The sequence below is a fragment of the Rutidosis leptorrhynchoides genome, chromosome 7 (assembly GCF_046630445.1).
Source record: "Rutidosis leptorrhynchoides isolate AG116_Rl617_1_P2 chromosome 7, CSIRO_AGI_Rlap_v1, whole genome shotgun sequence".
Taxonomy (NCBI): domain Eukaryota; kingdom Viridiplantae; phylum Streptophyta; class Magnoliopsida; order Asterales; family Asteraceae; genus Rutidosis; species Rutidosis leptorrhynchoides.
The window spans coordinates 63,448,598-63,520,686 of NC_092339.1; the positions used below are offsets into that span (position 1 = coordinate 63,448,598).

The following is a 72,089-nucleotide window of genomic DNA, read 5'->3' on the forward strand; positions in this document are numbered from 1 at the left end:
CAAACTCGATAAGACACACTAATGCAAATTTTCTGGTTCTCTAAGACCAACGCTCTGATACCAACCGAAATGTCCCGTTCTTATTGATTAAAAATGTTCCATATTAATTGATTTCGTTGCGAGGTTTTGACCTCTATATGAGACGTTTTTCAAAGACTGCATTCATTTTAAAACAAACCATAACCTTTATTTCATCAATAAAGGTTTTAAAAAAAACTTTACGTAGATTATCAAAGAATGATAATCTAAAATATCCTGTTTACACACGACCATTACATAATGGTTTACAATACAAATATGTTACAACAAAATAAGTTTCTTGAATGCAGTTTTTACACAATATCATACAAGCATGGACTCCAAATCTCGTCCTTATTTAAGTATGCGACAGCGGAAGCTCTTAATAATCACCTGAGAATAAACATGCTTAAAACGTCAACAAAAATGTTGGTGAGTTATAGGTTTAACCTATATATATCAAATCATAATAATAGACCACAAGATTTCATATTTCAATATACATCCCATACATAGAGATAAAAATCATTCATATGGTGAACACCTGGTAACCGACATTAACAAGATGCATATATAAGAATATCCCCATCATTCCGGGACACCCTTCGGATATGATATAAATTTCGAAGTACTAAAGCATCCGGTACTTTGGATGGGGTTTGTTAGGCCCAATAGATCTATCTTTAGGATTCGCGTCAATTAGGGTGTCTGTTCCCTAATTCTTAGATTACCAGACTTAATAAAAAGGGGCATATTCGATTTCGATAATTCAACCATAGAATGTAGTTTCACGTACTTGTGTCTATTTTGTAAATCATTTATAAAACCTGCATGTATTCTCATCCCAAAAATATTAGATTTTAAAAGTGGGACTATAACTCACTTTCACAGATTTTTACGTCGTCGGGAAGTAAGACTTGGCCACTGGTTGATTCACGAACCTATAACAATATATACATATATATCAAAGTATGTTCAAAATATATTTACAACACTTTTAATATATTTTGATGTTTTAAGTTTATTAAGTCAGCTGTCCTCGTTAGTAACCTACAACTAGTTGTCCACAGTTACATGTACAGAAATAAATCGATAAATATTATCTTGAATCAATCCACGACCCAGTGTATACGTATCTCAGTATTGATCACAACTAAAACTATATATATTTTGGAATCAACCTCAACCCTGTATAGCTAACTCCAACATTCACATATAGAGTGTCTATGGTTGTTCCGAAATATATATAGATGTGTCGACATGATAGGTCGAAACATTGTATACGTGTCTATGGTATCTCAAGATTACATAATATACAATACAAGTTGATTAAGTTATGGTTGGAATAGATTTGTTACCAATTTTTACGTAGCTAAAATGAGAAAAATTATCCAATCTTGTTTTACCCATAACTTCTTCATTTTAAATCCGTTTTGAGTGAATCAAATTGCTATGGTTTCATATTGAACTCTATTTTATGAATCTAAACAGAAAAAGTATAGGTTTATAGTCGGAAAAATAAGTTACAAGTCGTTTTTGTAAAGGTAGTCATTTCAGTCGAAAGAACGACGTCTAGATGACCATTTTAGAAAACATACTTCCACTTTGAGTTTAACCATAATTTTTGGATATAGTTTCATGTTCATAATAAAAATCATTTTCTCAGAATAACAACTTTTAAATCAAAGTTTATCATAGTTTTTAATTAACTAACCCAAAACAGCCCGCGGTGTTACTACGACGGCGTAAATCCGGTTTTACGGTGTTTTTCGTGTTTCCAGGTTTTAAATCATTAAGTTAGCATATCATATAGATATAGAACATGTGTTTAGTTGATTTTAAAAGTCAAGTTAGAAGGATTAACTTTTGTTTGCGAACAAGTTTAGAATTAACTAAACTATGTTCTAGTGATTACAAGTTTAAACCTTCGAATAAGATAGCTTTATATGTATCAATCGAATGATGTTATGAACATCATTACTACCTTAAGTTCCTTGGATGAACCTACTGGAAAATAGAAAAATGGATCTACCTTCAATGGATCCTTGGATGGCTCAAAGTTCTTGAAGCAAAATCATGACACGAAAACAAGTTCAAGTAAGATCATCACTTGAAATAAGATTGTTATAGTTATAGAAATTGAACCAAAGTTTGAATATGATTATTACCTTGTATTAGAATGATAACCTACTGTAAGAAACAAAGATTTCTTGAGGTTGGATGATCACCTTACAAGATTGGAAGTGAGCAAGCAATCTTGAAAGTATTCTTGATTTTATGAAACTAGAACTTTTGGAATTTATGAAGAACACTTAGAACTTGAAGATAGAACTTGAGAGAGATCAATTAGATGAAGAAAATTGAAGAATGAAAGTGTTTGTAGGTGTTTTTGGTCGTTGGTGTATGGATTAGATATAAAGGATATGTAATTTTGTTTTCATGTAAATAAGTCATGAATGATTACTCATATTTTTGTAATTTTATGAGATATTTCATGCTAGTTGCCAAATGATGGTTCCCACATGTGTTAGGTGACTCACATGGGCTGCTAAGAGCTGATCATTGGAGTGTATATACCAACAGTACATACATCTAAAAGCTGTGTATTGTACGAGTACGAATACGGGTGCATACGAGTAGAATTGTTGATGAAACTGAACGAGGATGTAATTGTAAGCATTTTTGTTAAGTAGAAGTATTTTGATAAGTGTCTTGAAGTCTTTCAAAAGTGTATGAATACATATTAAAACACTACATGTATATACATTTTAACTGAGTCGTTAAGTCATCGTTAGTCGTTACATGTAAATGTTGTTTTGAAACCTTTAGGTTAACGATCTTGTTAAATGTTGTTAACCCAATGTTTATAATATCAAAAGAGATTTTAAATTATTATATTATCATTATATTATGATGTACGAATTTCTCTTAATATGATATATATACATTAAATGTCATTACAACGATAATCGTTACATATATGTCTCGTTTCAAAATCATTAAGTTAGCAGTCTTGTTTTTACATATGTAGTTCATTGTTAATATACTTAATGATATGTTTACATATCATAATATCATGTTAACTATATATATAACCATATATATGTCATCATATAGTTTTTACAAGTTTTAACGTTCGTGAATCACCGGTCAACTTGGGTGGTCAATTGTCTATATGAAACCTATTTCAATTAATCAAGTCTTAACAAGTTTGATTGCTTAACATGTTGGAAACATTTAATCATGTAAATATCAATCTCAATTAATATATATAAACATGGAAAAGTTCGGGTCACTACACACATGGGCTGCTAAGAGCTGATCATTGGAGTGTATATACTAATAGTACATACATCTAAAAGCTGTGTATTGTACGAGTACGAATACGGGTGCATACGAGTAGAATTGTTGATGAAACTGAACGAGGATGTAATTGTAAGCATTTTTGTTAAGTAGAAGTATTTTGATAAGTGTCTTGAAGTATTTCAAAAGTGTATGAATACATATTAAAACACTACATGTATATACATTTTAACTGAGTCGTTAAGTCATCGTTAGTCGTTACATGTAAGTGTTGTTTTGAAACCTTTAGGTTAACGATCTTGTTAAGTGTTGTTAACCCAATGTTTATAATATCAAATGAGATTTTAAATTATTATATTATCATGATATTATGATGTATAAATATCTCTTAATATGATATATATATATACATTAAATGTCGTTACAACGATAATCGTTACATATATGTCTCGTTTCAAAATCATTAAGTTAGTAGTCTTGTTTTTACATATGTAGTTCATTGTTAATATACTTAATGATATGTTTACTTATCATAATATCATTTTAACTATATATATATCCATATATATGTCATCATATAGTTTTTACAAGTTTTAACGTTCGTGAATCACCGGTCAACTTGGGTGGTCAATTGTCTATATGAAACCTATTTCAATTAATCAAGTCTTAACAAGTTTGATTGCTTAACATGTTGGAAATACTTAATCATGTAAATAACAATTTCATTTAATATATATATAAACATGGAAAAGTTTGGGTCACTACATGAGGGCCCTCATCCACAGGTAGAAAGGGGCTCAGACGAGGAAATGGAGGAGGCGGAAGACATTAGGGATGTCTTACGAGATGCTATTCTTGACGTCCACGTTCGTATAGATGAGGAAGCAATGACGAGCGCGGCCAGACATAGTATGTACGAGCAGTGGAACTCCGAGCGAGTATACGAGGATTATAGGCGACGCCAACACGATAGCTGGTTAGTTCATCAGCACCAAATCATGAGCCAGCTATCATATCAGGTACCAAATAATTACGTGCCTACTCGACCTGCTCATTTTCCACCACACAGCCCCGATATCCGACCACCCTTTAACCGGTATGACTATAACCAAGCCTATCAGGATACCTATAACCAACAATGGAACCCACCTGACGAGATGAACTGGAACCCCTATCCAGACTGATTTGGTTCCATTTGGTTATTTTTATGATTGTTATGTTTTTATCTTTTGACTTTTTCATGTTTAAACTTATGTTATTGGATATATTTGTGTAATTTTTATCATTTTTATTATTATTGTGTACTAATATTTTACATTTAGGATTTGAAAGTGGGATATTAAGTCCCATTTCAAATTGCCATGCATGTTTATATTTGTATGTATGTATATTGTCGATTGTACAAAACAGGGTAAAACAGCGCATTTTCAAAGACTGGCATTTAGTTCAGCAAAAGCTAGTTTTGACGACAAAACGAAAAACAAATGGGATGTAACAACAAGACGGAATGAACAAATGATATGCACCATTTATCATTCAGCAAACAAACGCCAATATGTTTGGAAACTTTGGTAAAATTTAATCATTTTCCTACGCTAATCACCCTCAATAATTTAAATTGTTACTGATTTCTTGCAAATGAGGGCATTGCAAGATCTTAAGTGTGGGAAGGGGTTAAATTCTTTCGGATTTTAAAAATTTTTGATTTATACACTTGGTTACCATTAGAAATACTAGTAAAGCAGTAGTTGTATTAGAATCTAGTGCTCTCTGATAACAAAGAACAGCCCTAGTCTTATATACTGACTACCCAATTCTAGTAAATTTTTCAAAATTTTCAATTAAATGATCTCAAAATCATGTTTATACATATTTATGAACGATAAAACTAGGTGTTAACACCGAAATTATTGTTACCTCGGAAAGGACATAAATTGAGAAACAAACCAAAATCTTAGAATTCATTTAAAATGAAATAGAGGACAATAAAAAGGAAAATAAAAGCCAAATGTGGAAAAATTACCAAGTTATTTTAAACATATGTCACATATTTCTGTAACAAATAATTAAAGATACTTTTGCTTTGGACTAAACTAAACAGTTTTACCCGATTTACTGTAAGAAAGATGGATCTACACGATGAATCAATTCCATCATTAAAAGGAAGTAAAGTTTTCAAAAAAAGAAACGCGCTTCTTGATTTAGGTCATGAAGTTGTCGTCTAGACCAGCTGTAGGTTGACGAAAAATCTAGAAAAGTCATCACTAAAATCAGCAGGAAATCCACGGACCTCAGCATCAAACAGGGTCGCCAAGTGGTCAGACTTATCCTAACCATGAGAGGATCTGTCTTGTAAAATGGGGAGGACGCCTTGCAAATTAGCTTGATAAGACTAATGAATCAGATCCCCAGAAAGGATAATCTCCTTAAAGATCAAAAATCAGCTTTTAAGACTGATATTACTCAATCCTAGAGATTGACCTTAAAGATTGAGAATTACAAACTCATGGAATTCGATGATATCTAAACTCGAGCTTGAACGAAAAAATATTTTGATCAAAATTACAAACCGATTTGTTTTCTGAAAACCCATTTTTCAATGCGTTCATTACCATTGAACGTAAAATCCTAGGAATTCACCTGGAATTCATTAGGTCACCTGAACCAAATCGGGTGTCAACCGTAAGAACGGTGGTTGCATAGCATGGTCAAAGACAGGACCTTGTGCCAGACCGAAAAACTATAGGGTGAGCTTTACTATTGCTCCTAGAAAGGATAGTAATTGCGTCCGACACGTTATAAGACCATAATTAAAAGCATGTCAGGGGACATTGCCTTAACAGTTGCTTGTTCAACGCTTTCCTTTACAACCGGAAGGTAGTTTACCGAAAGGTAATATTCGGAACAAGTAAACTGGACGTGTTGCTTTCCCAATACAAGGTTAGCAAGTGGGTGACACAAAACCACAAGTTTTGAGCTAAAGTTTTCAAATCTGAAACCCACCAAACCCACAAAAAGAATTTGCAAACACTGGTGAAGGGTTATTTCGGAAAACTTATCTAGGGTAAAAACTAGAATGAAATTTTCAAAAGATCAAATGTTTTCATAAAGATCCTATTTCTTTAAGGATCTAAATTTTTATAAGTCATGTGGGACTTTAAATAACATCATTACTACCATTGTTTATACCGCCGTATAGAAATCACTGATGTACAAAGTGTGAAGAATAAAGAAGTGATTCTAGTATTTCAAGACTATATTGCTTGAGGACAAGCAACGCTCAAGTGTGAGAATATTTGATAATGTTAAATACGAACATATATTTCATAGCATTATTCCTCAAGAAAGACAAGCTTTTAGTTGCAATTGTTCTATTTACAAGTGATATTCGTTTAAAAAATAAAAAGTGAAGACAAAAGACAGATTCGACGAATTGAAGACGCAAACGACCAAAAAGCTCAAAAGTACAAAGTACAATCAAAGAGGTTTCAATTATTGATAAGAAACGTCTCAAAATTACAAGAGTACAAGATTCAAAACGTAAAGTACAAGATATTAAATTGTACGCAAGGACGTTCGAAAATCCAGAACCGGGACCAGAGTCAACTCTCAACGCTCGACGCAACGGACTAAAAATTACAAGTCAACTATGCACATGAATATAATATAATATATAATTAATTCTTAAAATTAATATATATATTATATTATATTTAAAAACCGTCGGCATAAAAAAACAAAGACTTTTGAGCCTCCCCAGCTGGCCATGCGATTGCATGGCCTTGAAGGGCAAAGCCCATGCGATCGCATGAGCATCTTTTCCCAGCTCATAGGCCTATAAAATCAAGTGTTTGGTGCATCATTTATCATTCGTAAATCTCTCTATCTATATGTAAACGTATATATATATTTATATTTTAATTTTAATTTTAATTTTAAATCCTAATAATAAGGGTATGTTAGCAAATGTTGTAAGGGTATAAGTCGAAATTCTGTCCGTGTAACGCTATGCTATTTTTAATTATTGTAAGTTATGTTCAACCTTTTTAATTTAATGTCTCGTAGCTAAGTTATTATTATGCTTATTTAAAACGAAGTAATCATGATGTTGGGCTAATTACTAAAATTGGGTAATTGTGCTTTGTACCATAATTGGGGTTTGGACAAAAGAACGACACTTATGGAAATTAGACTATGGGCTATTAATGGGCTTTATATTTGTTTAACTAAATGATAGTTTGTTAATTTTAATATAAAGATTTACAATTGGACGTCCCTATAAATAACCATATACACTCGATCGAATACGATGGGCGGGATATTTATATGTACGAATAATCGTTCATTTAACCGGACACGGGAATGGATTAATAGCCACTAGAATTATTAAAACAGGGGTGAAATTATGTACAAGGACACTTGGCATAATTGATAACAAAGTATTAAAACCTTGGGTTACACGCAGTCGATATCCTGGTGTAATTATTAAACAAAGTAATAAAACCTTGTTACAGTTTAAGTCCCCAATTAGTTGGAATATTTAACTTCGGGTATAAGGATAATTTAACGAGGATACTCGCACTTTATATTTATGACTGATGGACTGTTATGGACAAAAACCAGACGGACATATTAAATAATCCAGGACAAAGGACAATTAACCCATGGGCATAAAACTAAAATCAACACGTCAAACATCATGATTACGGAAGTTTAAATAAGCATAATTCTTTTATTTCATATTTAATTTCCTTTATTTTACATTTAATTGCACTTCTAATTATCGCACTTTTATTTATTGTCATTGTATTTAATTGCACTTTTAATTATCGTACTTTTTAATTATCGCAATTTTATTTTATCGCACTTTTATTTATCGCAATTTCATTATCGTTATTTACTTTACACTTTAAATTTAGTCTTTTATTTATTTTTAATATTTTACATTAGGTTTTAACTGCGACTAAAGTTTTAAAAATCGACAAACCGGTCATTAAACGGTAAAAACCCCCCTTTATAATAATAATATTACTTATATATATTTGTATTTTTATAAAATAAAACTAATATAGCGTTAAGCTTTGTTTAAAGATTTTTCCCTGTGGAACGAACCGGACTTACTAAAACTACACTATTGTATGATTAGGTACACTGCCTATAAGTGTTGTAGCAAGGTTTAAGTATATCCATTCTATAAATAAATAAATATCTTGTGTAAAATTGTATCGTATTTAATAGTATTTCCTTGTAAAATTTAATAGTATTTTATACCCCTTAGCTTTAACATCAGAAGATCCAAATGAACATCTTCGTACCTTTAATAGGATATGTACTCTATTTAAAATAAGAGAAGTGGAGGATGAACAGATATATCTCATGTTATTTCCCTGGACTTTAAAGGGAGAAGCCAAAGATTGGTTAGAATCATTACCTGAAGGGGCGATTGATACATGGGATGTTTTAGTTAAAAAATTTCTTAAACAATTCTTTCCGGCATCTAAAGCCGTAAGACTTCAAGGAGAAATTGTTACGTTCACACAAAAGCCAAACGAAACTCTATATGAAGCGTGGACAAGATTTGGAAAGTTATTGAGAGGATGTCCGCAACATGGTTTAGACATTTATCAAATAGTACAAATATTCTACCAGGGATGCGGCATCACTACACGAAAAGACATCGATATAGCAGCCGGTGGTTCCATTATGAAGAAAACCGCAACTGAAGCTTACAAAATTATTGATAACACTGCCTCCCACTCGCATGAGTGGCACCAGGAAAAAGATATCTTTCGTTCATCTAAAGCGGCTAGAGCCGATTCTAGCCTTGACTTTGATTCCGTTTCGGCAAAAATAGATACTTTCGAGAGACGAATGGAAAAGATGACTAAAGATATTCACACAATACGAATCAGTTGTGAGCAATGCGGTGGACCACACTTAATGAAAGATTGTCACATTGAACAAACGATGGAACAACGAGAGAATGTTTCCTACATGAACCAAAGGCCGGGAAATAATTATCAAAATAATTATCAACTGCCAAGGCCAAACTTCAATCGAAATCAAAACATTCTTTACAATCCAAATGGACCAAACAATAACTCGTATAACCAACAAGGTCCGAATAACCAACCAACTCAAAACAACACTTTCAATCAACAAAGACCTGGTTTGTATAAACCATCACAACAAACCGAAGAAAAAAAGTCAAATCTAGAAGAAATGATGGCAAAGCTAATGGAATCTCAAACACAATTTATTACATCTCAAACCCAAATAAATGAGAGGTTTGATCAGTCATTAAGAACTCAACAAGCTTCCATTTTGAATCTAGAAAAACACGTAGGTACTCTTACTAGCATGATGAGTGAGAGGGAACAAGGAAAGCTACCGAGTAATACTGAAGTAAATCCTCGGAATGAGAATGTTAATATGGTTTCAACGAATTCTGAAAAACCAGCTCCAGAAGATGGGAAGGTTTTAGATGTGAGTAACAATGAAGAAGTTACAACACCACCACCACCACCCGAGTATGTAAAGCCAGTTATGGCACCATACAGACCACCCGTCCTGTTTCCAAGAAAAGGAGTTGAGTATGAGCAAGTAATAGGTAATAAAGTTTATGATACCTCTGGAAAGAAGAAGAAGAATAAGAAAGTGCAAGAAACAAAAACCGTAAAGATAAACCCGGTGAAGACAGTTCCATCAAAAGTTCCACCCAGGTTGGGTGATCCGGGTGAATTTATTGTTCCTTGTCTACTTAGTGATTGTGTCATGTAGGATGCACTAGCAGATTTATGTGCGAGTGTGAGTGTTATGCCTCTTTCATTATATAAGAGATTAGGAGTAGGTGAGTTAAGTCCAACAGAGATGAGTGTTCGAATTTTTGATCAAACCATTAAGCACCCAGTTGGAATTGCTGACGACCTACCCGTTCAAGTGGGTAATTTAACCTTTTTAGTCGAATTTATTATCATTGACATAGAAGAGGACCCAAACATTCCTCTAATTTTAGGTCGACCATTCTTAGCATCTACCGGGGCTTTATTTGATGTAAGAGAGGGTAGAATGACACTTAGTAATAATGAAAAATCGATCACCTTTGTGAGTCGAAAGTCTAAATCTCCACCAACCAAAACCGTTGAACTGACAAAAACGATATGTAAGAACCATGTTATTTTACCAACTCCAACGGTAGTGCTTAGCAATAATAAAATACCTAAGTGTGGGGAAGATGAAGTAACACCTAATGATGACCTGATAACAAAGAACCCCGTTGTTGATACAAAATTAAATGACTCCGTTATTAACAGTTCAATGAAGAAACTTATTAAATGGATTCGCGATGCTAGAACCAAGGGAAACTTTAAGTTATGTAACTGGTTAGTATCCAATCTATCTCCTAGAGAAAAGGCGAAACTAGTTGAATTTGTGGATATTACACAGGAATCCGACCAATGGCTTAAAGCAAAAGTCACAGATATGCAAGTTGATTATGGTCCAAGAGAAATTGACAATGAAGTTAACCACAATTTCGACACCACAGCTACCTAAGTGTGGGGAGATTCAAATGTTCTAAGAAATAATGCTGTCTAGGGTTAGTTGTTCTGTTCTCGTGTAGTTCCGAGAATGGAATTCGATTGGTCTTTTCCGCTAGCAGACACTAAAGAACTAGTTTTCTCCCCCCATTCTGATTTTTTTCAAATATTTTGTAGGTTTTATATGAAATTAATATGCTTTTTAAATTTAAGTTTTGTGTGAATTTAAAAACAAAATTTACTTTATTTCATTAAGTTTAAAAAATGATTTCTAAAATTCATCGTAAGTTGAAGACTAGGTCATGGAACCTAAATTGCTTTACCCGAGGGCGGGGCGAAAAATTTTGTTATCATTATTTTTAACTTTATTGATCTAAAGTATACCAAAAAAATTAAAAAACCACAAAAATCTTTGCTTTTAAAACAATCGCTTTAAAAACGACAAATTTTAAATTTTGTCGAGAGACGGACTAGGTAAACATACCGAAACTACCTAAAGTAAAAGGAAACAAAATTTTAAAAATTATTCATTTAAATTATTTTAATAAATAAAGGTTTATATATATATATATATATATATATATATATATATATATATATATATATATATATATATATATATATATATATATATATATGTTTGTAGTTTATCTTATGTACAAAACGGGATAAAACAGCGCACTTGTAAAGATTAAGTTCAGCAAAAGCTACTAATTTTAACGATAAGACGCAAAACATATGTGAAATTACAACAAAAGAAATGAACTATGAGGCGCGCCATCTATCATTCGACGACCTTAGTAATTACAAACTCGGTATTTTTAATCACTTTTCTACACTAATCACCCTCATGAATTTATAATTATCGTCTGATTTCATGCAAATGAGGGTATTGCATGATCTCAAGTGTGGGGAAGGGTTATAAATTCTATCGGGTTTACACTTAGTTTAAGTGCCAAATTTTGTGAAAATTTAAAAAATTTTCAACTAAATGAATTCAAAATCATGTTTATACATATTTATGAACGATAAAACTAGGTGTTAATGCCGAAATTATTGTTACCTCGGAGAGAACATAAATGGAGAAACAACCCAAAACGTTAGAATTCATTTAAAATGGAATAAAGGAGAATAAAAAGGCAAAGAAATAAAATAAAAAGCTAAGTGTGGGAAGAATTTACCAAGTTATTCAAAACATATATCACACATTTGTACAAGATTATTGCAGGTACTTTTGCTTTGGACGATTTTAATCAGTTTTACCTAATTTACTGTAATATATTTGAAAGAATAGATGGATCTACACGATGAATCAATTCCATCATTAAAAGGAAGTAAAGTCTTCCGAAAAAGACACGCGCTTCTTGATTTAGGTCAGGAAGTTGTCGTCCAGACCAGTTGTAGAGTCTACGAAAAACCTTGAAAATTTTTCTCAAAAATCAGCTGGAAATCCACGGACCTCAACATCAAACAGGGTCGCCAAGTGGTCAGACTTATCCTAACCATGAGAGGATCTATCTCGTAAAATGGGGAGGGCGCCGTGCAAATTAGCTTGATAAGACTAATGAATCAGACCCCCAGAAAGGATAATCTCCTTAAAAGATTAAAAATCAGCCTTTAAGCCTGATATTACTCAATCCTTGAGATTGACCTTAAAGATTGAGAATTACAAACTCATGGAATTCGATGATATCTAAACTCGAGTTTGAACGAGAAAATATTTTGATCAAAATAAAACCGATTTGTTTTCTGAAAACCCATTTTCAATGCATTCATTACCATTGAACGTAAAATCCTAGGAATTCACCTAGAATTCATTAGGTCACCTGAACCAAATCGGGTGTCAACCGTAAGAACGGTGGTTTCATAGCATGGTCAAATACAGTACCTTGTGCCAGACCAAAAAACTATAGGGTGATCTTTACTATTGCTCCTACAAAGGATAGTAATTGCATCCGACACGTTTTAGACCATAATCAAAAGCATGTCACGGGACATTGCCTTAACAGTTGCTTGTTCAACGCTTTCCTTTACAACCGGACGGTAGTTTACCGAAAGGTAATATACGGAGCAAGTATACTGGACGTGTTGCTTTCCTAATACAAGGTTAGCAAGTGGGTGATACAAAACCATAAGTTTTGAGCTAAAATTTTCAAATCTGAAACCCACAAAACCCACAAAAACAATTTTGCAAACACCGGTAAAGGGTTATTCCGGAAAACTTATCTAGGGTAAAAGCTAGATTGAATTTTCAAAAGATCAATTGTTTTCATAAAGATCCAATTTCCTAAAGGATCTAAATTTTTATAGTCATGTGGGACTGTAAACCACAACGTTACTATCATTGTTCATACCGCCAAATCAAAATCACTGATGTACAAAGTGTGAAGAATAAAGAAGTGATTCTAGTATTTTTATTTCAAGACTATATTGCTTGAGGACAAGCAACGCTCAAGTGTGAAAATATTTGATAATGCTAAAAACGAACATATATTTCATAGCATTATCCCTCAAGAAAGACAAGCTTTTAGTTGCAATTATTCTATTTACAAGTGATATTCGTTTAAATAATAAAAGGTGAAGACAAAAGACAGATTCGACGAATTGAAGACGCAAACGACCAAAAAGCTCAAAAGTACAAAGTACAATCCAAGTTGTTCAAATTATTGATGAGAAACGTCTAGAAATTACAAGAGTACAAGCCGCGAAACGCAAAGTACAAGATATTAAATTGTACGCAAGGACGTTCGAAAATCCAGAACCGGGACCAGAGTCAACTCTCAACGCTCGACGCAACGGACTAAAAATTACAAGTCAACTATGCACATGAATATAATATAATATATAATTAATTCTTAAAATTATATATATATTATATTATATATTAATACCGTCGGCAAACAAGAAAATAAAATTATGTGAGCTGGATCAGAGGGCCATGCGATCGCATGGCCTGGAAGTACAATTTCCATGCGATCGCATGGGGCCAAAAGTCAGGCCAAGTGCTATAAATTGCAAAGTTTTCAGCCGAGTTTGGTACATCTTTTTCTCTTCTTCATCTATCAACGTAATATATATATATATATATATATATATATATATATATATATATATATATATATATATATATATATATATATATATTATAATTTTAATAATAATAAGGGTATGTTAGCGAATGTTGTAAGGGTGTAAGTCGAAATTCTGTCCGTGTAACGCTACGCTATTATTAATCATTGTAAGTTATGTTCAACCTTTTTAAATTAATGTCTCGTAGCTAAGTTATTATTATGTTTATTTAAGCCGAAGTAATCGTGATGTTGGGCTAAAATATTAAAATTGGGTTATTGGACTTTGTACCATAATTGAGGTTTGGACAAAAGAACGACACTTGTGGAAATTAGACTATGGGCTATTAATGGGCTTTATATTTGTTTAATTAAATGATAGTTTGTTAATTTAATATAAATATTTACAATTGGACGTACCTATAAATAACCATATACACTCGATCGGACACGATGGACGGGATATTTATAAGTACTAATAATCGTTCATTTAACCGGACACGGGAATGGATTAATAGTCAATGGACTTATTAAAACAAGGGTGAATTATATACAAGGACACTTGGTGTAATTATAGTTTAAGTCCCCAATTAGTTGAAATATTTGACTTCGGATATAAGGATAATTTGACGAGGACACTCGCACTTTATATTTATGACTGATGGACTGTTATGGACAAAAACCAGACGGACATATTGAATAATCCAGGACAAAGGACGATTAACCCATGGGAATAAACTAAAATCAACACGTCAAACATCATGATTACGGAAGTTTAAATAAGCATAATTCCTTTATTTCATATTTAATTGCACTTTTAATTATCACACTTTAATTTATTGTCATTTTATTTATCGTACTTTTAAATTATCGCAATTTTATTTATCGTCATTTTATTTATCGCACTTTTATTTATCGCAATTTCATTATCGTTATTTACTTTACGCTTTAATTTAAGTTATATTTATTTTTAATATTTTACATTAGGTTTTAACTGCGACTAAAGTTTTAAAATCGACAAACCGGTCATTAAACGGTAAAAACCCCCTTTTATAATAATAATAATACTACTTATATTTATATTTATATTTATACAAATATAGTTTTAAAAATATAGCGTTAAACTTGGCTAGCTCCCTGTGGAACGAACCGGACTTACTAAAAACTACACTATTGTACGATTAGGTACACTGCCTATAAGTATTGTAGCAAGGTTTAGGTACATCCACTCTATAAATAAATAAATAACTTGTGTAAAATTGTATCGTATTTAATAGTATTTCGTAGCAAAAATACTACTATTTTGTACCCCTTCGCTTTAACATCAGTTTCCACCCCCACTAGCCATGAATCTCAAACAAGAGTTCATGTTGGTTTGCAAATCCACGAGGCATTGGTGAATAGTGGAGACCTCCCCCTCCATTTCGCCTCGCAACTTCGTAATCTCACCCATGAGCATACCCCTTAAGTCATGGATCTCACGTCTCATGTCAACGTCTAGCACGTTGATTGCACTCTTGCAATCATCTTTCAATTCGTCAAAGTCCCCGTCCAAACCATCCAAACGTTGGTGGACGTCTTCGACCTTTGCTTTCACGTCGTCCATGGATGTCTCTACATCCATGATCCTTTTGTCCAAGTTTGCGACAAAGTCTTTGGATGTACCTCTGTTCTTCTTGGCTCCTTGGCGAGTCTCTACCCTGCCACGAGTCTCATCACCCATCACACCACTTGTTGCGCTCATATTCTTCTCGGTCTCGATTGCCATCTCCTTGAATTGACCTGGCTCTCATACCAAATGTCACGGACTTATCTCGATAAGCTCACCGTGCGGCACTTAGTCTCTACTAAGTCAGCCTAGCTCGGACCTTCCAATGATTCAAGTGACTAAAAGAGAACAAAATAGAGAACAAGTGGGAACTTAAAGAAAATGCTTATATTGATTATGAAAGCTTTACATGAGAGAATAATTGAGTTTTTGAGGTGTGGTGTGCCAAATGAGACCACTCCTATTTATACTACTCCTAACACAAAATGGATGGCTAAGATTAATCTAAATCAATGGTTAGGATCTAAGTACTAGAAATTTCAAGTATATACATGGAGATAGATATTTTCATGAACATTTCATACCATTCCATGGAAGAACTCATGGGAAAGTTCTAGGGAGCTTCCATGATGTTCTTGGGCCTTCCATGAGGTTCTTGGGTTAAAACTCTTAATTGGGCCACAAACTTATTGGGTTGTGACATAAAATACCCTTGCATGATATTTAACACAACAAGAAAACCGGGCGATGTGAGTCTTTCGGATTGCTTATTCATTTTTAACGTGGCGTTTTGTATTTACATAATAAAAAATAACTTGGTGCGAGTGTTTTATGTATAAAAGATGGCTCGAAATACTTGTCGTTCTTTAAAAAGCGCCCGTTTCGCGTATACCAAGTTGCATTGTGTTCGTAAAATTATTTCTAGTTGTAAGGTGATGGTGAAAGAATTTAACCCGCGTCGAGATGGAAGATACGAATGGACAATGATTTGGGTGGGGTTAGTTTATGTTTTTTAAAAAGTTTGATAAATTTACGGGTTTAATCCCTGAATAAATTGAGAAGTGAGGTAAGTTGAGGGGTGAGAATTGTTTTTTTGAGAATGGAGTGTCGTTTTTAGGTTATCAAACGACCAAATCTTGGTCTTCTATTAGTATGTAGGGTAAATAAATAAATAAATTATCTTACTAGTATCAAGTAATTTTTTTTAAAAAAAAAGAGCATTACATAATGGTAAATTTAGAAAAATAATACTCCCTCAGTCCCAAATTTATTGTTCCTAGACAAAAAACACACAGTTTAAGAAAATGTACTCGATACATGTACTTTTTCTGTTAACTTTTCAGTTTTACCCAGTACTTTTTACTTATCATTTTGTCTTACATGTATAAAGTAGGGGTACAAAAGAACTTTATCATATTATTCTTTTCCATTTATGAAAGTGGACAATTAATTTGGGACATTCAAAAAAGAAATAATGGACAATAGATATGGGACGGAGGGAGTAGGTCTTAAGTAATGAGAAATAATAATTTGCTTGGAGGTTTGCATGTATTATTTCGGGTAGCTTTCAGGTGATCTTCCGGTCGATTATCGGTAGTTGTTTCTGTTTTATCTTGTTTAGTTGCGGTGACGGTTAGCGTTATCCCGTCTGTCGACGTTGATTACACATGTATTACTCTTTTTAGCAAAGTGTATCTCCACCATGTTAGTGGAACTGTTTGTATTAGGTTATGTCTTTTGGTCGTTTTTTGCCGTGGTGTTTATTTTATATATCGATTATACTTGTTGATATTCAGATTCATTGAATGTTATCGTTTGTTCGACTAATAGAAAAATATGTCTCAAGTACGAAATGAACCATATTCGAATAAATCCTAAATGAAATGCAACGAGTGCTTGATATATATTATTTACTATCAAGATATATCATGTGTCGCTAATATTATTTATAAATGAATTTAATATTATTTTTCACAAAAAAGTTAGGTTACGTAGAATTTATTTTGTTAATTTTTGTAAAGAAAAAGAAGCTTTCATTTATTACTAAGAAGTCGTGAAAGATGAAAGTCTTATGCACAATTTTGAATAAAAGAAACGACCGAGGGATACTCTTTTCGACTCTTAGGGTGTGTTTGATAACGTTGAATGATTCAAAGGTTCCGATTGAATTTGATTCTGAACGAAAATGTGTTTGATAGTTATTTTGAGTAACACTCTTAAATGATGTAAAATTATCATAATAATCTTTTAAATACAAATCATCATATGATAATATATTCAATATAAACTAAACATAAGGTATTGATTTAATCAAAATCATAACGTATAAAACAACGATTAACAACAAATCTTAAAAATGAACAAATTAAATGAAAAGGAAAAACAAATCTGGGTAGACATCTTTACAGAAGTGAATCTCCAATGGGTACAACTTTTTTTTTTTTTTGCTAAAATAACGAATACTATAAAACAAAGGTTAACTCATCAAAAGATGAACGAACGGAACAAAAATACAACATGATAACGGAAGACTCGAACTTATAAAACGAAATCCTAACCGCTATTTACGACCGAGCCTATCATAAAAACAAATAAAACATCACAACCAAACAACCAACTAATCAAACACTAAACTAAACTGACAACTAATTAAATGATCGCCACAAACGTAAGGGACGAGAAACAATTCAAGACATAACTGCGGATTAAATGCACCTATTTGCAAACCTTAAAGTTTTTTATTCTAACACAGATCAGAATACTTTGTTAAGAGTTCGAAAAATTATTCGTCACTCCGGCTTTCATTCCTCGACTGTTTCAAACCTATTAGCTTGCCCGTAACCATTTTAGACATCGAAAAATTGTTAGACTCTGTTGGAGCAACCGCCACACACTTTGATGACGACGTTTCAAGCATGGATGCTTCACCCAACGCCTGACACCTATAAGCAATAGTTGAACACTTCTCTAAATTTGTTACCTTTGATCAATTAGCCGTAACAAAACGGGGACCACTAATAAGAGATTTGACCGATCCGGCAACTTGAACTCCTTTCTTCCGAGAGCCAAATTGAATATTACTGATTGTTTCCATCCAAAACCACTTCATTTGGCAAAACCATATTCGCAACATGAGTCTTCTCTTAGACATCCCTGGACAAGAACCCACCAATGACTTCCTTTTCTTTACCGTTGATTTCCGAATCCCGAGACAAGAACCCACCAATGACTTCCTTTCTTTACCGTTGATTTCCGAATCAATAGCCGCGTCTTCATCCCAAGGCACGAAGACATTAACGTCCAGCTCTTTCTTATTGGTATCCAAAAGGGATACCTTTGCAACCGAAGGCTCTAAACAAGAGCTAGGCTCAACATAAGACACCTTATCAATACCACCCACAATTCCACCTTTATAAGAACCAAAACATAAACTTTGATCGTTACAACTGGCATCGAAAAGCATAATGTACATGTCATTAAGGCAAATATTATTGACTTGACCTTCATTACAGCCGTAACATTTTTTTACTTCCAAACACCGTTAGCTTACCACATACAATCTTTTACTTTGTTCCGAAGTAAATAATTCAAATGATCAATACACACTGTAAAATTGGAGTTTAACAAATCAACGAATTTACAATTATAATTGGTTGAAGATCGGTTGAATAAAGAAAGTAAAACCGTTTTGTTAAAAAGGGGGGAAAATTAATATTGTGTTATAATTCAGTAGGCTTATAACTACCTTTAGTGGTTTGATTCTTGATGTTATAATTCAGTAGGCTTATAACTACCTTTAGTGATTTGATTCTTGATTAAGAATACTAATAATGAAGTGTAAGAACAAAGATGATAATGGAGAGAAAGAAAGAAACACTTTGTAAGTGTGAGAAATGGTGCAAGTTTAATGCTTGCATTCATGAGTATTTATAGCCTAAAATCTCAATATAAAAATACATACTTTGTGTACCAAAATTGACTATATGTATACACCAAAATTGACTATCCATATCTATATTATTATTATTATTATAACACTCCCCCTTGGATAGCAATTTTATTTTGTTGAAGATCAACTATAAATTACTGCCTCGTTAAAAACCTTGCTAAAGAAAACCCAGTGGGAAAAAAACTTTAGCTAAGGGAAAAAGAGTGCAGCATGGAGTTGACTCCCCCTCAAGTAGACATCGCTTCAGCTGTTACATCTTTTGAACATGTCTCATGCCAATGTTATGAACGTGTGTTCTGAAAATAGCAGTTGGAAGTGCTTTCGTGAAAAGATCAGCAGAGTTTTTGCTAGATTGCACATATCTCATTTCAATCTGGTTGTCCTTAATGAGATTTTGAGTGTATGAGAAGAATCTAGGTGGTATGTGTTTTGTTCGGTCACTTTTGATATACCCTTCTTTCATCTGTGCTATGCAAGCTGCATTATCTTCAAAGATAGTTGTTGGACTTTTATCGCGTTCTAGTCCACAAGAATCAGTAATGAGTTGTGTCATTGATCTCAACCAAAAACATTCTCGAGTAGCTTCATGTAATGCAATCACTTCGGCATGATTTGACGATGTAGCAACAAGTGTTTGTTTTTGAGAACGCCATGATATTGCAGTACCTCCATTTAGGAATACATATCCAGTTTGAGATTTAGCTTTATGTGGATCAGATAAATAACCTGCATCTGCATAACCAACCAAATCTTGTTTTGATTCGTTAGAATAAAATAATCCTAAATCAGTAGTTCCTCGAAGGTATCGAAATATGTGTTTGATCCCATTCCAGTGTCTTTTGGTAGGAGCAGAGCTGAACCTTGCCAACAAATTAACTGCAAAAGAAATGTCAGGTCTTGTACAATTTGTAAGATACATAAGAGCTCCAATTGCACTAAGATATGGTACTTCTGGTCCAAGAATGTCTTCTTGATCTTCACATGGACGAAATGGATCAGCTTCAACATTGAGTGATCTAACAACCATAGGAGTACTTAATGGTTTTGCCTTGTCCATATTGAAACGTTTCAAAATCTTTTCAGTATATGTTGTTTGATGTACAAGTAAACCATTAGGCATATGCTCAATTTGTAAACCAAGGCAATACTTGGTTTTTCCGAGATCTTTCATTTCAAATTCTTTCTTTAGAAGTTGAATGGCTTCATGGATCTCTTTATTTGTACCTATGATGTTAAGATCATCAACATAAACAGCTATGATCACATATCCGGATGTTGTTTTCTTAATGAAAACACAAGGGCAAGTAAGATTATTTGTATACCCTTTGCTTATCAAGTAATCACTTAATCGGTTATACCACATACGTCCCGATTGTTTTAACCCATATAAAGATCTTTGTAATTTAATCGAATACATTTCTTTGGGTTTTGCATTTGATGCTTCTGGTACCTTAAATCCTTCAGGTATCTTCATATATATATCACTATCAAGTGATCCATATAGATAAGCAGTCACAACATCCATGAGATGCATTTCTAAATTTTTAGAAACTGTCAGGCTGATTAAGTATCTAAAAGTAATTGCATCCATAACAGGGGAATAAGTTTCTTCATAATCAATTCCTGGTCTTTGAGAAAAACCTTGAGCTACAAGTCTAGCTTTATACCTTGTAACTTCATTTTTCTCATTTCTTTTTCGGACAAAAATCCATCTGTATCCTACAGGTTTCACATCTTTAGGAGTGAGAATGATGGATCCGAAAACCTTTCTTTTATTGAGTGATTCTAATTCAGCTCGTATTGCTTCTTTCCATTGAGCCCAATCATGTCTATTTTGACATTCAACCATAGATGTTGGTTCTGGATCATCATCATTATTCATGATGTCATACGCAACATTAAATGAAAATTTCTCATCAAGATTTTTCATTTCATTTCGGTTCCATAATATTTTTGAATATGCATAATTGATTGCAATTTCTGTATTGACATCATCAATCTCCTCTGCAGTAGGAGTAGTGATTTGTGGTTCTTCTTGAACACTTTCTTTTACTTCATTATCAGCTGATTTTCTTTTTCGAGGATTTTTATCCTTTGAACCAATTGGTCTTCCACGTTTCTGACGTGGCAAAGATTCATGAGTGACGTTATTGCCAGCTTTTGGAATTTCAATTCGAGCTGGAGTATTTACTGCTGGTATATATGATTTTGTCACCGTTTTTGTATCTGTAAATGCATCAGGCAATTGATTTGCAAGTTCTTGTATATGCATTATCTTTTGAACTTCTGTCTCGCATTCTTTTGTGCGAGGATCAAGATACTTTAATTGAGGTTCACACCATGAAACATCATTTTCTTTATTTTTCATTTCTCCCCCTAATCTAGGGAACAATGTTTCATTAAAATGACAATCAGCAAAACGTGCTGTAAAAACGTCACCTGTCATAGGTTCAATATACCTTAATATTGAAGATGTTTCATATCCAACATATATTCCCAACCTCCTTTGAGGACCCATTTTTGTACGTTGTGGTGTCGCAATTGGAACATACACTGCACAACCAAATGTTCTAAGATGGGAAATATTTGGCTCTTGACCAAAAGCAAGTTGTAGGGGGGAATATTTATGACTTGCACTTGGTCTGATGCGAATCAATGCAGCAGCATGTAAAATTGCATGACCCCATATAGATACAGGGAGTTTTGTTCTCATTATCAATGGTCTAGCGATTAACTGTAAACGTTTAATCAATGACTCGGCTAAACCATTTTGTGTATGCACATGAGCAACAGAATGTTCAACAACAATTCCTATAGACATGCAATAGTCATTAAATGCTTGAGATGTAAATTCACCAGCATTATCAAGTCTCACCCTTTTAATGGTGTAATCAGGAAAATGAGCTCTCAATTTAATAATTTGGGCAAGAAATTTTGCAAATGCCACATTACGGCTTGATAACAGACAAACATGAGACCATCTGCTAGATGCGTCTATTAGAACCATGAAATATCTAAATGGTCCACATGGTGGATGAATTGGTCCACATATATCACCTTGAATTCTTTCAAGAAACATTGGTGATTCTTTCTCAACCTTAAGTGGTGAGGGTCTAGTTATCAATTTTCCAAGAGAGCAAGATGTACATGGAACCATTGTATCATGATGGATTTTTCTATCCTTTAGTGGATGTCCATGAGTACATTCAATAATCCTTTTCATCATTGTTGATCCTGGATGGCCTAATCTGTTATGCCATAAACTGAATACACCAGGATCAATATATTTTTCGTTAACTACCATATGTATTTCTGGTACATTTATATGTGTATAATGTAATCCAGAACTAAGTCTTGGCAGTTTTTCAACCACATGACTCTTGTCAGTGATACTTAAATATTTCTCATTTTCTGTTGTCACTGACTGATAATCATACCCGTTAAGGTATATGTCGGAGAAACTCAATAAATTTCTGCTTGATTTGGGAGAAAATAAGGCATCATTTATTAAAAATTTTGTACCATTTGGTAGTATGAAATTTGCCTTTCCTATCCCTTTTATCAAGTTAGCAGGTCCTGATATTGTATGTATAGTTCCTTCCGTTGGTTTTAGATCAATAAAATATTTCTCGGATTTAAGTATAGTGTGTGTAGTTCCACTGTCTGCTATACAGAGATCTCCACCACTTGATTGATGTTGTATTCCAGCAAAATTCATATTGAACTTCATATATAAGAAATAAATAGTGAGTACATTAATATTACACAATATTTTAAACGCAAATAGATAGTACTGAAACATTTAGCAAACATAATGACAAAGACAGACGATATTAAATCGTTTATTTTTCAAAAGACACACAACTTAAACATTCAAGAAATCTTCATATAAATCAGATGGTTTCTCAGTGACTGTTGGATCAATATTATCCACAAAATTTACTTCCTTTTCTTTACCTTTCAGCGAATCCTGATACATCTTAACAAGATGTTTAGATGTTCGGCAAGTATTAGCCCAGTGGCCCATTCTACCACATCTGTAGCAAGATTCTTCAGAATTTTTAGAAGAATTTTCTTCAACATCTTGTTTAATGGGCTTGTTTTGTGGTTGATATTTATATTTTCGTGGATTACTATTTCTTTGACCACCACGGCCACGACCACGACCACGTCCACGCCCATTACCATTACCATAAGGATGGTTTCTACCATAGTTATGGCTTTTGGCATGATGATGGTGATGGTTATTATAACCACGACCTTGCCCGCGTCCTTGTCCCTGTTTATAATTATTTGCAGTATTTGCTTCAGGGATTGCAAGTGTACCAGTAGGACGGGATTGCTGATTTTTCATTAATAGCTCATCATTTTGCTCTGCAACTAAGAGATATGAATTAAGTTCAGGATATGTTTTGAACTTTAGCATTCTCAAATTTCTTTGCACTGTGATGTTTGCAGCATTCATTGTGGAGAAAGTTTTCTCCATCATGTCTGCATCACTAATTTCATGTCCACAGAATTTAAGTTGTGAACATGTATTATACAGAGCTGAGCTGTATTCATTTACTTTCTTAAAGTCTTGGAACCTTAATGTTCTCCATTGTTCCATTGCAGCTGGAAGTAAAATTTCTCTTTGATTATTGAATCTGCTTTTGAGACCTTCCCATAAAACATGGGGATCTTCTACAGTCACATAATTATTTTGTAAGCATTCATCAATATGTTGATGAATAAAGCAACATGCCGTAGCTTGTTCTTTTTCAGAACAAGTGTTGTTTTCATTTATGGTTTCAAGAATGCCCATTGATTTAAGATGCATTTTTACTTTTATGACCCATGGCATGTAGTTGTTTCCAGTTGATTCTAAAGGAGTAAATTTAAGCTTTTCCAGATTCGACATTTTCTATTATCAAAAATTAAAACAAACATCATGATAAATTAGAGTCAATTTATATTCATAAGTATATAAACATTAAACATAAATTTAATATAACATAAATGATAAGTAGGTGACAGTGTCGACCATGTGTAAGCAATCATAAATAAATGTTATATAACAAAAATATAAATATTAGTAAACATAAATGAAAAATTTGGCGACAGTGTCGACCATATATTTTTTCAGGTGGTATAACCGACCTATATCATTCTGGTGGTATAACCGACCATATATCATTTTGGTGGTATAACCGACCATATATCATTTTGGTGGTATAACCGACCATATATCATTTTGGTGGCAGAGCCAACCATATTTAGTATTAAGATTATCGTGCTGATAACGTGTTATAATTCAGTAGGCTTATAACTACCTTTAGTGGTTTGATTCTTGATGTTATAATTCAGTAGGCTTATAACTACCTTTAGTGATTTGATTCTTGATTAAGAATACTAATAATGAAGTGTAAGAACAAAGATGATAATGGAGAGAAAGAAAGAAACACTTTGTAAGTGTGAGAAATGGTGCAAGTTTAATGCTTGCATTCATGAGTATTTATAGCCTAAAATCTCAATATAAAAATACATACTTTGTGTACCAAAATTGACTATATGTATACACCAAAATTGACTATCCATATCTATATTATTATTATTATTATAACATATTGAACGATTTGTGAAATAGAAGATGAGAAAGATGAAATATATCAGGAAGAGGGAAAGACTAATGAAGGGATTAATCGATAAGAGGAAGAAGATAAGCTGAGAGAATAAAAGGTTAATGGGGTAAAAATACAACTTTGAATGGTTTAGTCTATTTGAAGGTGAATGGTTCAGAAGCTCGTTCAGCGCATACTCTCATTCAGAGTACCTTTTAAACATTATCAAACACGTTGAATGCTAACCGATCCAGCATTCAGCCCTGAATGGTCCCATCCAACACCAAACAAACACAACCTTAGTCACTTACGGAATGAAATAAACTAATATTAAAAATATCAATATTACTCAAGGTTAATCAACTAGTAAATATATGTTCCTTGCTTTCTTTTTGAAGAATATCAACATATTATTATATTGTTAAAATAATAAATAATAATAATAATAGTTATTATATTTTATATATATATATATATATATATATATATATATATATATATATATATATATATATATATATATATATATATATATATATTCATTTGAAAAACACAACAAGACAAAAAAATGAAACTATTCATTTGAAACTTTTTCACAATTTTGTCACCTTACCCCTCGGTCTTTACATTATGTTAAATTTCACCGCCTTTTGATTACCTTTTTAATTTTGCCCAACCCTCTAATTTTAAGGGATATATATTAAAAACTGTAAAATAATAAAACAAAGACATAAGTGGATGGGTGGCTTCGTGGCCTTTATTGTTTCCAGATGGGTGCATGTTCGATTCTTACAGGGGGGGCTCTTTTTTTTTTTCTTCGAGGCTAGCGATTTTGGGCCCAGCGAAGCGGGCCGACCCGAATACTTGTATTATATTATACATGAAATTGATTACAACCTATACATCCTTATATGATACACCACCACAAATCAATGAAATAAGAATATTTCATTAATTAAAATAGCATTACATAAAATTTAAACATTACTTTAATAATTATCAAGTAATAAACAACATAACTAAAAAAGTACAATTAAGATACGATAGAACTATTCTTCATCATCGGTATCTTCAAACGCCTTTGCATATTTCTTTTTAAGTTTCGCCCTAGCTTTCATGACCATCTGGTATTCGTCGGGAGGCAAGTCGGTTGATACAGGTTGGGAGAGAAGTTTTAAGCATTTTAACATCGTACGCGTCTCGCTTTCCTTTGCTAGCTTTATCATAGTATGTCTTGCTTCATTTGCGGAATTGACAATTGATTGCCGGGCTTCCTCAGACGACAAACGAGATGCCGCATCCGACAAACCTGAACTCCGTTGACTCTTGCCACGACCCGGTGGACGGCGGATGAGATCATCTCGAAATAGACTCTCAAAATGATTCGGGTTCGAGTTCGGGTTCGGGTTCAGGTTGTCATCCTCCTGATTGATTGGTTCATCGGGGAATACATGTTGATCGATTGGTGTCTTTCTTTTGTTGCTCATGACACTTTCAGAACTTAAGAATTTGGGACAATCTTTAAGAACGAGCCACGCCTCTTCAAGGTTGAATGGCCTCCCGGTTTGTTCCTTGAAGGCCTTTCGCGAGTGTGACATAATATCCGCGTCCGAAGCTCCATTTGTGCAATGCTCTGCAAGTTTGGAGTGAATTCCTATGAATCGCTTTATATCTTTTGACATCTTACTCCATTTCCCAGTTATTTGATCCGCTCGTCGAGCCTCGCTCACAAGTGAATTGTATTGTTTTCGGACGGCACCCCAAAAAGAATCATTTGTATCAGAATTTCCGACACCCACATTTTCAGAAACGCGGGCCCAACACTCGGCCAATATCCGACTTTCCTCGTCGGTCCAAGGCACTGTAACCCTTTTTGGCTTTTTACCTTTCGGGTCGGATTGTTTGGGTTCTTGGGTTTCTTCGGGTTCGGGTTCGGCTTGGGTTTCTTCAACCTCCTCGAATGGTGTTTGATGTTGTGGCTCGGTAAATTGTGAAGTTACTGAACTAGACGTTAATGTGAAGGGGGAGTTATTTGGTAAATTATGGGTTGAAACATGGTGTCCAGTCTCCTTCAAAAGCTGGGAATCCATTTTAATAGAGACCTGAATGGGTGATGACAGGTTCATTGACAAGGCCCAATTAATTTGTCCGGAAAATTGTAACAGTTCGTATTAGCATAAATATTTAGACAAAAAGCAAAGGTAAGGACAACTTGGATTTTACAAAAAAAGGTAAAAAAAAAAGAAAAGAAAAAAGAAAAAGGAAACAAGTACTCACTTGGCCTTTTAGAGTATTAGCAGTTTGCATTCCCAAAACAACTGGTTGATAAACCACCTGTACACAGATCATAGATCATATAACTATGAAGTAATAATGACATCAACCACCAAACTAATTAAAATTATATAATGTCACCTTTTTAGGGCGTTTAATCGCCTGATCCATGTCATCCATTGTCTTATTGCCAGAAAAATTAAGCTCCCGATTTAACATTTCTAACCAAAACAGTGCATGTGAGCTACTAACGATTTTTGTTAAATGAAAGCTACTATTAAAATATTCCATAATGCACATCTGTACATTGATAAAAAGCTCAAGCCATCTCTAGTTCTCATTATGTCGTTTAGAGTAAAGTAGCATCAACATCATGTAACATAAGTATAAACATAAAAAATAGAAAACCACATATATAAGAAATGCACCCAAGATGATATCAATGAACCATCATGTATCATGACTTCAGGAATTAAAAAAAAAAAAAAAAAAAAAAGTGATAGTATCATCTCACCTGATGAAACACGAGCACTGTCTTCAACCGTACTCCGTTGACTCTTTCCACGACCCGGTGGACTCGGGTTCGGGTTGTCATCCTTTTGATTGATCGGTTCATCGGGGAATACATCTTGATAGGTTGGTGTCTTTCTTTTGTTGCTCATGACACCATCAAAACTTAAGAATTTGGGACAATCTTTGAGAACGCGCCACGCATCTTCAAACGTGAATTGCCTCCCGGTTTGTTCCTTGAAGGCCTTTCGTGAATGCGACATGATATCCGCGTCCGAAACTCCACTTTCTTCAAGTTTGGAGTAAATTCTTACGAATCGTCTTATGTCTTTTGACATCTTACTCCATTTCCCGGTCAATTGATCCCCTCGTCGGGCCTCGCTCACGAGTGAATTATATTGTTTTCGGACGGCGCCCCAAAAAGAATCCTTTGTTTGAGAGTTGCCGTCATCCATATTTTCAGAAACGCGAACCCAACACTCGGCCAAAATCCGACTTTCTTCGTCGGTCCAAGGTACTTTAACCCTTTTTGGCTTTTTACCTTTCGGGTCGGATAGTTCGGGTTCTTGGGTTTCTTCGGGATCGGTTCGGGTTTCTTCAACGTCCTCGGGTGACGGTGCGTGATGTGGCGGATGAGTATATTGTGGAGTTATGGAAGTGGACGATGAGGGGGAGTTATTTGGTTGGTTATGGGTTGTTACATGGTGTCTAGTATCCTTTATAAGCCCATTTGATCAGTCCAAAAAAATTATAAAAATTCGTATCAGAATAAATATTTAGACAAAGAGTAAAGGTATGGTCAGCTGGATTTTATAAAGAAAAAGTAAAAAAAAAATATGAGGCAAGTACTCACTTGGCCTTTCAGTGTATCAGGAGTTTGAATTCCTAATATAACTGGTTGATACACAACCTGTACATAGATAATAGATCGTATAACTATGAAGTAATAATGACATCAACGACCTTAAAAAAAATAAAGATAGATAATGTCACCTTTCTAGAGCGTTCAATCGCATGATTCATCTCATTCATTGTCTTATTGCCAGATATATTAAGCTCCTGAATTAACATTTCTAACCAAAATACTTAATGTGAGCTACTAACAAATTTTGTTAAATGAAAACTACTATTAAAAACTCCAGAATGCATTTCTGTACATTGATAGTAAGCATAAGCCATCTTTAGTTCTCATTATGCCGTTTACAGTAGAGTAGCATCAACAATATGGTGGTGTTTGTTATTCGGTCGGCAGATCTTATTATGTCTTATATCTGCACTCACACAGACGTTTTTACTGCAGACTGTTTGTTTTTCTGAAGATATAACATAAAATAATGTCTTATTCTGTCTGCAACCTCGCAGACTTAGAAATATGCTTTTAAGTGACGCGGACAGGATTAAGTTATTTTGCTGACATAAAAACAAACAGTCTTCACTATTCAACATACAAACCTTTAGGCCACATCTTTACAAAGATTGCCTGCAAGTATTCGGACAAAAACATCTTCAAAGCAAACAACACCTATGTAACATAAGTTACAAAAACAAAAAAAAAAACAAAAAAAAAAAACAAAAAAAAAAAAAAAAAAACTACGTACAAAAGAAGGAAATCAAGTCGCATCACGTCTTATTATCACCAGATGTATACAAAAGGTCAAAATAACCAAAGATGATATCAATGAACCATCATGTATCATGACTTTAGTTACCCTTATCCAAAAACAATTGAATAAAGTGATAGTATCGTCTCACCTGATGAAACACGAGCATTGTCTTCAGCCGTAGTTTCACTATTACCGGCCTCCATGATAAAATGTTCAACCCTCTTATTTCCAAGTATGTTTTGGTATCTGGATTTTATATAAGACAAAAAGATTATCAGTTATGAGCAAACATGGACATCAAAAAAATACATGATTTAAAATACGTAAATGCACTTACATCTTTATGAACGACATATATGAATTCAACGCTTTGATCTGCAAACACAGAAGCACTCTGTAAAATGAGTTGGTTACAAAAACAGAAACATAATAAATGATAGTCACACGTGTGTAAAACCCCGTTAACCCTAGCTATCAGCATCTAAAGCAGATAAAATAACACTTTAATGAACTGCAGACGGATATATACGCTGCAGGTATCAATATTTAATAATCTTACCATTGACTGCTTCTCATCCTTGAGTTTCTTGCTGACCTCAAGAGGACTTTTACTTTCTTCCAATTCGATTTCATGGTCAAACTTCTCGATCAACCTAAAGAAAGACAAATCCAATATCAGCTATCTTTAAAGCATAACTTACTTCATCGGGCAGACGCAAATTATTTTAACATATCTGATAAAAAAAAAACGAAAACAAAAAACAAAGACTGCATGCATACCTTTTGCACTCTCTCATCTTTCCGGTAAGATCCTCCAACATCCTATTTTGTCTAGTGGAGTCTTCAATCTTGTCCAGCTTCTGAAAACCATCTCTGAAGCCCCAAAAAAAAGTCGATAATTATCATCAAAATGGTATATGAATATTAAACTGACCATAAATGCTGCCTCTATATATGATTCACACGTGACCTTAAATGCTGCCTCTATATATGAAGATAACAATATCAGCTATTCTAAGATAGTATTCTAGTAGGTATTAACTGCCGCCTTTTCTAACTTAAAAAAAAAAAATTAATAAATAAATAAAAATACAACTTTGACATGACTCAAGGTCAAGTGACTATAGCTCAATTCAGATGTGGGTAAACACTAAACATACCTAATAGAATAAACATAGTTGTATGACCAGTGGCGATTCCAGGATTATGTCTCAATGGGGTCCCGAATTTTTTTTTTTTTTTTTTTTTTGTGCCAATTATATTTGAATGTTATTTGAGTGTTGGTTACCTTAAAAATACAATGAATTCGACAAATATATCGGGTCCGAGTAGTTAAATTTAGTAGTGTCCTATACACTTTAAAAGAAAAACTATAAATTCGAAAATTTTATGGGGTCCTTCATTTAAATTTAGTGGTGTCTTATACCGTTTAAAGAGTATTTTCGGCTAAAAATTTTCAAACCAGTGGTGTCCCGTGACCCTACGGGTATCTACATAAACTCGCCATTGGTTGTATCATCTTTTTTACCCAATCTTGTACATTTATACCTCCAGGAGCTAGTTTTTAATAACTATACATACAAATTTGTATATATATAACAATTTTAGCCAGTTACTGACATCTAATATTCCAAGTAAAAAAAAAAAAAAAAAACATGAAAAATCACACTAGTCAAACTTCACGGAAATAAAGCTCTACAAATTGCATAATTTATAAAACAGTAAAGTAGTACAACTAACTAAATTAAACAACGAAGTAGAACACATGGTAAAGGAATTAACATGAAAACTTACGCTAGGGCACGAAAATTGTCACGAATTTCACCATTGATCTGCTCCATATGAGGATTCATTTGTAAATCATAATTCGTCATTTTTAAGCCCTAATTTACTTACAAGTAAAAAAAAAAAAAAAAAAAAATGAGCTTTTGTAAGTAAAAGCATGAATTTGAGCTTCCGAAATCCTTAAAGTGACAACATTTTTGTATTTCGATGTAGACCTACTTCACTGTACCAACTATTTTGAATAGAAGAACATGAAATTCGTAAAGTATTGGAAAATCCCACATCCTAGAATAATGAAAAAAACTGAGAGATAGAGAGAGAATTATGAATAAAAACAGACAACGAACGAGATAAATTGCGGGTGAAAAATGATTCGACTGCCTAGGGTTTCAAAATCATCAATTTGGGGGAAAAATGATATCGGTAACAGGAGCAGTTGCTGAAATTTACAAATTGCATGTTTTTGGGATTAATTTTTTCTTTTCTTTTTTAATAGCACCACGGCGATTTAATCACACACACGTTGTTCATGCGCCTCAACTTATAAGCATATAAATGGGCAGTAAAATCCCCTTCTCACTGTCCCCGCAACGCGATGTGCGTAAGACACATTTGGGTGAAATTCAAAGTTCAAAGGGGCAACCTTATGTGCAATGCTATACCCCACGAGAGTCGAACTCCTGACCTTTAGCTATGAGAGACGGACACTACCACATGAGTTACAACACAAGGTTGACAGTAATTTTATAATTACTTTTTTTTTTTAAGGCGAAAACATACTTCATGAAATTATTTTCACTACTAAATAAAGATTTTGAAATTGATGAAGTGAATTAGTGATTCGGCGTCAAATTTTACGATCTTAGTGAGATAAATTGATAAAGTGAATGTGGAATTCGGGATTTATTTCTTACGGTCTTATTGAGATTAAATATTATGTTAACCTATATGAAAATAGAATATGCAAAAAAAAAAAAAAAAAAAAAAAAAAAAAAAAAAGTTGAAACACAACGAATTTTAGACTTTGAAAAATGTACATCAAAATCAACTTTGAAGGGGTGTCTATTAACGCGTCAATTTTGATATCCATTTTCAAAAACTCCAAAATAAACGTACAATCAACTCTTAGAGCTGTGTATCCATTAGAAATTTCAGATTTTCACTACTACTACTTGGTTTTTTAATTTAATACATAAATAAGTGACAAAAATTTTAAAAATTCACAATTAATTCTTAAATTCAATACGATTTTATTTATGTAAAATATACAAACGTAAGTACATAAAAAATACAGTAACTAAAATTAAATTTGATAGTTTATTGGATTTTCTAAACGTATAATTTAGTGATTAGGGTCATAATATTAACATATCATGAAAGTAAATAATATATATAAAAAAAAAAAAGTCATAGTATCAAAAAGGTTGAACATCTTAAACGCATGTCCTGCTCAATAACTATTGAAGCTTGGTTTGAGTGGTATGAGGGTGGGATTTAACTTGGGTTACTGTCAATCCAGGTTCGATCCTCACTCAAACAGGGAAATTCCAACATATGATGGTAGTGCCATCATCAATACGATTTGGGAAGGTCTCTGGAGAGTTTTCTCAACCTTCGATGGTACTGCCAACATCGTCGCGAATTGGGTTTCCACCTAACGCGTGTGTGAGTAACAAATGAGAGCATTCGATGTCGATATCGGCGTTCAAAAAAAATGTACTGCTCAATATCTTTTAACATGCACGTGGGATTCTATTATCAAATGTGGTCATTATCTCAATTCTCTTGGGTTCAGTTTTACTAGGTCATTCTCAAGCGTATCGGGGATGTGGGAATACTTATTTCTGGGATGACTTTTGGCTTGGTAGATACCAACTAAAGTGCAGGTATATAAGACTTTATTGCCTATAAACAAACAAGCGTGCACTCGTCAAAGACATGAAGAATCTGACTGTTTTTTAGATGGATATGAGTTGGAATTGGGCAAGACCTCCTCGAGGTAGAACCGAATACGGACTTTGTGATCTTGGTGCCGCTCTAAATTCCTTCTCGGCTAGCATGGTGACATGGATAATTGGATTTGGTCAGAGGGTTCTAAGGGTTTTTTTTTCTCGACTAAGGAATTAGCGAAACTGATAGATGATTACGAGTTGCAACATGCTGGTATTGGACGTGAAACATTGAGAAATGGGTTACCTTTCACAAAAATTTGGGATTTTTAGCTATAGAGCAAAAATGAGAAGACTTCAGGTTAGAATGGTAAAAGATAGGTGTGATGACCCGAGAAATTCTGACCAAATTTAAACTTGAATCTTATTTGATTTCGACACGATAAGCAAAATCTGTAATGGGGAGTCTCAAAAACTTTGAACTATTTATATGGAATCATTTGACCTTTGACTATTCCCGACGATTCACGAACTTTACTTTGTAAATAAATAGGTACATGTAAATATAAATATATGGACATATATAATCCATAATGTATACTTTAAACCTTACTTTACTTTGTAAATAAATAGGTACATGTAAATATAAATATATGGACATATATAATCCATAATGTATACTTTAAACCTTAGGAATTAAAAATGTGAAATAATAAATAGAATAAATAAATTACCATTTTACATATATAATATTATGAGTCTATATGAATTCTAATAATAATTATTTAATATATTGTGATATATAATATTTAATAAATATTATTATATAATATAGTGTAAAGTTAATATATTATTTTTAATTACAAGTTTGAAGCTAAGTGATATATTAATATCATTATCATTAATTTCAGCATTTTTATTATTGTTAATATTCATGTTAATATTTATATTAGTAATAATATTACTTCTAAAATAAAATATATATATAATTTGTGTTATTATTATTAATGTTAGTATTATCATTAATAATATAAATATAACTAATATTATTATTAGTTATTATTAAATGTATTAATATTATCATATCTGTATTATTATTAATATTTATTTGATATTATTATTATTATTATTATTATTATTATTATTATTATTATTATTAATTTAATATTAATTGTATCTCGATAGCAATATTAATAAATTATTAGTTTTATTATTAGTATTAATATTTTATAACATTACCAATAATAAAATTTATGAATTACATATATATACACAAAAATATAAACAGATATATATATATATATAATTACATATATATATATATACACATAATACAGATATTTGTTTATAAATGAATACGTATACAGATTTTATTTATATAAATATATGTATATATATATATATATATATAAATAAAAATTACAATTTAATATATAAATAAATGCAAAGAATCACGCTTTCTGTTCAAATCACTTTCAAGCCCGTGGAAGATTGTTTTCTGTCTTCAATTAGTACCAATCAGTGAAAAAGTATTTGAATGAATCCAAATTCTGTTGCAGGTCGTAATCTTTGTGATTACTTTTTATTATTATTATTTTTTTATATATATTTTTTTCTGATTAATTGTCCTAGACGAATCAATTGTCTATAAAACAAAGAAATTACACTGTGATATTACTCTTTTTAATCACCATTACATCTTCAATATCAATTACCAACCCATACAGCTTTTATTTAGTGGAATTAAATCAAAAGGAACGAAGAAAACAGGCACTGCCCTGTTCTTGTTTCAATTTTCAAATAGATCGATTTTTTTTACGAATTTCAAAAATGAGAAATGCAAGATTATTGTTAATCTATTATGTAAACTATCTGGAAAGTTTAGAGGTCCAAATCATTCTATCAAATTTTAATTTTGGGGTCAAAGTTGATTTTAAAAAAGTCAAACGGCTGTTCCTTCGTGAAATTTATGAATGTGCTTATGTTTTAAGTCAAATTGAGAGGTTAGAAAGTTTCTAAGAATGAATTTGAACTTATTTCATTCAGGAATCGGGATCTAAAACTTCCTAAATTTACGAGAGTGATTTAGAGTTCTTGAAGAACTTAACGAGCTGTTACAGCTCTTTTATTTTTTGTTTATGTTGTTTTAATTAATTCAAACAAACCCCTAATTGATTCTGTGTCGTTTATGGATCCTAAATTGTATATGAAACTCATTACAAAATTGGATTGATCTCTGATTGAATTTACGAAAGTTAAAGAAGATGATAACTGAAAAGGTCGATTTAAATATTAATGAGTTATGCATTAAATCAGAAAAATGGTTACAGCGGGTTGGTTAAGAGAGGTGACGGGTTAGCGAGGGGTCTCGGATTCGATCCTCAATTGGTGCATTCTTTTTACTTAAGGCTTCTAAAGGTAGATTTAAATACCAAGAATTTTTATTATTATTATCATTATCATTTTCATTATTGTTATTAATATTATCATTATCATTATTAATGTTGTGATTATTATTATTGTTATTATTATTAGATATTATTAATACTATTAGTATTATAATTATTAAATGTATTATAGCTAAGTATTATTTTTTTTTTTGAAAAGCAAGGAATATATTGAAATCAAAAGTTACAAGGATAGAGCAAGCAATAATGGCTTGCAATTAACCCGAAAATGCTTTGCAAAGATAGCAAACCGAACACGAAAACTAAAACACGAAACTAATTACAAGGTTACAATATTTTAAGATAGCAACTAGGATCGTTTATCCACGTAAGCCAATCTATTTTCGGTTTCCTCGATCTCTTGGAAATCCACTCAAACGCTTTAACTTGAATCTCGTTCAAAGCCACCGACGGAATCCAAGATTTCCCCCGAAAGACCATCTCGTTTCTATTCTTCCAAATTAGATATGTACATACCCATTCAACCGCTTGCCATATTTTTTTTCCCACCTGTGTAGAGTTACATACCCATTCAATAGCTAAGTATTATTAACATAGTTATATGTATTATTAGTTATCATTATTATTATTATTATGATAGTTATAAATAAGTATATTGTTATTATTATCATGGTTATTATTATATTTGTTTTAACAACTAATATATGTATTAACATGAGTACATAAATACTATGATTAAAATTGTTATCGGTAACCTTATTATTAACATTATTATCATTATAGTTATTAGTAAAAATAGTAGTATTATTATTATTGTTAATAAAATCACTATTTTTATAGTTATTATTATTATTAGTATACATTACTATTAAAAGTATTACTTTGATAAAAATAATCATTTTATAACTATGATTATTATTATATTAGGATGAAACAATTATTATTTTTTATTTATTAATAACAACACTATTTTATCAAAACAACTATTAGTTATATAACTCTATATTTACTACGTATAACATAACTATATTATTATTTTTGTAATAAATATTATTAAATGTAATTAATTAGATTATAAATGAAGAACATAGTTAAAATAACAATTAATTCAAGAGTAATAATATATATGTTCGATTATAATTATATATGTATTAATGAATACACAAATGGTATAGGTTCGTGAATCCGAGGCCAACCCTGCATGGTTCAATTTTGTCATATGTATTTTTACTACAAAATACATTAGGTGAGTTTCATTAATCCCTTTTTAAATGCTTTTGCAATATATATTTTTGGGACTGAGAATACATGCGCTGCTTTTATAACTGTTTTACGAAATAGACACAAGTAATCGAAACTACATTCTATGGTTGGATTATCTAATCGAATATGCCCTTTTTATTAAGTCTGGTAATCTAAGAATTAGGGAACAGACACCCTAATTGACGCGAACTTTAAAGATAGATCTATCGGGCCCAACAAGCCCCATCCAAAGTACCGGATGCTTTAGTACTTCGAAATTTATATCATGTCCGAAGGAGGATCCCGGAATGATGGGGATATTCTTATATGTATATTGTGAATGTCGGTTACCAGGTGTTCAATCCATATGAATGATATTTTTGTCTCTATGCATGGGACGTATGTTTATGAGAAATGGAAATATGAAATCTTGTGGTCTATTAAAATTATGAAAAGATTATTTATGTTAAACTAATGAACTCACCAACCTTTTGGTTGACACTTGAAAGCATGTTTATTCTCAGGTATGAAAGAAATCTTCCGCTGTGCATTTGCTCATTTTAGAGTTATTACTTGGAGTCATTCATGACATATTTCAAAAGACATTGCATTCGGGTCGTTGAGTTCATCAAGATTATTGATTAGTCAATTATAGTTTGATATATTATGAAATAGTATGCATGCCGTCAACTTTCGATGTAAATGAAAGTTTTTCTTTTAAAAACGAATGCAATGTTTGTAAAATCTATCATATAGAGGTCAAGTACCTCGCGATGTAATCAACTGTTGTGAATCGTTTATAATCGATATGGACTTCGTCCGGATGGATTAGGACGGGTCCTTTCAATAGGTACGTAACTAACATATGCTTATAAGACAACTTATGTGGTAAAAGTTGTGACATAGTGTCAAGTTGGGGTTCACAAGGGTGACAAAGCCGTTGAACGGGTCATCGCTTGCGTTATATGAAAAAACCGTAACCAAAAGACTTTTAAATACAGGTGGTGGTGAAGATTCGTGGCTTTAAACGAGATCTAACTAAAGAGTTTGGAGTGGCTTCCGTGTCGTTCTCATAATAAAATAGCCGATTGGTAGTAATGGATGTATGTATAATCCAAGATCGTGTTTATAGTGTATGTTTATTTTTGCCCTATATTTGCAGGCGTAAGTATGCTTGTGGTGTGTATTTCTCAGTGTTTCAATATGCTCTTTTCGTAGTCTCATTAACAGTGGAACTTTTCTGTAGGTTCCCTCTTAGTGCATAACAAGAGACGCGGGGTTCCCGCTACGCTGAGAATAATACGATATCACCATTTGAGTATTTATTTACACATTTAACTATATCAATAAATGTTGGTAACCTTATATATCTTAACAACAATGATAAAAAAAAAAAAAAAAAAAAAAAACATCGTTTAACACTTTCTTTTTCCATCTTTAACATTTACTCAACTCACCAAGTAGCATAGGCTCTTCCAAAAAGTATCAAACGGACTTTAAAAAAATAGTAAACAAAAAAGATCGTTTATACACAAAAGGAAAAAAGGAGTTGAAACTTTAGCTTACACTATAATAATGAGTTGAAACAAATATGTAAAAAAATGGCAAAAATAAAAAAATAAAAAAGCGTTTTGGAAAGAAAATGGTTTTAAAAAATGAGTTGAAATGAATATGTAAAAAGCGGAGGAAAAAAGTGTGTTGAAAAAAAAAAGCGTGAATAATAGTTCAGCCAATCGGATGGTTAGATTCAATTTTGACAATAGTAGATATGGTAAAAAGTGGAGAGGTAAAAAAAGCGTGAACAGTAGTTCAACCAATCACATGACTAGGTTCACTTCTTTCAACAGTAGATATGGTAAAAAGTGTGTTGAAAAAAAAAGGCGTGAACAACATTTCTGTCAATCAGATGGCTAGGTTAAAAAGTGAAGGGGTAAAAAAAAAACGTGAGGATGGGTTGTCAAAGTCAACACAGTGCTAACATGTCCCTGCCGATACACATGTTTTTGCAACAACAAAAAAAAAAAACGTGAACAGTAGCTTAGCGATTCCCACTAGGTGAGGATTTTCCAAATAATTGGATCAAAACCATTCTTACCGGGCCCAAATGATCCCTTGGTCCCACGCATGCGAAGATTGCAACAATAACAATGCAGGTTCGAATCTCGGGCCTGACATGTTGTGGGGTAATTGGTGATGGTGTTTCGCCAGACTCCAGTGGACTACCGGGGACCGCTGGATGGGTTGACAAAGTCAACACAGGGCTAACATGTCCCTGCCGATACACATGTTTTTGCAACAACGAAAAAAACGTGAACAGTAGCTTAGCTAATCAAATAGCTAGGTTGACTTCTGACAATAGCAAAATATGGTAAATGTTGTACATGTATTCCTATTTGCATGTAATAAAAGTTGACTTAAAAAAAAGCTTGAAAGTAAATTTGATAGTATATTGGATTTTCTAAACAACCTCTTAGCCCGTCTTAAGTAAAGAGAGAGATAATCACAAACATGTAAATAAAATTATTTGTCTTCATCAAGCATGAACGTTATATATGTTGTAAATTTGGTCATATGCCATCTGTATCTGTATATAATATATATGTTGTAATTTTTTTCTAATAAAAGTACTGCCTTTAAAAAAAAACAGCAGCAGCATGAGAAACTTATTACGCTTTTTTGCAACTCTTTCGTAACCACATTTCGCTCGTGTTTAGCTTTTATAAAACTTTACTCCATTGAAAACCTATTAATTAATTTCCAATCAACTATAGACTATAGATTATATTAATCAAATACTAGTCAAGTCAACGTTTTTCTTTATTCTCAGTGGCGATACTACATAAAGAGCAATGGGGTCCTATAACCCCACATGTGGGAATTTTTTTTTAATAATCTAGTGTTCAAAATGTATAGGACACCACTAAATTTAAGTATAGGACCCATATATATTCAGAATTTATAGAATTTTAAAGGTAAATGACCAATAAAATACCCTTAAAACATAATTCTTAATGGAAATTTTTTTTGGGACCCCATTGAATTTTAATCCTAAAATCACCACTGTTCGTAATCCAACTTTTACACGTGAAACTATCTTTATTGTTTGTATGGGATAGTGGGATACGTAGAAATTATGAGTTATTAAAAAGTCTTCATTCTTTATACGTGTGTAGAAAATAATTTATAAATAACAAATATGTTCAAAAGTTAATATTCATAAATATTTGTGAAGTGAATGTGTATTAATATACCTGCTAAACTAGATGAAAAGATACGATAAGTTTATAAACATTTATAAAACAGTCGTTCGAACATACTTATTGAGATCTCTAATTTTATTACTCCGTATAAATCAAATATAATGTAAGAAACTAAATATTTTACATTTATAACCATAATTTTATTACACATTTTTTTTTTTTTTTTATATAATTCAACATACCTATCACCTACAAAGGAAAGGGCATGATTGTCACAAGTTTTTTGGTAGCTTTTAGCTTGTAAGAAAAAATTGTTATCAAGCAAAAAATTGTGTTTGATTACACGAGCTTAAAACTTTTTGAGGGACTGAAAAGCTAATTAAACTAGCGTTTGAGAAAAAACTCATAATTTATTTTATCATTTTACTTTTTATTTTAACATTTTCAGCTACCATGTAAAATACTAAGATACATATAAAAAGTAAATATTTAACAACTACTAGCTAATAGTTAACAGCTAATAGCTACCGATTAAAAACTATCAGTCAAAAACTATCAGCAAAAATCTATCAGCTAACAACTAACCGCTAGTAGATATCACTCTATCAGCTATCAGCAAAAATCTATCAGCTAACAACTAACCGCTAGTAGATATCACTCTATCAGCTAACAACTATCAGCTATCAGGTAGTTTTGACAAATATACCCAAAGTAGTACCACTATATTAACCCTAATTATTAAATTACAATCAATTGTTTAAGTGTAGATCAACCTATTTACAAATATAAACCCGTTTAATCAAGTACTAAAGGATCTTTTGAGGAGGCCATCTGATCTTTAAGTTATGAGTTTAAATTCTCTTTACAATATTATTCGTGTAAATTTATATAAGATGTTTGAGTTAAAAGATGTGTTAAGTTGGTTTTAATATCAATACACATACAAATTTCTTACAGCAACCTAACTTCTGTTTTAATATTAACCCTAATTTCTTACATAAAAGTATTAAACCAATTACGTAATTGCAGTATGCAGATAAACCTAATTACAAGTAAACCCGTTTCATTTCAATCAAATCAGACAAGAGATACGGGGCCTAGTTTTACAATTATTCACGCATTATTAGAATCTAAAACTTTGGTTAAAATGTTTACTTTGTTGGCTGTACTTGCATTACTTTATATTTATTCCATTTTAAGGATCCATCTATATCTATATTAAATTTTCTCCATACATAACGCCCATCCTCAAATCAATCAAAATCAAATTATCAAAATAACAAAAAAAATATAAACTTTTTTGTTTTTCTCATTTTCTTTACAAGCAAAAACGAACACCCCCATCTCCAATTTTCATCCCCAATTTCTTCATCTTCATTCTTGAATCTTTAAGCTGAATTGCTGGGTTATATATCATTATTATACATGCATACACAAATACATATTACAAGATTTGATTTGTCACTTTTGCTTTCTGAAATCCCAAAATTTTGAAAATTTATGGCGACCAAAAAGTTGTATGAAAATTTCTCAAAGACATTGATTGAAGAAGTGCATAAATGGGGTTGCATGAAACAAACAGGTGTAAGTTTAAGGTACATGTTGGATTTTGGGTTGGTACCATCAGACCGTAATATGATTATTGCTGCTCAATTTCTTCATAAAGAACTGCCTATAAGGATAGCTAGGCGTGCCATTGAACTTGAGTCACTTCCCTATGGTTTATCTGAAAAACCTGCTGTTCTTAAAGTATGTTCCTTTTTTCATTTTATTTTCTTAATTGGGCATATTCTGTTTCTGGGTATCATCAAGTTTTGAATTTTAAGACATCTTTGCTGTTATAATCATGCTTTTTATTTCTGGGTATCTTCAAGTTTTAATTTTTATGGCATCTTTATTGTAATTATCATGTTTTATGGCAACGGGTATCTTCAAGTTTTGATTTTTATGGCATCTTTATTGTAATTATCATGTTTTATGGCAATGGGTATCTTCAAGTTTTGATTTTTATGTCATATTTGTTATAATCATGTTTTTTTGGCTCTGGGTATCCTCAAGTTTTAATCTTTATGGCATCTTTATTGTTACAGTCATGTTTTTTTGGCTCTGGGTATCTGTTTTGGTTTAATCATATGTTTCTTGTTATAACTTATACCTAAGTTTTTCGTTATGCATTTGTTAAAAAGTCTTCGATTTGGATTTCTTTTTAGTCAATGTTGAACATGTAAATGGTCTAATTCATATCCTGATTAAGTCATGATGATATATACATTTGTTATGAAAAGTTTGAAAAAATGGTTAGTTACAAACTAGGAAGCGTTCATTCTTAATGTCATACACGTATGAAGATACTTTTATATAGTACTACATAGTAAATTATAAATGAAAGTTTGTGAATTTATATTGTGACATGGGAGTTTTCATTGTTATTGAAATTGATATTGCCAACATTGATGACAATATCAATGTTGATTTGGAAGTACTAATGTCCTATAGGTATATGCTTCAAAGTGTGCCTGACTGGATTTGTGTTATTTTTGCCTAGTTTGACATATTGACTGTTAGATTTATTAAGTCCAAGAATATTAACAATGGTCTGATTGAGTGTAATTTTTAACTGTAAGGTGCGAGATTGGTACCTAGATTCATTTCGTGACCTTAGATCATTTCCCGATATCAAGAGCATCAACGATGAAAGAGAATTTACTCAAATGATTAAGTTGATCAAGGTAAGGCATAATAACGTCGTCCCTGCTATGGCTTTAGGAGTACAACAGTTGAAAAAAACTCTTGACCCGAAGCTTGAATATGAGGATCTAGATGAAATTCAACAGTTTCTCGATCGCTTTTATATGTCAAGAATTGGAATCCGAATGCTAATCGGTCAGCATCATTATCTTTCGCACATATTATTGTGATTAGTTGCATTTAAAATGGTTATTGAACATGTTTTTCATTGGTACGCATTGGGTCAAACTTAGGTCAACATGTGGCGGTTCATGATCCCAACACCCCACCGAATTGTATCGGTATTATACACGCAAAGATGTCTCCAACACAGGTGGCAAAAGATGCAAGTGAAGATGCGCGTTCTGTTTGTCTACGAGAGTATGGTAGTGCACCAGATATAAATATCTATGGTGATCCTAGTTTCACATTCCCGTAAGTTTTCGTACTTTAATCTATTTTTATATTATTATTAATACTAACATTTATGGATTCATTTGGTTTGAACAGATACGTCCCGGCACACTTGCATCTTATGGTGTTTGAGTTGGTTAAAAACTCGTTACGTGCAGTACAAGAACAGTATATGAATACAGACAAAATTGCACCACCGATACGTATTATAGTGGCTGATGGGGAAGAAGATGTTACAATTAAGGCATGTTAACTAACTTACAATATTAGAATTCATTTGGATGAGTCGTGTGTTTTTTAATGGTGTTTGTAAAACAAAGTGTTTTTTCAAGATTTATGTAAAACAAGTAAACCCGGTGTTGTCAACACTAGGTATCAACAACAGATCATCAAAACCCGGTGTTGGCAACACCGGGTTTTGCCACATCATCAAAAACGTGAATTTGTTAAACGATTTGTAAGGTTTTGTTGAAAAAATGAAGAAAAAAAAAAAAAAAAGAAGAAGAAGTCAATTTGTTGCCACGTAGGCAAGACCTGGTGTTGCCAACACCGGGTTTTGATGATTTGCACCAGGTTTACTTGACTTACAAAAATCGTTGAAAAATTACCTTGTTCTACAAACACCCTTCAAAAACACACAATTTATTCAAAAAAATCTATAATATTAAAATAATATTCCTTTGTAAACTGATCATGTTCCATATTTTGCTAAATTTATGTGTTATTGAGTAGATTTCAGATGAAGGGGGTGGGATCGCAAGAAGCGGTTTACCGAGTATCTTTACGTATCTCTACAGTACTGCTATTAATCCGCTTTCTGATCAGTCAGATATTAGTGATGATATAGTCACGATGGCTGGTTATGGTTACGGGATTCCTATTAGCCGTTTGTATGCTCGTTATTTTGGAGGTGATCTGCAAATAATTTCCATGGAAGGCTATGGTATGTTCGTCGATAAAATTTCGTATCTATTCATAATATAATATGCCAAATGGTTGCAAGATATGGATGTGTATTGTGTTTTTGCAGGAACAGACGCGTATCTTCATTTGTCACGTTTGGGAGATTCGCAAGAACCGTTGCCTTGATTCATCGAAGGACCAAAATTTATGTGAATGCAAGTAAGATGCTATGTGGTTCAGTTACAGGAACAAAAAATGTGGAACGATATGCGTTTGGTTCCTCGTTGTACTTGACTGTTGTATTTGGAATTCGAGGAATTAGTAATGAATGCAGTTCCATTGTAGATAATGAAATGATCACCACCATTGTTATGTGACACTTTATGGTTTATAAATGATCAATGTTACTCTAGTAAGTTAACTTGTGCAAGAATTAGCTTTGATAATCATCTCTAAGATGGCCTGGTGATAAAGTGTTAGGGTTCACCCTAACTGGGGTATTGGTGGGTTAAACGGTTCCATCCTACGGGACCTGTATGATAAACGGGTCCTGTAAGTTAGACCGGCCAACCCTTTTTAAATTTACTTTTAATAACTATGAATTCCAGTAGCAATCAGTTTACAGCATGTTCTCGATTGACACTTTGACCCGTGTAGATAAATAGGTTTCGCAGATCAAGTCCTCGTTTGTGATTCTAACCCGCTAACAAAACCCGATTGACACTTTGACCCGTGTAGATAAATGAGTTTCACAGATCAAGTCCTCGTTTGTGATTCTAACCCGCCAACCAAACCCGACACGTTTCAGCTCCACTTTCTGTCAACACTCAACATTGAGTTATATTGTTGAATGTGGCAGAAAAACTCTTTTATGTGCATGGTTTCTTAATTATCATTCATTAGTACAGGAACAAAATGACAGTGATAATTTGTACCTCATCAATCTATTATTTTGTATGTACAAGAAAGGTAAAGTCAACTATATAATGGTTTCGTTAAAAACATACAGTTATATCAAGCCTTTTTTACAATGCACCTACAAAGAAAAGGCTAGTCACAAAACTCATCAACCATTACAATTTTAGCAGCAAGGTAAAACAAACAAAACCAACTAATAAAATGGCTATATCATATATATATATATTTTTTTTTATGAAAAACATTAAATACAAAGCTCAGCTTAATCACAATTGTTTGCACACCTAGATCAGCCAAGTGCTGTAACTACATAATCATCATTTATCTAGACATGTATTCATTTCTGTAAGACAAACTATATTCCAATGCGAATGGCTACAAAAATTCATGTCGTTTTTATTTAAAGAAAACCTTATATAATTCTTACCAGCCACCACAGCAGCCATGTCCATCAATAGAGTAACAAAATACCAAACATTACATTTTCCTTTATATTACTACTACTAGTTTAAACAATGCAAAACTCCACCCTGCAACTTTGCAGCGTCTAAATTCATAAAGGATCAACTTGCCCTTCTCTAAGTACTAATAAGAAAAGAAAAAAAAAAAAAAAAGGAAATAAAATAAGCGGGACCCAAATCAGGTTCAATCTGCAGCCATAAATGGATCGGTAGCCCCAAGATCAGCAACAATGGGTTCCAAACTTGTCACATCTTCATCGTCTGTAGAAAAGTAAGTTGGAAATGGAAGCATTGATATATCTGGTTTCTTGTACCACGCATCTTTTATAAAAACAAAGTTTCCCTCGTTCCCTGGTACCTATAGTAATCAAAATATATATACATTTTAATATAAGAAGAAAGAATCATACTAATAAGGAAAGATGAAATCCATGTGTGAGGTTTCAAGATGTAAAACAGTTGATAATCCAATCACGACAAAAAGCTACAAAACAGTTCATTACAGCCCCTGTTGTAAAAGTCACCTGAGTTGGCCGCAGCGTCATATTGAAGACTAGCCCGTCCCGACTCGCCCAAAAAGCCTTAAAAGTCGGTCAACTCTATCAAAGTCAAAATTTGGTATAGAATTTTATATTTTGTAAATAAAACTAGATTTTGTGCCATATATCTCTGTTTGAAAATTTTATGTTTTATGTTTGATATATTTATGCGTAATACATATATGTTTAATTTATTTATTACTAAAAGTCAACATTTTTGCCCGACTAGTGAATTTTACAACCTTGATTACAGCCTGTATTCAGCCAGATGGACGCCCAGTTATTATTTAAAACAGATACAAGTGTTAACAAGAAACGTACTTGGCCTCTGACCCACATCAAGTTCCTCGCAGGATCTATCTTATATACCCACACATTTTTCACTGTTCTCTGCTTCCCACCCATGCGACCAGGCATCTTTCTACCTTTAAATACCTAAACCAAGACATCACATATATTTATCAGCACAAAAAAGCATATATAACTTGAGCTTGACAACAATTAGTACACAACCAACATTCGTTCTGTTTTATACAAATAAACGATGAATTATAGATGGAGCTGAAGCTTATAGATGGAGTTGGAGCTTATTTTTAAAGATACAGGACAGAAGCTTATTATTTTAGAGAAAGTTTAGTAAAGTAGCCACAGCCGGAGCTTAAAGTTGTAAATTGACTGAAAAGGACAACAATAATATATTCTAAATCAATATAATAAGGGTTTTTTTTAGTAAATTTACATTTCATAAGCTCTACTTTTTTCAATAAGCTAGTTGTGAGGAGCTTATTTTTTAAGAGCTTATGAGAGCTTAATAAGCTATACTTCCCATCTACTACCAAACAAAGCTTATGGCAACAAAGTTTATGGCTTAGAGCTTATTAAAATCATAAGCTCAAGCTACTATACGCTCTCATAAACTCGTCGACCAAACACACCCAAAAACTAGAAAGCTATAGAGGCAACAGCTGCTAGCATCTATAGCTGATGAGCTAATCCTGCTATCGTATACAGAACATTAAAATGAATTGGAGGAAACATGAGCACATACCTTACCAGGAGCATCCCTTTGACCTGTAGAACCACCACTTCGATGCGACAACGATGCTCCATGAGATGCGGGCCCTCCACTGAAACCCCATCTTTTCATCACACCCTGAGTACCGTATCATATAAGAGTTGCAACTGACGTAGTACATCTCAATCTCAATACATATAAAATAAGTAGACCATGTAAATAGTAAAGATTATAAAATTTATTGATCAACATCTACCCAAAGGAAAGAAACAAATGACAACTATGTCAATATTGTGTGATTAATCAACAAAGCAGAAACATTGACATCATAAAGAATCATACATTTTCAAATTTTATAAGCCAAATTGACAGAATTAATAAATCGTATAAATCGTAAACATGCACAACACATAAGTCCAAGAGTCCATCCTTTTCTAAAACCAACTGGTGATAGAGGGACTTCTCCTTTGACTTATACGCGTACATTTATTTTTGTCCATGACCGATGTGGGATAACTTCCCAACACAAATATCAATCCAACTATAGAGAAACATTTAGGATCTGAATAAACATACAAGTATATTTATCAATTCACCTGAAAACCTTTTCCTTTTGTGATACCAGTGACGTCAACGTACTGTCCGGGGACAAAATGACGAACTCCGATCTGAGTTCCTAGCGGAAGCAGGGCATCCTCGGTGACCGGAAACTCCCTCAGTTTCCTCTTTAACGGAACACCTTGTGCTCTAAAGTGTCCCACTTCTGGTTTCGTCAAATGTTTCTCCTTTTTATGCCCGCAACCAATCTAACCACCAACAATAACAGATAACACATTTAAGCACCCACCTTCAATTCAACACTAATATTCATAGACACCGATATACATAAACACAAAGCAAATCTGTTTTGCATTTCTTTACATTTCCTTAACATTCCTAAACCTAAAAGTTTTTTTTTTTTTTTTAAATCCATATCAAACATATTTCATCAAAGGAAAATTCAATAAGTCATTGTATTTTTTTTTTTCAAATATCTGCAAAGTTTTACCCCAATTAAATAGTAAACATTATATGACATCTGCAAAGCCATCACACTAGATACCACAGCACATACACATTACAATCATTAATTGATTAATAATAATTAAATTATTTTGTATGCTACAATAATAAATTAACATAATTTACAAAAACAATAGTGTAATCAAACCTGTAAAGCAGTGATGCCTTCTTTTTCAGGAGTTTTAACTTGAGAAACAATATTTTCATCCAACCAAAGAATAGTAATCGGAACCCTAGCTCCCCATTTATCCCAAAGTGCCGTCATCCCACATTTCACAGCAATAACTCCTGTTCTTCTCGAATTGGGTGTCATTACTCGTGATTTAGCTTCAATGATTCGATTACTGACATCAATTTCATCATTATGATTGATCAATACATCTGAACTGAAGTTTCTGATGAAATAATTGGTTATTGGTGCTCTTAGGGTTTGATTAGGGTTTAATGATACATTACGGATGTATGAAATTAGACCTCGTGATACAGCGGCCATAATCTTTTTCTTTTGATATATTGATTTTAATTTTAATTTCAAATCAAAAGAGTGGAAATAAAAGTCATTGAATTTGCACAGGGTTTTCGGCTGTTTCAGGGTTGATGAACGACAGTAGGGTTTTTAGATCAAAAATAGTTTAAAAGCTGACCACCCCTTGTGGTTTATACCACGCCAACTTTAGTCCTTACCAATTACAATTACTCCATCCAACCTAAAATTATTATCTAAGTTAATTTTTAATTTTTTGAGTTGTCTATTATGTCATTGGTTGAATTAGTTATTTAAGTAAAAGAAGTTAATATAAAGAGTAATTAGTAAATTTATTTCTATATTAAATTATATATTTTCAATTATAAAAAGAATTTAATTGAAAATTAAGTAATTTTTTATTGTTATTTAAACTAACGGACAATTTTTTTATGACTATTCAATATAGTAAGATATGCATTTTTTTGGGACGGAAGAGTATTTTTTTTTATATATAATTATGCGAATAATCCCGGTGATCTATCCAAATTACATATATAGTCCTTGTTTTTTCACTGATAGTCCTCACGATTTGCAATTTTTGTATGAATAGTCCTTCCGTTCGAAATCATTAAATTATTTTGTTAAGTGTAGTCATGTTTTCGTCTTTTTATTTTTTTCTTTTCATAAACTTCATTTTCATCCCCAACGATTCACAATATCTAAATCAAACCACACCCAATTCTTATCTTCCACATAACAAATTTATGAACCCATATCTCATTTCAAATCTAGGTCTCCGAAATAGAAATTGGGGTATAAATCGCAGCAAATAAAAGAGAGCATTAACTGTGGATGACAATGATTATAGAAGACAGAAGCAGAAAATTTGAAATATAAGGGAAGATATAAAGCTCAACGACAAACCAGAAATTATAAACCATATATATCGATGCGCATGGCAATATAAAGACACGGGAGAACTAAAAAATACTATAAAACCAAGTGTATAGTAGAAGTAAATAGATTCTTCCGGCAGCAGATGAAAAAGAAGAATGACAGATATGAAGGTAAGGAGTATATCAAGAATCAAAACTGGATGGAGCATATTGACAAATACTTTAAAGTATGAGCTGAGGGAGAAAGAAGAGAAGGTGTGAGTTGTAAGAAAACGAAGGGAGTGGATTTATAGTAAAATATCCGACAGAGCAATCAAAATGGATGATCGCATTTAAAGCGGATCCTAATTTCCTTAATCAAATCCTATTACAAAGATTTTCTCCAAATCTCTTGAACTTGGAAATCAATCCTATCTACGTCAAAAGATATGACGAATCTATACCTATTCATTTCACTCTTTTGGTAATAGCTTCACTCGTACTCTTCACAAAATCAAATGGTTTTATCCATATTACTCATTGATGATAAAACCCTAATCTTCAGCTTATATGCATCATGAAAACATACTTATTGTCAGCCATGACCATCCCAATCAAATTTCGGGATGAAATTTCTTTAACGGGTAGGTACTGTGACAACCCGAAAATTTCCGATCAAATTTAAACTTTAATATTTATATATTCCCGACACGATAAGCAAAGTTTGTAAGTTGAATCTCAAGAATTTTAAACTGTGTTCATACATTCATTTAACCTCGACCAAATTACGACGATTCACGAACTATTATTTAATTGGATATGAATATGTATAGGTATATGTATATATAACAGTTTGAGAATGTTAACAAAATATTAAACGTATAATACTTTATATGAACGTATTTGTTTCAATATGATTAGCGATGGAATTAGAAGATAATATCAAATGATTGATTTATCAGATACATTAAATTATGATCACGAGTCCCTATTGAGAGGTCCACTTTGATTTAGAAAACGTTTCCTTTTTAACGATATTCGGAATAAATGGTAAAGTGATCTTCGAGTAAGGACAAAGTGTCAAGTAGCGAGAGCAAGTCAGATTGGTGGAAATTTCTGTTAAATTCCAATACATGCCTTACAATAATTGCCTCGTGACTGTTGATAAGATAAATTAATTAACCTTCATATTAGGTATTGTGAAAGTGAAATTAGGGAATATAGGTAAATTAGAAAATAGATATTGACAAGTTAAATAGATCGACGTTTTACATTAAGATGATTACATACGTTTGATTTTTCCTTAGACTTAATTCTACGAGTCATGATTAAAATAGAAATTTAAAACCTTGAAACCTGATATGATTCATATATAACATTACTTTCTTAAACGAAAACGTCTTTTCGATATAATAGACTTTTATTATTAAAAACGTCTTATGACATAACAACTTCTATTATTATAACCTTTGTAATAAAAATGATTTTTTGTATATAAAATAATTTCTATTATTAAAATGTTTTATGAAAGTTTGTATATAAATGAACTATATCAATTTTTAAACTTTAAAAATACAAATGTTAAGAAATAGTAATTCTTAATATTTAAACGATTTCTAAATATATAAGTTTGGAATGACATTAGTTTTGAAAAACTATTTATGTAAATAGTTCAAATTTATATTTCAAAATGAAAATATAAATATATATAATTTAGTCATAAAACGTCCTGATTTAAACTAATATATTTTGTCAAACAACGAGCCACTGATTTATAGAAGCAAATGACCACAACGCTCAATTTTATAAGTTACATTTTTTATAAGGTAAATTATTGATGAGTAAGTCAAATTATTAATAAGGGTACACGTCGCGTAACGTAAAAGGCTAGTTTTCTAAACGTACGAAAGTGCGTTCGAAAAACTGAAAGTGGTACATGAGTTGAGTGACAACGTACGTGTCATTTGAACAAAAATTACATTTTTACTACGCACATAAATATAATATAATATTTAATTAATTCTAAAGATTAAATATAATATATATTAAATAATATATAAATTTACGTATCATGTGTGTAATATTAGTAAAAAAAAAAAGTGTCGGCAGGCTAAATAATCGAATGTGGCCATCTTCACTTAGCCATGCGATAGCATGGCTAGGCCATTCAAACACCATGCGATCGCATGGTGTGGTTAGGTGGGAGAAATTGTCTTTAAAAGTCTATCGAAACTGGTTTCTGAATTCATTCATTACCTCTCGTACACACACATTATATTTATATTTATTATTTTTATTATTATTATTATTATTAATTATTAATATTAAGATTATTAATATTAATCTTATTGCTATTAGTATTAGTATTATTAGGAGCGATAATATTAGTATTATGCATAAAATACTACGACGAGGTTCTGCTCGCGTGTTTTCAAAACGGGTTTTATGAGCGAGATAGAGCTAAGAAAATTATGGGTTATAGCTTTGGAGGTTATGGGTATGGCTCGGGGGTTTTGCTCGTGAGTCAAACTAGTGTTTATCATCTCCGTTGCGTCTACGTACTTTCCTGCAATATTGAATCTCAATATTGATACGTGAGCAATCATAACTTAACTTTTATATACTATTAGTGTATCCCTAACTAGTGCTCGAGTATTTAGGATTATGCATGCTTGTACTTTTGATATTGCCTTTAGTTAGGTTATGTTGAATCCTAAATTAGTTACATATGCGGTTGAGATAAGGTATAAGATATGCATGTCGTTGGAAAGCTAGCGAAAAATTAAGAACTTTTCCTTTAGATATCGAATGGTTTCGATGAATGGATTTGAAGTTATAGTCAATCGAATTTTTGTATTATTATTAAAAATGATTATTATTATCGTCGTTATTATCGTCATTCTAGTTTTATCTTATTATTATTATCTTTATCAATAAAAGGGCTTATCATTAAAAATTGTTATTTTTATTATTATTACTATCGTTATTATCTTTAAAGTTATAATTAGTATTATTATTATTATTATCTAATTATTATTATTATTATTATTATTATTATTATTATTATTATTATTATTATTATTATCATTATTATTATTATTTTTATCATCATTATTATTATCATTATTAATATATATACATCATTATTTAAAAATGGTTATTGTTATTGTTATTATTATTATTATTATATTATCATTAAAATAATTATTAGTATTATCGTTAATAATGTTATAGTAATTATCATTATTAGTATTATTGTTATTAAAACTAATATTAGTAACACTTAATTTTTATGATTACTATTATTATCATTAAAATGAACACGTTATAAAAGATAATTAAAAGTTATTAAACGAATCGATTAGGAAATAATAAGTATGAGTATCATGATGAAACTAAAATATTGTAAGATATTGATTTAGATAAAATTATCGTTCTTATTATTTTATCATTACTATTATTAAAAGTATCGTTAGTATTAAAACTATCATTTTAACAAAAATTATCATTTTAAATGAAATGTTATAGTTATTACAAAATATCATTATTATTATCATTTTAAATAAAATTATTATTTTAAAGTTAATATTAAAAAGTATCGTAAATATTAAAGTTATCATAATTAGAATTATCATAATATCATAATACCATTTTTCGTAAATATAAATATTGTTATTATTATTAGTATAAAAATAATAATTATTATTAAAAAATAAAATAATTTTTACTTACTATTATCATAGATATTATTTTATCAAATAAATATGTGATACAAACATATTTTTACTATGGATAATAAAATTACTTTAATAATACCTATCATATTATTGTTATAATATTAAATGAACTCTATAAATTTTATTACTTAATATATATACAAGTATATTTTATTATATAAATTTAAATATAAAATTTATTTATTAATAAATGAATTATATTATTTACTCTAATAAATCTTTTAAAAATATTTAAAAATATAAAACGACGATATTTAAACTATATACTAATCATGTATAGATTTTTGAAAATGATTTTAAGTCAAATTGAATTTTGTTGACTTTTGCATATTAGTCTCGAGCATTAGGATTGTGATACACTATGACCTAAACTAAATTATTAGACAAATTTTGACCAACATATATATATATATATATATATATATATATATATATATATATATATATATATATATATATATATACATGTTCGTGAATCCGATGCCAACCTTGCACTTGTTCAATGACGTTATATGTATTTTTACTACGAAATACAGTATGGTGAGTTTCATTTGCCTTTTTACCCTTTATATTTTTGGGCTGAGAATACATGTGCAATTTTTATAAATGTTCTATGAAATAGACACAAGTAATTGAAACTACATTATATGGGTGAATGATCGAAGCCGAATATGCCCCTTTTGCTTGGTAACCTAAGAATTAGTAAAACGATCTACTAATTGACGCGAATCCTAAAGATAGATCTATTGGGCCTAACGAACCCCATCCATGGCTGCGGATGCTTTAGTACTTCGATGTTGTTTTTATCATGTCCGAAGGATTTCCCGGAATGATAGGGGATATTCTTATATGCATCTTGTTAATGTCGGTTACCAGGTGTTCACCATATGAATGATTTTTGTCTCTATGCATGGGACGTATATTTATGAGAATTGGAAATGAAATTCTTGTGTCTATTAAAATGATGGAAATGAATGATTTTGATAAACTAATGAACTCACCAACCTTTTGGTTGACACTTTAAAGCATGTTTATTCTCAGGTGTTAAAGAAATCTTTCGATGTGCATTTTGCTCATTTTAAAGATATTACTTGGAGTCATTCATGGCATAATTCAAAAGACATTGCATTCAAGTCGTTGAGTTCAATAGAGATTATTATTAAGTAAATGACAGATTAGGTCATTTATAGTTGGATATTATGAAATAGTATGCATACATGTCAATTTTCGATGTAAAGAGAGTTTATCTTTTAAAAATGAATGCAATGTCTGAAAAATGTATCATATAGAGGTCAAATACCTCGCGATGTAATCAACTATTAAGAATCATTTATAATGTATATGAACGGGTCCTTTCAGTTGGTATCAGAGCAGTGGTCTTAGCGAACCAGGTCTGCATTAGTGTGTCTAACTGATAAGTCGTTAGGATGCATTAGTGAGTCTGGACTTCGACCGTGTCTGCATGTCAAAAGTTTTGCTTATCATTTCTAGTCGGAAATCATCTGCTTATCATCCTTAGGAAATTACCTGCTTATCATTATTAGTCTAGACACGTCTTGCTACATTAATTGCATGAGTAGTGTATAGACAAAATTCATATCTTAGCGTATCTGCTAAATCATATCTTATCGTATCTGTTACTTTAAACTTTGCCTGACATATCCCGCAAATTCCTCCGTAATCTATGAAATCTTTTGATCTCTATATATAGATATCCTATGTAAATAGAATACCACCCGATAGCCGAAAAATCATTTTAAATCGAAAAATCCTTTATCCAATCGTACGAAATGGAATTTGTCATCAGTTCAAGTCACTCGGATTCCGAAATGAAATCTCACTCAAGCTCCGAAAGCAGTGTGACCGGAATGGATCAACCAATCAGTCATCACCTATTCTGGATGAATTGGGGATGGGTTCGTAGCCTCCTCAATCATTGGAAACAAGAAGAAGGCGATCCTTTCCATCCACCACATTGCCCTCTTGGCGAAGAACCTGAAGCACTTACCGGCGAACTTGTTCGAGATATCATTTTCTCTCTCATTTCCAGGGTATCTCGTCACGATTATTTACTACATCAAATTTTAGATTTTATTTATCCACTCGTCCAAACCGACAATCACCCCGATGTAATAGAAGAAGTCAACGAGCTTCGCGCTCGGGTAGTGGCTTTAGAGAATATGGTGCAGAGATTACAAACAGCAGCACCAGCACCAGCAGCATAACCAGTACCACCATCATCAACGCCCGCAGTACCATTACCACTTCCAACCACAACCGCGTCGTAAACCTCAACTTCATAATCTGTCCCACAAGCATCAACGTCATACGCACCATAGATACCAAGGAGTACCAACAACAATAACTGACAAAGTATTAACTCATAACTTCATTGGAGAAACATTCTGCGGCGATTATGTAATCTCTAAAGTCTTAGAGATTATCTAATCTAGCCATAACCATAAATCAGTTAAGCGAACCAAAATGATAGAAGGAAGAGTAGAAACCCTGACAAAAATAGTGTGTGATTAACAAGTTAAACTTGTTTTACCAACAGCATCAACAGTACCGTCAACGTCACCAGCATCGTCAGTACAGTCAACATCAGAATCAACAACACCTATAACATCACAAACTCCGTCAGTTCAAGAATCACTGTGGACATCATTACGAATCAATAACGCGTATATTGTATCAACAAGTTATGAAGAATTAACTCATTCCCTCTGAAGAAATTATATATATATTATATATATATATATATATATATATATATATATATATATATATATATATATATATATATATATATATATATATATTGAAATAAAAATAAATCTTTCCTTGCTAAGCTATTGCATGTGAATCTTAACTACTCGGTTAATTCATATTACAAATATGCAATAATGTACGTCCCTCGCCCGCGACTTAACCGTCGTTAACTACAATCTCTGTCTCAATTCAACAAATTCCAATTCCTAATAAATCAAGTATATATTTGATTTTACACTTCATCATTGATGTAACCGAAACTTTTCATATAACATCATTCGTACTTTGAGAAAAACACAAGAATTTAACAAAAACCAACATCACATCCCAACAAATAACGAAGTATTGATTCATAATTTCAATATTATTGAAGAAATACTTATGTAATCTCTAAAGCCTTCAAGGGATTATTAAATTCTAGTTCCAACCGTAAATCGAATGAGTTTAATTTAGTATTAACTCATTAAAATCTATGTTACATCTGAGGAGAATATATACATATATATTTTCATAAAGACTGTAATAAAATTCTTATGTACAAAATATTAATTGTGAATTTTTTTTTAACTGGTAGGTAATACCCGAGATATATATATATATATATATATATATATATATATATATATATATATTCACAATTAATATGTTACATTCTTCGAATCAGATTAAGCAAATTATCAACTATACTTCCTACTTTCACAATAATATACATTCTTTCATAGAAATCAAAACAACCATACTCATTCAAACCCAATTACATATTGATAATGCTAAAAATGAACATATATTTCATAGCATTATCCCTCAAGAAAGATAAGCTTTTAGTTGCAATTGTTCTATTTACAAGTGATATTCGTTTAAATAATAAAAGGTGCATACAAAAGACAGATTCGACGAATTGAAGATGCAAACGACCAAAAAGCTCAAAAGTACAAAGTACAATCCAAGAGGTTCAAATTATTGATGAGAAACGTCTCAAAATTACAAGAGTACGAGCCGCAAAACCCAAAATACAAGATATTAAATTGTACGCAAGGACGTTCGAAAATCCGGAATCGGGACCAGAGTCAACTCTCAACGCTCGACACAACGGACTAAAAATTACAAGTCAACTATGCACATGAATATAATATAATATATAATTAATTCTTAAAATTATTTATATATTATATTATTATTTAAAACCGTCGGCAAGAAGCAAACAACAACATGTGAACTCTCCCAGCTGGCCATGCGATCGCATGGCCAGGAAGAAGAAAATCCATGCGATCGCATGGCCCCAATTTGAGGGTCAGGTCCTATAAATTTCGCAGTTTTGGTTGAACAAAAACACATCTTTTTCTTTCCTTTCTCTCAACGTATATATATATTTATATTGTAATTTTAATTTTAATTTTAATTTTAATAATAAGGGTATGTTAGCGAATGTTGTAAGGGTGTAAGTCAAAATTCTGTCCGTGTAACGCTACGCTATTTTTAATCATTGTAAGTTATGTTCAACCTTTTTAAATTAATGTCTCGTAACTAAGTTATTATTATGCTTATTTAAGCCGAAGTAATCGTGATGTTGGGCTAAAATATTTAAATTGGGTAATTGGGCTTTGTACCATAATTGGGGTTTGGACAAAAGAACGACACTTGTGGAAATTAGACTATGGATTATTAATGGGCTTTATATTTGTTTAATTAAATGATAGTTTGTTAATTTAATATAAAGATTTACAATTGGACGTACCTATAAATTACCATATACACTCGGTCGGACACGATGGACGGGATATTTATAAGTACTAATAATCGTTCATTTAACCGGACACGGGAATGGATTAATAGTCAATGGACTTATTAAAATAGGGGTGAATTATATACAAGGACACTTGGTGTAATTATAGTTTAAGTCCCCAATTAGTTGAAATATTTGACTTCGGATATAAGGATAATTTGACGAGGACACTCGCACTTTATATTTATGACTGATGGACTGTTATGGACAAAAACCAGACGGACATATTGAATAATCCAGGACAAAGGACAATTACCCCATGGGAATAAACTAAAATCAACACGTCAAACATCATGATTACGGAAGTTTAAATAAGCATAATTCCTTTATTTCATATTTAATTGCACTTTTAATTATCGCACTTTAATTTATTGTCATTTTAATTATCGTACTTTTTATCGCAATTTTATTTATTCTCATTTTATTTATCGCACTTTAATTTATTGCACTTTAATTATTGTTATTTACTTTACACTTTAAATTAAGTCTTTTATATATTTAATATTTTACATTAGGTTTTAACTGCGACTAAAGTTTTAAAATCGACAAACCGGTCATTAAACGGTAAAAACCCCCTTTTTATAATAATACTACTTATATATATTTATATTTTTACAAATATAGTTTTATAAAAATATAGCGTTAAACTTGGCGAGTTCCCTGTGGACGAACCGGACTTACTAAAAACTACACTACTGTACGATTAGGTACACTACCTATAAGTGTTGTAGCAAGGTTTAGGTATATCCATTCTATAAATAAATAAATAAATATCTTGTGTAAAATTGTATCATATTTAATAGTATTTCCTTGTAAAAATATAACTGTTTTGTATACACCTCGCATGACATCACATATTCTGATTTTGAAATCTCAGAATTCAATTCGAGATATAACCAGTACCATCACTTTTAGATACCTACATCTTTCAAAGCTATACTTTGACTTCAAAACTGTGTTAGAACATCAAATGTATACAAACGATTACAATATGTGTTCAAACCCTTCGAAAATCTCTGAAGACACTTCAAATAATGAGCAATCGAGATGATGATCTAACCACATATTACCCACAGTTATGTACTTAAAAAGCTCTCGAAACCAAAGTCATAATTCAACACATATCTATGTCAAATCTTTTGGCATTTATTAGCAAAAAAAATAACATTGCAATTCCTTTGCAAAGTAGCAAATTATATCCCAGCTCCAGCAAGACAACTTCGATTTTTCATTTGGAGTAGCCTTATTATAATTTTGATATATGTGATTACCCTTTTGTTACCGGAGAACCTTTCATATTCCACCACATTAGCAATAAACTTACCAACAACTTCACTGATCTTGGGCATTTCGAAGAATCATTATATTTATCGAAAACTCATCATTTACTCATTCACATCTTGTAACGAGAATTGCTATACGAATCATCGGGAATTAGCAATCAGTATTTTGAAATCTCGCAGCATGTCTACGCCAACAGTTATATGTGTACATATAACGTCTATCTCCTGGACTTACATACTTGAATGTGAAGTTTCTGAAAAACATCTTGAACTGCGGAATAGTTCACGAAATGTTGATGAAGCAACAAAAACTATAAAACGACCTTAACAGTAAAAAGTTTGATGATGATGAATAGTATGCTGGCAAAGCGCAGAAAAAGAGAAGTTTTGGAACTGGAAAACGGATTGAGCAAAGTATGAAGGAGGCTGTGGACAAATCACAAAGACTGAACCTGCTTTCAAAGAATCCAAATGATTCAGTATCTGCTAAAGTCATTAACGAATACCTTGCTCCTGACTCTAAACCCCTGCAAACAATACCCTTCATCATCCTCTGATATTAGAAATTCCAAGATATCATCGTATCTTTCATTATAAATATCCTCCATATTTCTGAAGATATTTCCATAACTATTCTTATATGAAAATCTTTAATCTCATCGCGCTATCTATATTACATCATAAAAGAAACTATTTTAGTTTCTAAATTCTGAAACTTTCAAGTTTAAAATAGGAATATTTTTGGAATAATGTTGGGAACTGAAGCATGAGTTAGTATAATATAATGACACTTGATCAACGTGATTATATTATAGTAATTCATGCTGAGTTTCTAAATGGAACGTGATGATTCATAGATCATAACGTCATCATGTGCCATGTTACACGACTCTTATATTCTATTTAATCTCTAAAATATCAAGAAAATATTTCTTGATGATTCGGTCTTTTCCAGGGTATTCTGGTAATTTAACAAATCAAGATCTTGCCATTACCATTTCCTTTTTAGAATATTAACAATGTTCATTCCAAAATTTATATCTGCGAATTCTGGACCATTACAAGCGGTGCTTAATCGCAAGAAGAAGAAACGAAAGGACAAAACTCCGAAATAGAAATTGAGGTATAAATCGCAGCAAATAAAAGAGAGCATTAACTGTGGATGACAATGATTATAGAAGACAGAAGCAGAGACTTTGAAATATAAGGGAAGATATAAAGCTCAACGACAAACCAGAAATTATAAACCATATATATCGATGCGTATGGCAATATAAAGACACGGGAAAACTAAAAACACTATAAAACCAAGTGTATAGTAGAAGTAAATAGATTCTTTCGGCGGCAGATGAAAAAGAAGAATGACAGATATGAAGGTAAGGAGTATATCAAGAATCAAAACTCGATGGAGCATATTGACAAATACTTTAAAGTATGAGCTGAGGGAGAAAGAAGAGAAGGTGTGAGTTGTAAGGAAACGAAGGGAGTGGATTTATAGTAAAATATCTGACAGAGCAATCAAAATGGATGATCGCATTTAAAGCGGATCCTAATTTCCTTAATCAAATCCTATTACGAAGATTTTCTCCAAATCTCTTGAACTTGGAAATCAATCCTATCTACGACAAAAGATATGACGAATCTATACCTACTCATTTCACTCTTTTGGTAATAGCTTCACTCGTACTCTTCACAAAATCAAATGGTTTTATCCATATTACTCATTGATGATAAAACCCTAATCTTCAGCTTATATGCATCATGAAAACATACTTATTGTCAGCCATGACCATCCCAATCAAATTTCGGGACGAAATTTCTTTAACGGGTATGTACTGTGACAACCCAGAAATTTTCGACCAAATTTAAACTTTAATCTTTATATATTTCTGACATGATAAGCAAAGTTTGTAAGTTGAATCTCAAGAATTTTAAACTGTGTTCATACATTCATTTAACCTCGACCAAATTACGACGATTCACGAACCATTATTTAATTGGATATAAATATGTATAGGTATATGTATATATAACAGTTTGAGAATGTTAACAAAATATTAAACGTATAATACTTTATATGAACGTATTTGTTTCAATATGATTAGCGATGGAATTAGAAGATAATATCAAATGATTGATTTATCAGATACATTGAATTATGATCACGAGTCCCTATTGAGAGGTCCACTTTGATTTAGAAAACCTTTCATTTTTAACGATATTCGGAATAAATGGTAAATTGATCTTCGAGTAAGGACAAAGTGTCAAGTAGCGAGAGCAAGTCAGATTGGTGGAAATTTCTGTTAAATTCCAATACATGCCTTACAATAATTGCCTCGTGACTGTTGATAAGATAAATTAATTAACCTTCATATTAGGTATTGTGAAAGTGAAATTAGGGAATATAGGTAAATTAGAAAATAGATATTGACAAGTTAAATAGATCGACGTTTTACATTAAGATGATTACATACGTTTGATTTTCCCTTAGACTTAATCCTACGAGTCATGATTAAAATGGAAATTTAAAACCTTGAAACCTGATATGATTCATATATAACATTACTTTCTTAAACGAACACGTCTTTTTCGATATAATAGACTTTTATTATTAAAAACGTCTTATGACATAACAACTTCTATTATTATAACCTTTGTAATAAAAATGATTTTTTGTATATAAAATAATTTTTATTATTAAAATGTTTTATGAACGTTTGTATATAAATGAACTATATCAATTTTTAAACTTTAAAAATACAAATGTTAAGAAATAGTAATTCTTAATATTTAAACGATTTCTAAATATATAAGTTTGGAATGACATTAGTTTTGAAAAACTATATTATGTAAATAGTTCAAATTTATATTTCAAAATGATAATATAAATATATATAATTTAGTCATAAAACGTCCTGATTTAAACTAATATATTTTGACAAACAACGAGCCACTGATTTATAGAAGCAAATGACCACAACGCTCAATTTTATAAGTTACATTTTTTATAAGGTAAATTATTAATGAGTAAGTCAAAATATTAATTAGGGTACACGTCGCGTAACGTAAAAGGCTAGTTTTCTAAACGTACGAAAGTGCGTTCGAAAAACCGAAAGTGGTACATGAGTCGAGTGACAACGTACGTGTCATTTGAACAAAATTACATTTTTACTACGCACGTAAATATAATCTAATATTTAATTAATTCTAAAGATTAAATATAATATATATTAAATAATATATAAATTTACGTATCATGTGTGTAATATTAGTAAAAAAAGGTGTCGGCAGGCTAAATAATCGAATGTGGCCATCTTCACTTAGCCATGCGATCGCATGGCTAGGCCATTCAAACACCATGCGATCGCATGGTGTGGTTACGTGGGAGAAATTGTCTTTAAAAGTCGATCGAAACTGGTTTCTGAATTCATTCATTACCTCTCATACACACACATTATATTTATATTTATTATTTTTATTATTATTATTAATATTAATTATTAATATTATGATTATTAATATTAATCTTATTGCTATTAGTATTAGTATTATTAGGAGCGATAATATTAGTATTATACATAAAATACTACGACGAGGTTCTGCTCGCGTGTTTTCAAAACGGGTTTTATGAGCGGGATAGAGCTAAGGAAATTATGGGTTATAGCTTTGGAGGTTATGGGTATGGTTCGGGGGTTTTGCTCATGAGTCAAATTAGTGTTTATCATCTCTGTTGTGTCTACGTACTTTCCTGTAATATTGAATCTCAATATTGATACGTGAGCACTCATAACTTAACTTTTATATACTATTAGTGTATCCCTGACTAGTGCTCGAGTATTTAGGATTATGCATGCTTGTACTTTTGATATTGCCTTTAGTTAGGTTATGTTGAATCCTAAATTAGTTACATATGCGGTTGAGATAAGTATAAGATATGCATGTCGTTGGAAAGCTAGCGAAAAATTTAGAACTTTTCCTTTAGATATCGAATGGTTTCGATGAACGGATTTGAAGTTATAGTCAATCGAATTTTTGTATTATTATTAAAAATGATTATTATTATCGTCGTTATTATCGTCATTCTAGTTTTATCTTATTATTATTATCTTTATCAATAAAAGGGTTTATCATTAAAAATTGTTATTTTTATTATTATTACTATCGTTATTATCATTAAAGTTATAATTAGTATTATTATTATTATCATCTAATTATTATTATTATTATTATTATTATTATTATTATTATTATTATTATTATTATTATTATTATTATTATTATTATTATTATTATTATTATTATTATTATTATTATTATTATTATTATTATTATTATTATTATTATTAATATATATACATCATTATTTAAAAATGGTTATTGTTATTGTTATTGTTATTATTATTATTATTATTATATTATCATTAAAATAATTATTAGTATTATCGTTAATAATGTTATAGTAATTATCATTATTAGTATTATTGTTATTAAAACTAATATTAGTAACACTTAATTTTTATGATTACTATTATTATCATTAAAATGAACACGTTATAAAAGACAATTAAATGTTACTAAACGAATCGATTAGGAAATAATAAGTATGAGTATCATGATGAAACTATAATATTGTAAGATATTGATTTAGACAAAATTATCTTTCTTATTATTTTATCATTACTATTATTAAAAGTATCGTTAGTATTAAAACTATCATTTTAACAAAAATTATTATTTTAAATGAAATGTTATAGTTATTACAAAATATCATTATTATTATCATTTTAAATAAAATTATTATTTTAAAGTTAATATTAAAAAGTATCGTAAATATTAAAGTTATCATAATTAAAATTATCATATTATCATAATACCATTTTTCGTAAATATAAATATTGTTATTATTATTAGTAGAAAAATAATAATTATTATTACAAAATAAAATAATTTTTACTTACTATTATCATAGATATTATTTTATCAAATAAATATATGATACAAACATATTTTCACTACGGGTAATAAAATTACTTTAATAATACCTATCATATTATTGTTATAATATTAAATGAAATCTATAAATTTTATTACTTAATATATATACAAGTATATTTTATTATATAAATTTTAATATAAAATTTATTTATTAATAAATGAATTATATTATTTACTCTAATAAATCTTTTAAAAATATTTAAAAATATAAAACGACGATATTGAAACTATATACTAATCATGTATAGATTTTTGAAAATTATTTTAAGTCAAATTGAATTTTGTTGACTATTGCATATTAGTCTCGAGCATTAGGATTGTGATACACTATGACCTAAACTAAATTGTTAGACAAATTTTGACCAACACACACACACACACACACACACACACACACACACACACACACACACACACACACACACATATATATATATATATATATATATATATATATACATATATATATATATATATATATATATATATATATATATATATATATATATATATATATATATATATATATATATATATATATAATATAGGTTCGTGAATCCGAGGCCAACTTTGCACTTGTTCAATGACGTTATATGTTTTTTACTACGAAATACAGTATGGTGAGTTTCATTTGCCTTTTTACCCTTTATATTTTTGGGCTGAGAATACATGCGCAATTTTTATAAATGTTCTACGAAATAGACACAAGTAATTGAAACTACATTATATGGGTGAATAATCGAAGCCGAATATGCCCCTTTTGCTTGGTAACCTAAGAATTAGTAAACCGATCTACTAATTGACGCGAATCCTAAAGATAGATCTATTGGGCCTAACGAACCCCATCCATGGTTGCGGATGCTTTAGTACTTCAATGTTATTTTTATCATGTCCGAAGGATTTCCCGGAATGATAGGGGATATTCTTATATGCATCTTGTTAATGTTGGTTACCAGGTGTTCACCATATGAATGATTTTTATCTCTATGCATGGGACGTATATTTATGAGAACTGGAAATGAAATTCGTGTGGTCTATTAAAATGATGGAAATGAATGATTTTGATAAACTAATGAACTCACCAACCTTTTGGTTGACACTTTAAAGCATGTTTATTCTCAGGTGTTAAAGAAATCTTCCGCTGTGCATTTTGCTCATTTTAAAGATATTACTTGGAGTCATTTATTTCATATTTCAAAAGACGTTGCATTCAAGTCGTTGAGTTCAATAGAGATTATTATTAAGTAAATGACAGATTAGGTCATTTATAGTTGGATATTATGAAATAGTATGCATACCTGTCAATTTTCGATATAAAGAGAGTTTATCTTTTAAAAACGAATGCAATGTCTAAAAAATGTATCATATAGAGGTCAAATACCTCGCGATGTAATCAAATATTGAGAATCATTTACAATGTATATGAACGGGTCCTTTCAGAAACCATTCATCAAGAAAGTTCGAAGATCTATACATCTCTAATACATATCCCAAAATTCTTTTATGTGTTACAATATAAGTAGTAGGTTATAGGTGATAGTAATAGTAATAATAATAGTGTATACATGTTAATTAATAGTATAAGTAGTATTAGGGTTTCATTAATTAGGGTTAGTTAATTAAAGTAGTATTTTAATGATTAGGGTTTGTAATAAATGTCCTAGGGTTTAATAAATGTCTAGGGTTTAGTAATTAAATTAGGGTTTTAATAAATTAGGGTTAGGTTTAGGGTTTTAATTAAAGTAGTATAGTTTAGCTGTAATTAGGGTTTAGGGTTTTAGTATGTATATGTATATATTTTCGTGTATATATGTATATATATATAAAATATATTTTTTACATGTATATATATGTGTATGTCGATATGTATATATGTATATATATAATTATTTTGTTTCCTTAATTAAACACAAACAAATCTCCTAATTGTATCTAGGGTTTTGAAGATCAAAGTTTCCTTTCCCTCTTTTTTTTTTCTTAGTCGACACATATACATACAAATATATTTTTTCTTTCTTTCATGTATATATAGATCTAGGTGTGTTTATGTATATACTTATGAATAAACAAGTGTTTATTATGAATATGAATTAACAAAGATCAAAGTTTATGTAAATAGTTTAGGGTTTATGTTATACCTTTGAAGATTCGAAGATGACTAACAAGAAAAGAAGAAACTCTTTGATGATTGAAGATCAAAGCCTTGAAGATTCGAAGAACACCTCGAAGATTCTTGAAGAACATGAAGAACGCGAAGAACACTTGAAGATCATCTTGAAGATTGATGATGATTTCGATGGCTGGTGGTGGTGTTTCGGGTTTGGGAGCCGAAAATGGGAGAGAGGGGAGAGAGATTTTGAGAGAGAATTTGTGTTTTGATTTGGTACATCTTTAGCTCTAGCCTAGGCCTCTATTTATAGTAGAGATTGGAGGATTCTAGAATTAGGGTTTGATTAGGTTTTACTTAGGGAACAAGTTGGCTTGGAAAAGGGGTAAAGAGGGGATGCTTGGGCTGAAATTAGGAGGGGTATTTTAGGCAATTCATATATATATATTTTTTAAATTTTCGGCTAGGGCTTTTTAGGGTTAGGGTTTGGGATTTTTCACTTTAGTCCTTGTACTTTAGTCTAGCTTAACAGATCCTTAATTATCCAAGTTTATTTATTTTAAGTACACAAGTCTTAAAGTTATTTATTTATTTACGGAAGTTAATTAACTTATTATTTTTTTATTAACCTGTCAAGTAATGTACAAAGTTAATTATCGTATTTTATAATTCTTAACGCTTAACCATTACCGATTAAAGTTTAATTATTAAGTTTAATTATATTATTGGGCATTTAATAAGGAAAAGTATAGAATGGAAAAATGAGGGTCGTTATAGTACCTCCCCGTTATTGAAAACTTCGTCCCGAAGAGGTAGATTCCTCGTTTGCATCAGCAGTTGAGAAGAGATGGGGATATTTCCATATCATATGGTCTTTGCATTCCCAGGTATATTCGGGGCCTCTATGCGAATTCCAATGGACTTTAATGATAGGTATATTGCTTTTACGCGTTTGTTTGACCTCTCCTTCCATGATTTCTATAGGTTCTTCGACGAAGTGCATTTCCTCATCAATGCAGACATCATCCAGAGGAATAACGAGTGTGTCATCAACAAGACACCTTTTAAGATTTGAGACATGAAACACATCATGTACTTGACTGAGTTCGGTTAGTAGTTCTAGTCGATATGTCATGGGACCGACTCTTTCAGTGATTGTGAATGGTCCAACATATCGTGGACTGAGTTTACTTCGCTTACCGAAGCGGACAACACCTTTCCAAGGGGACCCTTTCAACATGACTTTATCTCCAACTTGGTATTCGATGTCTTTTCGTTTCTTATCGGCATAGCTCTTTTGTCGGCTGATAATGCTAAAAACGAACACATATTTCATAGCATTATTCCTCAAGAAAGACAAGCTTTTAGTTGCAATTGTCCTATTTACAAGTGATATTCGTTTAAATAATAAAAGGTGAAGACAAAAGACAGATTCGACGAATTGAAGACGCAAATGACCAAAAAGCTCAAAAGTACAAAATACAATCAAAGAGGTTCCAATTATTGATAAGAAACGTCTCAAAATTACAAGAGTACAAGATTCAAAAAGCAAAGTATAAGATATTAAATTGTACGCAAGGACGTTCGAAAATCCGGAACCGAGACCAGAGTCAACTCTCAACGCTCGACGCAACGGACTAAAAATTACAAGTCAACTATGCACATAAATATAATATAATATTTAAATAATTACTAAAATTATTTATATATTATATTTATTTATATAATCCGTCGACAAGCTAGGAGGCAAGGTTTGGTGAGCTGTAAAAACAAACTCCGCGACTCGCGGAGTTTGAAGGCAAAAAATGCCGCGAGTTGCGGAGACACCCTGGACTAAAATCCCTATAAAATCCAACGCAGTTCGATCGTTTTTAATATCAAATAATCAATCTCTCTCTATATATGTATACGTAAATATTTATATTTATATTTTAATTTTAATTTTAATTTCTAATTATAAGGGTATGTTAGCGAATGTTGTAAGGGTGTAAGTCGAAATTCTGTCCGTGTAACGCTATGCTATTTTTAATCATTGTAAGTTATGTTCAACCTTTTTAATTTAATGTCTCGTAGCTAAGTTATTATTATGCTTATTTAAAACAAAGTAATCATGATGTTGGGCTAATTACTAAAATTGGGTAATTGGGCTTTGTACCATAATTGGGGTTTGGACAAAAGAACGACACTTGTGGAAATTAGACTATGGGCTATTAATGGGCTTTATATTTGTTTAACTAAATGATAGTTTGTTAATTTTAATATAAAGATTTACAATTGGACGTCCCTATAAATAACCATATACACTCGATCGGATACGATGAGCGGGGTATTTATATGTACGAATAATCGTTCATTTAACCGGACACGGGAATGGGTTAATAGCCACTAGAATTATTAAAACAGGAGTGAAATTATGTACAAGGACACTTGGCATAATTGTTAACAAAGTATTAACACCTTGGGTTACACGCAGTCAATAACCTGGTGTAATTATTAAACAAAGTATTAAAATCTTGTTACAGTTTAAGTCCCCAATTAGTTTGAATATTTAACTTCGGGTATAAGGATAATTTGACGAGGACACTCGCACTTTATATTTATGACTGATGGACTGTTATGGACAAAAACCAGACGGACATATTAAATAATCCAAGACAAAGGACAATTAACCCATGGGCATAAAACTAAAATCAACACGTCAAACATCATGATTACGGAAGTTTAAATAAGCATAATTCTTTTATTTCATATTTAATTTCCTTTATTTTATATTTAATTGCACTTCTAATTATCGCACTTTTATTGTTATTGTATTTAATTGCACTTTTAATTATCGAACTTTTTAATTATCGCAAGTTTATTTTATCGCACTTTTATTTATCGCAATTTCATTATTGTTATTTACTTTACGTTTTAAATTAAGTCTTGTATTTATTTTTAATATTTTACATTTGGTTTTAACTGCGACTTAAGTTTTTTTTTAAAATCGACAAACCGGTCATTAAACGGTAAAAACCCCCCTTTATAATAATAATATTACTTATATATATATTTGTATTTTTATAAAATAAAACTAATATAGCGTTAAGCTTTGTTTAAAGATTTTTTTCCCCTGTGGAACGAATCGGACTTACTAAAAACTACACTACTGTACGATTAGGTACACTGCCTATAAGTGTTGTAGCAAGGTTTAAGTATATCCATTCAATAAATAAATAAATATCTTGTGTAAAATTGTATCGTATTTAATAGTATTTCCTAGTAAAATTTAAGCTATTTTATATACACCTCGCATAACATCAAGTATTTTTGGCGTCGCTGCCGGGGAACATCTAGCTTAAAAGCCGGAAGCTCAACGCTAAATAAAAAAAAAAAAAATTATTTTTAGTTTACTTTTATAAAAATACGTTTTTGTAAAAATACGTTTTAAATATTCGAAAACATAGAAAAGAAAACAAAAATATAAATATTTTTAAGAGTTTGTTAAATATTTAAGTTTTATAAAGTTTCTTTATTTTTATTTAAAAAAATATATAAGTTTTATTTAAATATTTTGTGTTTATTTAAAATATAAAAAATTTAAAAAAAACCGAAAAAATAAATATATATAAATCTATTTTTTAGATTGTTATTTTTATAAAATTATAAAGTATTTCTATTTTTATTTTAGTTTTTAAAACATAAGTTTTATTTAGTTTTTATAAATATTTTATTTAAATATTTAAACAGAAAATATAAAAAAAAAACTGAAACGAACGATTTTTGGCCTGCACCTAATCTGAAATTTCGAACCCCGCGACTTGCGGAGTTTTTCAGCTTCGAGAACCGCGACTCGCGGAGTTCTCTCTGACACCGACAGAAGCCCTAACAGCATCATTACGTAATTATTATTATTATTAATAATTAAAAACCCTAATTAGGTTTTAATTTTTAATTAATTAAGTTTAGTTTATTTATTTAATTTGTATATTTAGTTTAATTAATTTAAATAAAATATAAAATTAACACTTTTATAAAATAAATAATATAAAAATAATATTTTTATAAAAATTGTACTTTTTACAACTTTTAGTATATTTTTATATTTTGTCTCTTTTTAACTGTTTTAGCGTAATATTTGTATTTTTCGCTCATTTTTAGTTTTTAAATATAGTTTTTGCCATAGTTATTTTTACTTCTAGATTTTTAGGCCTTGCCGTAAAATCCCTTAAGTGCTTTTTCTTTAGACTAAGATTTAGGTGCTTTAGAATTTTGCGACGCCTTTTTAAGTTTTAGTACCTTTTTAAGTTATTTCCATTTGGGATATAGTTTTACTTGTAAGCTTTAATATTTTTAGACGCAACTTTTAGTTTTTAGTTTTTAGTTCCTTTTTAAGTTTCAACGCGCTACTTTCTTATTTTTTTTTTCGACGCCTTTTACCTATGTATCAATTATCACTCCAATTAGTAATCTCAATTTGCGATTATAATTTTAAGTTAGTGATAGTAATAAGGTTGGGTTAGTCGAGTGTTTTTAAGTTCTATAAGTCATTTTTTTTTATTTCTTATTTTTCGACGCCTTTTATTTTTCAACCCTTTTCTTTTTCGACGCGCTCTTTTTCTTTCTTATTTCTCGCTATTCTAGTTTTAGGACATAGATTTTTATTCTACTTCTTATCTAAATTTCTTAAAATTACGAAAATTTATTTTAAGTGGTTAAATTGATAGACATCAAAATTTTCTGATTCGTAGTAATAGTTGGATTTGTACGTGGACCGGGTTATTGGAGCCAAACAGTACTCAATTATATTGAGACCAAACGAATCCTGCCCCTCTGCTGCATCTTTTGGCTATTCGAAACGTGGGCAAAATCAGAAAAGTCTATTAATTGGATAACTTATATAATTTTTCTTTCCTTTTAAAAACTAATAGGATATTCAGTGAATGCACCGAGCAAGACGTTCACCACCTTTTGTACGTTCACCACCTGTAACTAGATCAAGACATCTAGCAAATATTACCGCCATTAATTTTTCTTTAGAATCGTCATCCAGTCGACCAAGTACTCCAGTTCAAATTTTCGATAATCCATTTTTTGAACCCGACCTCACAATTGAGAATCCGGAGAATATTCAGGGACAATTCATAGATCCTGAACCATTAATTTTTCCTCCGGAACCACCAATTATTCAAACAGAGATTGTTGAAAAACGAACCATTAAATCAGAATCCTCTAGTGATTCAGATTCAACAAATTCAATTATGGAGAATCTGGAACCTTTAAGTATGGAAGACCGAATGAGAGCTAAACGCACTGGCTAAGGTCACGCAATTACTCATCCAGACATTAATGCGCCAGATTATGAAATCAAAGGACAAATTCTACATATGGTGACTAATCAATGCCAATTTAGTGGTGCGCCGAAGGAAGATCCAAACGAACATCTTCGTACCTTTAATAGGATCTCTACACTATTTAAAATAAGAGAAGTTGAGGATGAACAAATATATCTCATGTTATTTCCCTGGACTTTAAAGGGAGAAGCCAAAGATTGGTTGGAATCGTTACCTGAAGGGGCGATTGATACATGGGACGTTTTAGTTGAAAAATTTCTTAAACAATTCTTTCCTACATCTAAAGCCGTAAGACTTCAAGGAGAAATTGTTACGTTCACACAGAAACCGAATGAAACTCTATATGAGGCATGGATAAGATTTGGAAAGTTATTAAGAGGATGTCCGCAACATGGTTTAGACACCTGTCAAATAGTACAAATATTCTACCAAGGATGCGACATCACTACATGGAAAGACATCGATATAGCAGCTGGTGGTTCTATTATGAAGAAAACCGAAACTGATGCTTACAAAATTATTGATAACACTGCTTCCCACTCACATGAGTGGCACCAAGAAAGAGATATCGTTAGATCATCTAAAGCAGCTAGAGCCGATTCTAGCCATGACTTAGATTCCATTTCTGCAAAGATAGATGCTGTCGAGAGACGAATGGAAAAGATGACTAAAGATATCCACTCAATACGAATTAGTTGTGAGCAGTGTGGAGGACCACATTTGACAAAAGATTGTCTCAGTATTGAACTAACAATGGAACAA

At 31.4% G+C, this 72,089-nt stretch overlaps 3 protein-coding genes across 6 annotated transcripts; 1 reads left to right on the top strand and 2 right to left on the bottom strand.

Annotated features, from left to right (window-relative positions):
* Positions 1-25,911: 25,911 nt before the first annotated feature.
* LOC139856906 (uncharacterized) lies at positions 25,912-31,683 on the bottom strand. Of its 3 annotated transcripts, XM_071845616.1 has the most exons (11): positions 31,208-31,683; positions 30,194-30,286; positions 29,973-30,066; positions 29,751-29,788; positions 29,562-29,659; positions 28,803-28,882; positions 28,663-28,719; positions 27,814-28,525; positions 27,441-27,520; positions 27,303-27,359; positions 25,912-27,127 (listed from the first exon to the last, which is right to left on the bottom strand). In XM_071845616.1, exons 1-11 carry the CDS (start codon positions 31,285-31,287, stop codon positions 26,075-26,077), a joined length of 2,442 nt encoding a protein of 813 aa, XP_071701717.1. In that variant the 5' UTR covers positions 31,288-31,683; the 3' UTR covers positions 25,912-26,074. The 3 variants fall into 3 exon arrangements, with proteins under 3 accessions (XP_071701717.1, XP_071701718.1, XP_071701719.1); XM_071845617.1 differs by lacking the exons at positions 30,194-30,286; positions 31,208-31,683 and having other exon boundaries at positions 28,803-28,868; positions 29,973-30,063; XM_071845618.1 differs by lacking the exons at positions 29,562-29,659; positions 29,751-29,788; positions 29,973-30,066; positions 30,194-30,286; positions 31,208-31,683 and adding an exon at positions 28,967-29,288.
* A 9,501-nt stretch (positions 31,684-41,184) lies between these two features.
* Positions 41,185-44,364, top strand: LOC139858072 (pyruvate dehydrogenase (acetyl-transferring) kinase, mitochondrial-like). 2 transcript variants are annotated; one of them, XR_011762804.1, is made up of 6 exons: positions 41,185-41,686; positions 42,562-42,820; positions 42,919-43,099; positions 43,175-43,322; positions 43,818-44,021; positions 44,109-44,364. XR_011762804.1 is itself a non-coding variant. In XM_071846920.1 (6 exons), exons 1-6 carry the CDS (start codon positions 41,438-41,440, stop codon positions 44,165-44,167), a joined length of 1,107 nt encoding a protein of 368 aa, XP_071703021.1. In that variant the 5' UTR covers positions 41,190-41,437; the 3' UTR covers positions 44,168-44,364. The 2 variants fall into 2 exon arrangements, 1 of the variants encoding a protein (XP_071703021.1); XM_071846920.1 differs by having other exon boundaries at positions 41,190-41,686; positions 43,811-44,021.
* A 934-nt stretch (positions 44,365-45,298) lies between these two features.
* LOC139858130 (large ribosomal subunit protein uL3m-like) lies at positions 45,299-48,558 on the bottom strand. Its single transcript, XM_071846983.1, has 5 exons — positions 48,125-48,558; positions 47,511-47,720; positions 46,948-47,052; positions 46,221-46,334; positions 45,299-45,718 (listed from the first exon to the last, which is right to left on the bottom strand). The coding sequence occupies exons 1-5, from the start codon at positions 48,467-48,469 to the stop codon at positions 45,545-45,547; spliced, it is 948 nt and encodes a 315-aa protein (XP_071703084.1). The 5' UTR covers positions 48,470-48,558; the 3' UTR covers positions 45,299-45,544.
* Between the last annotated feature and the right edge of the window lie 23,531 nt (positions 48,559-72,089).

Coding starts and splice junctions, on each gene's coding strand:
- LOC139856906 (XM_071845616.1), bottom strand. CDS start 31,287: ATGACGAATTATGATTTACAAATGAATCCTCATATGGAGCAGATCAAT. Junction 29,660..29,750: donor TATATGTCGTTCATAAAGAT/GTAAGTGCATTT, acceptor TATAAAATCCAG/ATACCAAAACATACTTGGAA. Junction 27,128..27,302: donor CTAATACTCTAAAAGGCCAA/GTGAGTACTTGT, acceptor TCACCCATTCAG/GTCTCTATTAAAATGGATTC.
- LOC139858072 (XM_071846920.1), top strand. CDS start 41,438: ATGGCGACCAAAAAGTTGTATGAAAATTTCTCAAAGACATTGATTGAA. Junction 41,687..42,561: donor AAAAACCTGCTGTTCTTAAA/GTATGTTCCTTT, acceptor TTTAACTGTAAG/GTGCGAGATTGGTACCTAGA. Junction 44,022..44,108: donor AATTTCCATGGAAGGCTATG/GTATGTTCGTCG, acceptor GTGTTTTTGCAG/GAACAGACGCGTATCTTCAT.
- LOC139858130 (XM_071846983.1), bottom strand. CDS start 48,469: ATGGCCGCTGTATCACGAGGTCTAATTTCATACATCCGTAATGTATCA. Junction 47,721..48,124: donor AAGGCATCACTGCTTTACAG/GTTTGATTACAC, acceptor GTTGGTGGTTAG/ATTGGTTGCGGGCATAAAAA. Junction 45,719..46,220: donor TGATGTGGGTCAGAGGCCAA/GTACGTTTCTTG, acceptor TGATTACTATAG/GTACCAGGGAACGAGGGAAA.